General features: G+C 41.5%; 2 protein-coding genes across 2 annotated transcripts; both read left to right on the forward strand.

Annotated features, from left to right (window-relative positions):
• Window positions 1-5,258: 5,258 nt before the first annotated feature.
• LOC129810838 (cystinosin-like) lies at window positions 5,259-15,122 on the forward strand. The gene is made up of 10 exons (XM_055861774.1): window positions 5,259-5,599; window positions 5,699-5,777; window positions 5,875-5,962; window positions 6,223-6,326; window positions 6,441-6,578; window positions 6,685-6,784; window positions 6,979-7,098; window positions 7,343-7,513; window positions 7,657-7,774; window positions 12,700-15,122. Exons 1-10 carry the CDS (start codon window positions 5,539-5,541, stop codon window positions 12,840-12,842), a joined length of 1,122 nt encoding a protein of 373 aa, XP_055717749.1. The 5' UTR covers window positions 5,259-5,538; the 3' UTR covers window positions 12,843-15,122.
• Window positions 15,123-15,223: 101 nt separating this feature from the next.
• On the forward strand, window positions 15,224-42,518 carry LOC129810837 (ran-binding protein 3-like). The gene is made up of 16 exons (XM_055861773.1): window positions 15,224-15,308; window positions 21,897-21,952; window positions 22,113-22,149; window positions 22,266-22,352; window positions 22,444-22,518; window positions 22,701-22,766; window positions 22,973-23,068; window positions 23,268-23,377; window positions 25,034-25,119; window positions 25,247-25,322; window positions 25,461-25,557; window positions 25,727-25,851; window positions 26,063-26,183; window positions 26,310-26,452; window positions 27,208-27,394; window positions 38,739-42,518. The coding sequence occupies exons 1-16, from the start codon at window positions 15,287-15,289 to the stop codon at window positions 38,777-38,779; spliced, it is 1,425 nt and encodes a 474-aa protein (XP_055717748.1). The 5' UTR covers window positions 15,224-15,286; the 3' UTR covers window positions 38,780-42,518.
• Window positions 42,519-72,089: the final 29,571 nt, after the last annotated feature.

Raw genomic sequence — 72,089 nt, forward strand, 5'->3', positions numbered from 1 at the left:
GAGAATGCTAAGAGTGTGCAACGCTGTCATCATGGCAAAGGGTGGCTACTATGAAGAATCTAAAATCTAAAATATATTTTGATTTGTTTAACACTTTTTTAATTACTACATGATTCCATTTGTGTTATTTCATAATGCTGATGTCTTCACTATTATTCTACAATGTAGAAAAAGGTAAAAATAAAGAAAAACCCTTGAATGGCTAGGTGTGTTTATACTTTTGACTGGTATTGTACATTTACATAAGTCATCAGACCCTTTACTCAGTACTTTGTTGTAGTGCTGCAGAGATGGTTGTCCTTCTGGAAGGTTCTCCCATCTCCACGGAGGAACTCTGGAGCTCTTTCAGAGTGACCATCGGGTTTTTGGTCACCTCCCTGACCAAGGCCCTTCTCCCCGGAATGCTCAGTTTGGCCAGGTGGCCAGCACTAGGAAGAGTCTAGGCGGTTCCAAACTTTTTCCATTTGAGAATGTTGGTGGCCACTATGTTCTTGGTGACCTTCAATGCTACTGATATTTTTTCGTACCCTTCCCCAGATCTGTGCCTCGACACAATCCTGTCTCAGAGCTCTACGGACAATTCCTTCGATCTCATGGCTTGGTTTTTGCTCTGACATGCACTGCCAAATGTAGGACTTATATAGACAGTTTTGTGACTTTCCAAATCATGTCCAATCAATTGAATTTAACACAGGGGTACTCCAATCAAGTTGTAGAAACATCTCAAGGATAATCAATGGGAACAGGATGCACCTGAACACAATTTCGTGTCTCATAGCAAAGGGTCTGAATACTTATGTAAATCGGGTATTTCTGTTTTTTATTTTTAATGAATTTCTAAAAACCTGTTTTCGCTTTGTCATTATGGGGTATTGTATCTAGATTGATGAGGAAATGTTTTTCTTTAATCCATTTTAGAATAAGGCTGTAACAAATACGGAAAACGTCAAGGGGTCTGAATACTTTCTCCGAATGCACCGTAGCTTACCATAAAGAACATCAGGCTCAGCCGTTCATAAATATGTGGGACTGACTCATAAACAATATGCAAAATCTGATATGGACTGTGTTCTTATATAAAGTATCATAGTATGAGTCATAATACCCATAAAACCTAGCTGTCAAACAGGGAAATGGTTCCAATCGTTTTTTCAAGGTTCATTTTTCCCATAGACGATTTTAGAAACAGTTAAAATAATGTCTGTGTTTCATGTAGTGTTAAAATAATGGCTGTGTTTCATGCTTACCCTGGCATGAAGTTTTGATAACCATGTAGGTCTCTCTTGGACAAGGTGACTTTCATGACACCTCCACTGTGGGAGTTCTTCCTTTAAAATAAACCATATGGAGATACAGAATTTAATGTATATATCCACATGGCTTCTCTTTGGAGTAATTTGGTGGTGGATTCACTTTTTAGATCCTGACGCAATGCAAGTCTCTCAACTGGCGAGGTGATATCTTGATGTCTGATAGTGGATTTATGTTCTCCAATGCGTTGTTTCAAGGCGCAAGATGTTTTTCCGATATAAATCTTATTGCAAAAACACTGTAATATATAAATAACTCCTTTAGTTGTGCAAGTTATACATGACTTTATCTCATAGGTCCTAGAAGGATGAGGGCATATAAAGTTCTTATGGCGCTACAATAGGTATTCTGAACAAAAACACTTTCATCGATTTGACTGAGTTACACTTCATATAAGGAAATCAATCATTTGAAATTGTTACAGGTTTTGGTTTTTCCATTTATGTTTTGATGTTGGACTTTAGCATATATAGCTCATTAGCACGTAGGGCATACCGAGTGGTGTCATCTCGTTAGTCAGTATGTGTTACACCTGTGCTGGTTGCCGTCTCGTTAGGGGGAAGGTGTTTCACCTGTGCTGGCCCAGGTGCTATTTAAGAGTGGCTTGCCCAGTGCTTCAGTTGTCTTGAGAGATGTGGAGGGTCAACACCTATAGTTGGTGCGCCCTATTTAAAAAAAGAAAAAGATTATTGTTTATTTTTTTTCTCTCTCTCTCTAGACAAACATTCCTTTATCTGATTTTGTTTTGCTCCACTTTTTGTTTTTGTCTTTAAGTTTGGTGTTGGTTTTTATTTTGTTTGACTGTCCTTGGGCAAATTTAGTGGGCGCTAATGGTGGGTGTCATTTAGGTTCCAGTTTTTGTAGTCAATTTTCAGTGGACACCCCCATGAGTGTATTTCAGAACCCCTCCTTAAACCCCACCTGTTTTGGTTGTTGTCATTGACTTTGTTACTTCCCCCTTCTGTTTGAGTGACATTTTTGGTTTTCATGCTAGGGTATACAACAAAATTTATGAATTAGGTTCTACTAAATTGGTTTCACATGACTGGGCAAGGGCTCAGCCATGGGTGGGCCTGGGAGGGCATGGGCCCATATATGTGAGAGCCAGGCCCACCCACTCAGAATGAGTTTTTTCCCCACTAAAGGGATTTATTACAGACCAGAAATACTACTCAGTTTCATCAGCTGTCTGGGTGACTGGTCTCAGATGATCCCGCAGGTGAAGAAGCCAGATGTGGAGGTCCTGGGCTGGTGTGGTTACACGTGGTCTGCGGTTGTTAGGCCGGGTGGATGTACTGCCATATTCTCTAAAATGACAGAGGCATTTTATGGTAGATAAATTATCATTAAAATTTCTGGCAACAACTCTGGTGCACATTCCTGCATTCAGAATGCTAATTGCACGCTCCCTCAACTTAAGACATCAAATCTGTGGCATTGTGTTATGTAACAGTGACGTAAACACTTTTGTGCACAACATTTGAGGAATTAAGCTTTTTGTGCGTATGGAACATTTCTGGGATTATTTTTCAGCTCACGAACCATGGTAAACACTTTACATGTTTTGTTTATATTTTTGTGTCACGACATGACGCAGTCTATGAAGTTGGCTGACTGGTAAACCTCTTTTTAGGGGTGGAGGGTGGAAACTATCAGCTGTGTGCATATTTTATCTATTGTAGTACTTAGATTGTCCATTTGTAAGAAGTACATCAAAGAAGTGAAGGAAATGGATTGTTCTCTAGAGTTAATGTAGTTAAAACAATTATGTAAAGTGTCTGAAGTAGCAGGATAAATACTAATAACAATTGTAATTAACAATATAGCACTATCGAATGATATTATGAAACACTATATTCAATTAATGAACTATGGCAGCAGCGAGTGTGTGTTTGTCAGTAGTATGTGAGCAAGTGTGAATGTGCAGAGTCATTGTAGGTCCACCCACACAGACAGTGTGGTGAAGAAGGAGCATGACAACCCAAACTCTGCAAATGTAACGGATGTGAAATGGCTAGCTAGTTAGCGGGTACGCGCTAGTAGCGTTTCAATCAGTTACGTCACTTGCTCTGAAACCTATTAGTAGTGTTGCCCCTTGCTCTGCAAGGGCCGTGGCTTTTGTGGAGCGATGGGTAACGACGCTTCGTGGGTGTCAGTTGTTGATGTGTGCAGAGGGTCCCTGGTTCGCGCCCGAGGTCGGGGCGAGGGGACGTACTAAAGTTATACTGTTACATTGATGCTGTTGACCCGGATCACTGGTTGCTGCGGAAAAGGAGGAGGTTGAAAAGGGGGTGAGTGTAACGGATGTGAAATGGCTAGCTAGTTAGCGGGTACGCGCTAGTAGCGTTTCAATCAGTTACGTCACTTGCTCTGAAACCTAGATGTAGTGTTGCCCCTTGCTCTGCAAGGGTCGTGGCTTTTGTGGAGCGATGGGTAACGACGCTTCGTGGGTGTCAGTTGTTGATGTGTGCAGAGGGTCCCTGGTTCGCGCCCGAGGTCGGGGCGAGGGGACGTACTAAAGTTATACTGTTACACAAACAATATCTCCACTTCAAGAATGACAACGGTAAATGCCTAATTCATGCATTAACAGAAATTAATGTAACCAACCGACGGGGATTAACGGTACATTTACTAGACCTACTGGTTACATATGTAATGGGGAATTTATCAAATGAACAAAGAGTAAACAATTCACACAATGAAACAATGAATGTGCAAGAATTGGCGACAGACACCGGCCAGCCGCAACTTGATAATCAGCTAGGTCTTTTGCAACGCGCGCTACCCAAATGACTGGGCTTCCCAAATAGGCATAGGCCTATGAAACAATCCACAGCTAAGTCAAGCTCTCTGGTAGAATATTTTGAATGATTTTATTTAGACAGGAGTAATCTTATAATTTTGGAGAAAACTATTTACTTTAGGGGAAGCCAGCTTCTGAGAAGTGCAATGTGTACCCGCTAAATTTCCTTTCTTATTTGCAAGTGGCTGAAACCAGAGATCTCTAGGCTTATATAATGACAAAATGCTCATGTTTATGCCCTAATAATGCAAGTCGTTGTCCCAAAGACAGGAATTCGGGCGACAAGCTTAGGTCTGCATTATGCCCACAAACGCATTGGGCTTTTCAGGACAGATTTTGGTGAGATTGAGCCCTCTCGCTTCACATCATCCTCTCTGCTGAAACTAGCAAGCGAAACAGCGTCCCTCTATCTTGCTATGTAGCCGATGCTGTGTGGCCAGAAAAAGTATGAAATGCGATTCTCCTTTTGTCCAGACAATATCAGATGTATGGTCTACACATACTGAGACAGAGGGGTGCTGTTTCGCTCGCTCGGATGCTTTAACTGAGATCTTTTGTTCTGCGAGTGTCTCGGTCAAATTAATTATCAATATTGAAATATTTTATGTGGACGGGCAAGATGGTACGGTTGGGCGGGCCAGGCCCCCTAGGGCCTGTCCATAACACTGACCCTGGCTCGGTACAAGTAACGAAAACCTAAGGAAGTATATATGGAAGTAGTTTAGTGCACCACCAAAAAAAGGGGTTACAAATGGATGAAAATCTAATTTGAATAATTTCCTGATCTTTTTAATATCTCTCATATATACGACAGAGACTTTAAAACAAACTTCTGTTTGATTTATTTTTGGGCTGTCTGTTTTTCCATGTATGAAGCTGTTATTCAATGTGTTTATATGGACTTAAACCAGTAAGGCAAAATTCTATGTTTCATCAAATTATTTGGAGGTCCTAAAATTCCAAATCGAATAGCTAAATGATCCTTGGTATTGCCATCTTAAAACAATTCCATATGTCAGTTTAGTAGAACACCCTCTTTAGGATTGCTTTAACTGCGCGTGTCAAACATCCCACAACATTGAAAGTCTTGAACGCACCCTAGACAACGCGTCATAGCCTACAGACAAGCCAAGTCATATGACCTTACATTGGCGCAAACTCACGGAAACCGAGGAAAACAAAGAACTGCTCAGCTGCGGTAGTGTATAATTAGTTGATTTCAGGATTAGTTAGATACTGTGTTGAACTAGCTAACTATTGTTGTTAAGACGAAGCTTTTTTACCGTGATATATATGGCACATTTATGTTGTAATTATGGATTTGTATGGAGGCATATGTTGCCTAATGCAGATTGTTTGTGCCTCATACAAATCTGCCATCTCTTCTTCTTTTGCACTTTTGAGTTCAGCTATCCCTCGAGATGGCAGTTAACAACTTTATGTTATTCTTGTTCATAACACTCTGTACGGTCATTACATGTGGTGAGTTTGCCCTTGTCCAACCAACATAAGCTCGGATTTAATATCTTTCCATTTCAACATCCCCAATTTGAATACTGAAATGTCATATTCCTTCAACAGATGGGAGTGTATCTCTATCTGCTCCAGCCACTGTAAATCTGGAGGAGAAAGGTTCAGTTAATATCACCATAACGCCTAGGTAACTATGCTTATAAGCTGGTTATCTACTACCAGTTTTTATCAGTATTATGTATATTTGTTGAGATGCAGTGTTTGACATTTCTTTATTTGTGCAGCACTCCTCAGAATGTCTCAACACTCATTAGTTTTAACTTCACCGACTCCTCTGCAAATGTTAGCTCAATACTTCAACTGCCTCAACAGGTATGCATTTTGTTTAATTCAAACTGAAGAGCAAGAACCAATAACCATGTAATTGATTATTAATGCACTTTGATATCTGCATCTATCATATTTAAATTACCTACAGTGGCCACTGTCTAAAATAAATACTAGCACTTACATTGTAGGCATAAATGCATATTATGTCTAAATGTAACAATTGTTTACAGTGACTTTTTATATATTTGATTATTTAAGTTCAGTGTTTCCGACGTTATATGTTCTGTATTTCTGATCTCCAGGTAGAGTTGCTTGCAAACGCCACATCAAGCACTTTTGAGGTTCATGCAGAACATGTGGGTCAGGTGACAGCCTATTTATACAGCAACAACACTGGCATTGCAAGGTGAGCTGTACAGGGTTTCTGTCAGTGAATTTCAACTCCATGAACATTTCTCACTTTCAGACTGATTTTTAAACCAACATAATGTACTAAATGTCTCTCATTTATGTTTTGCAGCCATAAGACCCGAATCCGTTTCTTGGTCATTAGAAGCAACATTGTTGATATCATTAACCAAGTAATTGGTTGGATTTACTTCCTAGCATGGTCAATATCATTCTACCCTCAAGTATATGAGAACTGGAGAAGAAAAAGGTAGTGCCTCTGACACTTGGACTTTTTTCAAAATCCTCTGCATCACAGGATTTAGATCTAAAGGACTTTTGGATATGGTTTCTGACTAACTTTGTCTGTTTGACAGTGTGGTGGGGCTGAACTTTGATTTTCTGGCACTCAACTTGACAGGATTCATTGCCTACAGTGTCTTCAATGTAGGCCTCTTCTGGGTTCCGTACATGAAGGTAATCGTTTGCATGCCATCACAAATGGTGTAACAAATTGGGACGAATCTTGACTTGAGATCTGCACACACAGCTCTGCAAATGTTGTCAGTCATGCATTGATACCAATGGGAATTTGCGCTGGATAGTTTATGGTCCTATTGACTTAGTGTTTACTCCACATGGTTATATAGCAGTGTGTTTTTTATTTACAGGAAGAGTTTTTGAAGATAAATCCAAATGGTGTAAACCCAGTGGATGCCAACGATGTGTTCTTCAGTCTCCATGCAGTTGTGCTGACTCTTGTATATGTCTCTCAGTGTGCCATCTATGAAGTGAGTAACAATAGACCAGTCTTCAGTGACTTCCTAAATGTCTCCCTTGGTTATAAACAGGAGACAGATGTTGGCTGGCTAAATAATGATTAGCTTATGTTTTGATTGTTGGGAAAGACAGATATTCATCTGATCCTTTGAGCATTTTTTTTTTTTTGGAAGGAAATCATTTTTGTCAAGGCCTCAAAGAAACATTGACAGTTAAAAGCATTGTGAAAGTGATTACTGTGTTCCTGTGTTGCAGAGAGGAGGGCAGAAGGTGTCCAAGATTGCTATTGGCCTTCTGGTGATTGGTTGGACGTTTGCCCTGGTCACCCTCTTTGTTGCTGTGGCAAGTAAGATCACCTGGCTGGAATATCTCTACTATTTCTCTTACATCAAGCTAGGTGTCACCCTCGTCAAATACATCCCACAGGTATGGATTTCACAATATTTTACTGCATATCGGATGGTTTTCGCTTATGCAATTAGCATTTGTTACAGTAGATGTTGTTGAGCCTCACTTGGAAATGTATGATGTTATTGATTTTCATGATCACACACTCTGTGTCTCCTCAGGTCTACATGAACTACAAAAGACAAAGCACAGAGGGGTGGAGCATTGGCAATGTGTTGCTGGACTTCACAGGAGGCAGCTTCAGTCTCGTTCAGATGTTCCTTCAGTCGTATAACAACGGTAAGGCTGCCCACGCTTCCCACAGTACACTAATGTGCACATGCCTCAGTAGAACAGGCAATAATTAGTCAGTGAAAATATTTACAGGACAGTCCCAACAATTCAAAACGTGTCTTCAGTTGTGGGCATTTAACATTTTTATTGTAGTCATTCATTGTTTGTCATTTATAAATCATTCATTGTGTGTGTATACAGTGCATTTGGAATGTATTAAGACCCCTACACGTTCCACATTTTGTTACGTTACAGCCTTCTTCTAAAATGGATTAAATCAGTTTTTTTCCCCCACATCAATCTACACACAATACCCCATAATGAAAAATCAAAAACAGGTTAAGAAATTTTTGCTAATGTATTAATTATTCAAACCGAAATATCACATTTACATAAATATTCAGACCCTTTACTCAGTACTTTGTTGAAGCACCTTTGGCGTTGATTACAACCTTGAGTCTTCTTGGGTATGACACTACAAACTTGGCACACCTGTATTTGGGGAGTTTCTCCCATTCTTCTCTGCAGATGCTCTCATGCTCTATCAGGTTGGATGTGGAGCATCGCTGTACAGCTATTTTCAGGTCTCTCCAGAGATGTTCGATCGGGTTCAAGTCCGGGCTCTGGCTGGGCCACTCAAGGACATTCAGAAACTTGTCCCGAAGCCACTCCTGCGTGGTCTTGGCTGTGTGCTTAGGGTCGTTGTCCTGTTGGAAGGTGAACCTTCGACCCAGTCTGATGTCCTGAGCGCTCTGGAGCAGGTTTTCATCAAGGATTTCGCTGTAATTTGCTCCGTTCATCTTTCCCTCGATCCTGACTAGTCTCCCAGTCCCTTCCGCTGAAAAACATCCCCACAGCATGATGCTGCCACCACCATGCTTCACCGTAGGGATGGTATTGGGCAGGTGATGAGTGCTGCCTGGTTTCCTCCAGACGTGACACTTGGCATTCAGGCCAAAGAGTTCAGTCTTGGTTTCATCAGACCAGATGCCTCTACAGACAATTCCTTCGACCTAATGGCTTGGTTTTTGCTCTGACATGCACTGTCAACTGTGGGACCTTATATAGAGAGGTGTGTGTGTGTGTGCCTTTCCAAATCATGTCCAATCAATGGAAATAGGATGCACCTGAGCTCAATTGAGTCTCAGCAAAGTGTCTGAATAACTATGTAAAAAGGTATATCTGTTTTTATTTTTAATAAGTAATTCTAAATACATTTTAGATTGTTCAAAGTAGCCACCCTTTGCCTTTGACAGCTTAGCACACTCTTGGCATTCTCTCATCCAGCTTCATGAGGAATGCTTTTCCAACAGTCTTGAAGGAGTTCCCATAAATGCTGAGCACTTGTTGGCTGCTTTTCCTTCACTCTGCGGTCCAACTCATACCAAACCATCTCAATTGGGTTGAGGCCAGGTCATCTGATGCAGCACCATCACTCTCCTTCTTGGTCAAAAAGCCCTGACACAGTCCGGAGGTGTGTTAGGTCATTGTCCTGTTGAAAAACAAATGATAGTCCCACTAAGCGCAAACCAGATGGGATGGTGTATCGCTGCAGAATGCTGTTGTAGTCATGCTGGTTAAGTGTGCCTTGAATTCTAAAGCAATCACAGACAGTGTCACCAGCAAAGCACCCCCACACCATCACAACGCCTCCATGCTTCATGGTGGAAACTACACATGCGGAGATCATCCTTTCACCTACTCTGCCTCTCACAGACAAGATGGTTGGAACCAAAAATCTCAAATTTGGACTAATCAGACCAAAGGACAGATTTCCACCGATCTAATGTACATTGCTCGTGTTTCTTGGCCCAAGCAAGTCTCTTCTTCTTATTGGTGTCCTTTAGTAGTGGTTTCTTTTCAGCAATTCAACCATGAAGGCCTGATTCACGCAGTCTCCTCTGAACAGTTTGTGAGATGTGTCTGTTACTTTTTTGGGCTGCATTTTCTGAGGCTGGTAACTCTTTTGAACTTCTGTAGCGGAGAGAACTCTGGGTCTTCCTTTCCTGTGGCGGTCCTCATAAGAGCCAGTTTCATCATAGCGCTTGATGGTTTTTGCAACTGCAGTTGAAGAAACTTTAAAAGTTCCTGACATTTTTGGTATTTACTGACCTTCATGTCTTAAGTAATGATGGACTGTCATTTCTCTTTGCTTATTTGAGCTGTTCTTGCCATAATATGGACTTGGTCTTTTACCAAATAGGGCTATCTTCTGTATACCACCCTACCTTGTCACAACACAACTGATTGGCTCAAACTCATTAAAAAGGAAAGAAATTCCACAAATTAACCTTTAACAAGGCACACCTGTTAATGCATTCCAGGTGACTACCTCGTTCAATTCCAGGCTGTGTTACAACCGGCCCTGATTGGGAGTCCCATAGGGTGGTGCACAATTGGCGCAGCATCGTTCGAATTTGGCCGGTGTAGGCCGTCATTGTAAATAAGAATTTGTTCTTAACTGACTTGCCTAGTTAAATAAAGGTTACGTTTTATTTATTTTTTTAAATTAAAAGCTGGTTAAGATAATGCCAGAGTGTGCAAAGCTGTCAAAGGCAAAGGGTGGATACTTTGAAGAATCTCAAACACTTTTTTTTGGTTACATGATTCCATATGTATTATTTCATAGTTTTGATGTCTTCACTATTATTCTACAATGTAGAAAATAGTAAAAATAAAGAAATCCTTCAATGAGTAGGTGTGTCCAAACTTTTGACTGGTAAGGTATAGATATCTTTTCATGTTTTTTATATACACTGCTCAAAAAAATAAAGGGAACACTTAAACAACACAATGTAACTCCAAGTCAATCACACTTCTGTGAAATCAAACTGTCCACTTAGGAAGCAACACTGATTGACAATAAATTTCACATGCTGTTGTGCAAATGGAATAGACAAAAGGTGGAAATTATAGGCAATTAACAAGACACCACCCAAAAAGGAGTGATTCTGCAGGTGGTGACCACAGACCACTTCTCAGTTCCTATGCTTCCTGGCTGATGTTTTGGTCACTTTTGAATGCTGGCGGTGCTCTCACTCTAGTGGTAGCATGAGACGGCGTCTACAACCCACACAAGTGGCTCAGGTAGTGCAGTTCATCCAGGATGGCACATCAATGCGAACTGTAGCAAAAAGGTTTGCTGTGTCTGTCAGCGTAGTGTCCAGAGCATGCAGGCGCTACCAGGAGACAGGCCAGTACATCAGGAGATGTGGAGGAGGCCGTAGGAGGGCAACAACCCAGCAGCAGGACCGCTACCTCCGCCTTAGTGCAAGGAGGTGCACTGCCAGAGCCCTGCAAAATGACCTCCAGCAGGCCACAAATGTGCATGTGTCAGCATATGGTCTCACAAGGGGTCTGAGGATCTCATCTCGGTACCTAATGGCAGTCAGGCTACCTCTGGCGAGGACATGGAGGGCTGTGCGGCCCCACAAAGAAATGCCACCCCACACCATGACTGACCCATCGCCAAACCGGTCATGCTGGAGGATGTTGCAGGCAGCAGAACGTTCTCCACGGCGTCTCCAGACTCTGTCACATGTGCTCATGTGCTCAGTGTGAACCTGCTTTCATCTGTGAAGAGCACAGGGCGCCAGTGGCGAATTTGCCAATCTTGGTGTTCTCTGGCAAATGCGAAACGTCCTGCACGGTGTTGGGCTGTAAGCACAACCCCCACCTGTGGACGTCAGGCCCTCATACCACCCTCATGGAGTCTGTTTCTGACCGTTTGAGCAGACACATGCACATTTGTGGCCTGCTGGGGGTCATTTTGCAGGGCTCTGGCAGTGCACCTCCTTGCACTAAGCTAAGGTACCGGTCCTGCTGCTGGGTTGTTGCCCTCCTACGGCCTCCTCCACGTCTCCTGATGTACTGGCCTGTCTCCTGGTAGCGCCTGCATGCTCTGGACACTACGCTGACAGACACAGCAAACCTTTTTGCTACAGTTCGCATTGATGTGCCATCCTGGATAAACTGCACTACCTGAGCCACTTGTGTGGGTTGTAGACTCCGTCTCATGCTACCATTAGAGTGAAAGCACCGCCAGCATTCAAAAGTGACCAAAACATCAGCCAGGAAGCGTAGGAACTGAGAAGTGGTCTGTGGTCACCACCTGCAGAATCACTCCTGTTTTGGGGGGTGTCTTGCTAATTGCCTATCATTTCCACCTTTTGTCTATTCCATTTGCACAACAGCATGTGAAATTTATTGTCAATCAGTGTTGCTTCCTGAGTGGACAGTTTGATTTACATTTACGTCATTTAGCAGACGCTCTTATCCAGAGCGACTTACATTTAACCTTTATTTAACTAGGCAAGTCAGTTAAGAACAAATTCTTATTTTCAATGACGGCCTTGGAACAGTGGGTTAACTGCCTTGTTCAGGGGCAGAACGACAGATTTGTACCTTGTCACCTCGAGGATTTGAACTTGCAACCTTTCGGTTACTAGCCCAACGCTCTAACCACTAGGCTAACCTGCCGCCCCGATTTCACAGAAGTGTGATTGACTTGGAGTTACATTGTGTTGTTTAAGTGTTCCCTTTATTTTTTTGAGCAGTGTATATATGTGTATGTATGTATTACTTTTTTTTTTTTACAATTATTCCTGCACATTAACACGACAGTGTCGCAATATTCATAATACAGGATTTCCTTTTCATGTCCACCCACCCACGAGCACTGCCAACCCACCCACACACCCATCTCTTTACCTGTGTCTGGGAGAAGAACAGACAAATCATAAATAGAAAAACATACAGAAAAGGGTTATTTAAACAATGTATTAAAAAGGTTATAAAAGTAAATTGAAATAGTGATGCATTTTGTTGTTTTTTTTTCAGATTAATTCCATCGATTTTAAACAGAATTAATTACTTGCTGAATTAATTGATGATCTACTCAGGGTTTCATGAGTTTTTCTATTGTTTCCTAGATGAATGGAAGCTCATCTTTGGGGACCCCACAAAGGCAGGACTTGGCTTGTTCTCCATATTCTTTGATGTGGTGTTCATCATTCAGCATTACTGTCTGTACAGACATAAACGACATTATGCGCTTGTGCGTGATGAGGAATAGGCTAATTACCTTTTACTCTTTACCTCTGCCAGTGAGACTGAGTCCAAATGATTTACTGAAGGACTAATATAAGGGCTTTCTTCTATGCAGTGTTCCCAGTCATTGAATGGGAAGCTATTTAGACACAGGGGGGCCATACTTTCTCCGTCTCAAAATGCGTCAGCCAATTAAAATCGTTGGTGTAGTTGCACGTGATCAAACACTATTGGTGCTATCAAGACAACTGGGAACTATGGGGGTTGGGGGGAATGAGGTTGAATCATGACATCAGTGATCTATGTACAGGTCGGAAAGTCAAAGCTGTAGAAAGAGGCTAGAGTTCCCGACTTGGAATTCCGAGTTGGAAGACTGCTCAAAATACATTCCCCCCCCCCCCCCAGAGTTCCCAGTTGTCTTGATAGCACCAATAGGGTTTGATCACGTGCAACTACACCAACGATTTCAGGTCCCAGTTGTTTTAAACGCGGCATTAATGTTAGATGTTCCCTTCAGATAACCTGTCAGATTTAGTCTGCATTCCAAACACTTAAAAGACACACCCTCAGCCCTCAAATTAATTGGACACTTCTGATGACGTATTATTACGTCTGATGAGTTGACACTTGCAGGGCAAGGGAATAATTAATAAATTTTTAATGGACTGCTCTTGCCTGGAAGTGTGTCACTCGTTCATCCCACGGTTGTATTTTCAGTCATCATGGAACTGTTGCGTGTGCCTTATGCTCTACAGTCAATTATGATTGCGTTTCATATCTTGGCTAGAAGACAGCGCCTCCGCAGACAGTGAATGTTAGCCATCCTACTATATCCGGTAAATCGAAAATTACTATGTATAAGTGTGTCAAGAAAGTTATATGCGCAAGCAAACGTTTCCAGAAGCCAAACAAAAACAATGACTTTTATGATAAGTGTTTGAGCCGTCATGTGCATTAGTAGCACAATTTCTAACTTATTTACATTTATTTCTAATTACACTTGTATGTAGACTTCTCCATATAATGATGGTTTTAAGTTTTGGCTGACTTCTTAGTGGATGTACAATCATCGCGAATTGAGTATGGTGCTTTTCAAGCCCTGGAGTGAACATAATTGTACACTCGCAAAGTTGATCAAAAGCGAGGGCAGAAGGGCTTACGTTGCCAACTTCCCTTGCTTGGCTAATCATTTGGACCGACGGCAAAGATGTCTTCGGGGATTCCCCCAAGTTAAAAATAAAAATAAAATTTACGTGCACAAGTGGTGGAGGGTATTTCTTTTATGAGTTTGAAACGCAACCTTAGCCTTGTGCTAACTTGCACAGCTGGCCCGTGATCATATCTGGTTCAAATGCTGTATCGGTCAATTAAAATCGTGGACGTAGTTGGACCTGATCCAACACTTTTTCATGAAAGTGTCCTTAACAAAAGTCCAACGACACGTTCTGATAATCAAAGCAACTAGATCACGTGTGTTTGACTGACTGGTCAATTAGCTCTCTGTGTAGAGTGCCAACTCCACGTAATTGTTGCAGATTGTGGCAAGGGTTTGAATCTCATGAGTTTATTTCCCCCCTTTTGAAATGCAGAATTTTATTTTAGTGTGTTGAGAAGTGTAGCCAAAACCTTGTGAATGAAGATTACGCATACATTTAATGAGGAGCTTCTTGTTGGAGTCCCTCTTGCAGACAGACACGGGCTACTGGCACTGCTACATAAATAATCATCACTTCTATAAGCTATATTACATAGATGTTAGTGCTGTGCGATTTATTAAAATATAATTTGGTGGCCATTTTGACCTATTTTAAGAAATGCCATTGGTTGGTAACCTTGATAGGGTGATGCAGAATTTGTTACAGGAAATAATCACTGCCACCTGCTCAGGTTAGCATAGGGCTAAATGTGTCAGGTTATGTAATGGGAACAGCTAACGTGTAGCGTTTGATCACGTGCAACTACATCAACGATTTTAATTCGCCAATGCACATTTTGAGAAACTTACTTTTTAAGCAAAGGCCCGTTTTAAACTTTTTCTGTTTGCAAGTATGCCTCCAGGGCCTTTGCTTAAAATAACTTTCAAATGATTGTAGGATAATAGGGATTTCATTGTGCTCCATAAATTGTGAGTAAATTATGGTTTGATACCACTAAGGGAGGAACTGTAGTTTTTGTTTTTTACTGACTAGTATAGGCCTTGAACTTAAACTGTCAAAGCAATGGCTCACTTTTTGCAATACAATACTTTTTTAAATATATATATTTGAAAGATAATTGTTATTTTGAAATAGACAGAAAACATGATGCTTTATTGTAAAACTAATAAAATATTTTCAACTTAATTAAAATGTGATGTTTCATTATGCTTACATTGTGACATGACTCCCTCTAGTGGTGTTAACATTTTGTTAGCCCAGCCATACACGCATGTCTACCGCGGAGTATTGTGGGTGTCAGTGAGGAAGTAAAATGGCGGACCTGGCAAACGAAGGTAAGGAACTGCTCGTTGGGAAAGATAAACAAATCTAATGAATCACCACAGTGAGTGCATGTAGTTCAGACAGCGACGGGACTGTCAGCAGATGTGCAGCGAATGCTCCGTTTTGCCTGCAGCTCGATGTGGTGGCAGCGGTTTGACTAAACAGCATACGTTAAGAGTCCCGGCCTTTGCTATATTTTACGTGGGGGCGGCAGGCCGGACCGTGTAACACAACCGGGGGAGGGGCAGTTGTCAGTCGTGAAAATATCACATCTGTAGCGAGCGAACTATACCTTCCGATTTAACTGCATTTTGTAAATCTATTTGTGTTCCAATTTTGGAAATCATGCACATGGAAGCACAAACAATAGATATTTAGGGCTCCGTCTGGGTCACATGGGAAAAACACCGGGTGGAATTTTGCTCTTATCGAATAGCCTTTTTAAACCTCCCACTATCACCATGTAGCTATCTACACAATGACGTCTACGGTCAAAACGCCTAAATTAGGTAGTTATCGTTAAAAAATAGTTCACATGTCCCACCCAGCTTGGCTAGTTTTTTTTCGCATGGCCGTGCTGTTTTCAGACAACTGGTTCTTGTCATTGCTCCATGTTACAGGTGTCTATCCCATTGAGGTACAGCCTACAATGTTGCGAGTTCAATGCATAGCTATACTGTACCAGAAACCTAGATTGCAAATCCTGTTACGCAACTAGGCTAAGTACTTAGCTAGATGCATTTGATTGAATTACTTTTATACAGTTTCAAATCAATCCAATTTTATATACGTAGAATGATGCCAATACAGAAAGATATCTTATTGAGCATTGCCAGTATTGAACAGTAGCTATCACGGAAATGTGCCATATACTGAGCTGTACATAGAGCTAAGGCACAGCTGCCGAAAGTTCAAACCTTCAACTGGCTCTTTACTCTGGACTTCTTTTTCTGATTTCACCACCAAAAATAACAATGACTTGCTGTGATAACTTGTCTTCGGTGTATGCTGATTCATTCAATTGTTCATTCAAATGTGTGAGATTTAATGACAATTTGAAGTCGTGCAGCTATCCCAAAAGTAAGATGCTTAGACGTTATGTGAATAGAAGACTAATGAGATTAATGCCTGTAGACACTCTTTTGTGTGTGTTTTTTCCCCCCTCCAGAATGTCACTGTAGAGGGGTCTTGGAGTTTGTCTGTTTGACAGCTGCTCCATTGAAAGACACTAGAACCCCAATTCCATTTCAACGGAAAACCCCTCTAGCTTCTCTTCTGTGTCCAGGATTCATTTCTCATTTCGTCCGCTGTTACTTACGATGCGTGAGGTCATAGGAGACGTTCCTGCCTATCACACATCATTCATTTCCAGAATTGTTGAGGACAAAGGTTAGGGGAGATGGATGAGGGGATCTATGCTGAGTAGGTAAGGGACCCAGAAACATCCAGTTTGCACTCAATCTACCTTTTAATGAGACACTGTTTTGGTACAAGGTGGATCTTTGTAATTTTTTCCCCTTCCAAATCCTTTTTGCCTCATTGAAAGTAGTTTGGTTGCAAAATTGTGGACTTTTATTTAGTCCACCACCTGAGTTCTGGTGATGTAATTAATAAGCAAGCGTCACCTCACTTATTTTTAGGCCAGCTACTCTCTCATGATAAAGAACTAAGGCTACATGAAGTAGATTGAGTTGCATTGTAGCCTTTACTTTAACTTAACAGACATTCCTCTGTCAATGTTAAGAGACTGAAAGAACTATCCTAGTCAGAAAGGCTATAGACTACATTTCAAACGAGTATAGACTAGTGTGTAGGCTATATCGAGTGTAACTCGGCATTGTTTCAAATTTAGATTAAATCATGGAAGTGCAGTCTTTGATCCACTTCCTTAATTTGATAGTATAAGTGCCATAGAGCTTATTTTGTGACAAGGCAAATCCATTTATTCTCCTTTAGGTTTTTATAAAAAGGGGTAATGTTTCATTGCCGTATCACAGAGAATATCAGTGGTGTGGTTGGAGGCATCAGTAAAACACTGTATTAATTCAGAAGTCAAATACTTTTCAGTGTGAATCCACCATCTCTGGCAAGCATTTATGCATGTCTTTCACACCTCGAGGGCACATGAGCAATGCTAAGTCATCACAAAGCCTTGTGCCTCAGCTGCGGATGGCTGACCACATAAACCTTCAAGCTACTATGTCTATATATTGAAAAGCTATTTTTTATATCTGCTTTTACTGTTCAGTGTCAGTAGCTAGCACATTTGCCTGCCCAGCCTTCTAAAACAGGTCATGTCTTTGCCGCCCTTTCGTTCTGAATTTTTCTCCTCTCATGGCAATATCACCTTCGCCATAGCTCCTTTAGTTTTGTTTCTATATATTTATTGCCTGATTTATTGGGTCAACCCCAGTGTAGTTTCATCATGTTGACCCGGATCCCTAAAAATGCGAAGCACCCGTAGGCGGTCAAATTATATAAAGTCATACACACATCCTCGCAATCAGATCCCATCCACGTGGCTTACCCTAAAAATAGTCAAGGGCAAATGTTAGCAGCAGGGAGTCATTCTAGGGTTGATATCATCCTTCAAATCCATCTGCTGGGGCTGGCAGTCCTCCACTCATCCTACCCGATCACAACTGGCACGTCTCCCTCAGCTGTGGCAGGTAGCAGGCGATTCCAGCTGGACTGGGGTTAGTGGCTAGAGCCTCTTATTCAGGGAAGTCTCATGACTAGAGAGTTCTAGTTATAGCCTGGGGAGAAGATTTACTTGGTCCTGGCTGGGGTACTATCAAAGCTGAGTGGGTACTGACAGTGACAGGGGAGTCTATTTACACTGACTGGGATGCCTGAGCCCTGAGGTTAGTGGTGTTCTGGGGGAGGTGAAGCAAGTGCACATTTCAACAAAACCTGTTACTTTTTCACCTTGGCCTAACCTGCGGGTCTTTGTCAGCTCTGTATAATTTAATTTAGGCTTGGGTGGTATCCATATTGTCATACCTTCATACCGACGTTGTGCCATACTGGGATATTCGGTAATACCGGCACTGTTTTCAAACCCCACTGATACTTTGTAATCTGAAGGTTAGCAATGCTAACAAGTACATGTAAAATCCCATAGAGAATCCTGTCTAAATGCTAAAGAGCGCATTGCGAACAGTTTCTGACCTAAACTATACAAGTATTAGCGAACCAAATGCACAACTGCAGAGCATTCAGCACATTTTAGACAGTTAACTCAATAGTTATAAGATATCTAACTGGCAAACATTTAGTTGTCAATTGCATACTGTAATTACACTACATGACCAAAAGTATGTGGACACCTGCTCGTCGAACATCTCATTCCAAAATCATGGGCATTAATGTGGAGTTGGTCACCTCTGTCCTTTTGTAACAGCCTCCACTCTTCTGGGAAGGCTTTCCACCAAATGTTGGAACATTGCTGCGGGGACTTGCTTCCATTCAGCCACGAGCATTAGTGAAATCGGGCACTGATGCTCGGTGTTTAGGCCTGGCTCGCAATCAGCGTTCTAATTCATCCCAAAGGTGTTCGATGGAGTTGAGGTCAGGGCTTTGTGCAGGCCAGTCAAGTTCTCCACACCGATCTCAACAAACCATTTCTGTATGGAACTCGATTTGTGAACGGGGGCATTGTCATGCTTTGTTGCCACAAAGTTGGAAGCACAGATTCGTTTAGAATGTTCTATGCTGTAGTGTTAGGATTTCCCTTCACTAGAAATAGCCCGATCCATGAACCATGAGAAACCGCCCCGTTCCATTATTCCTCCTCCACCAAACTTTACAGTTGGCACTATGCGTTGGGTCAGGTAGCGTTCTCATGGCATCTGTCAATCCGAGATTCATCCGTCGGAATGCCAGATGATGACGCGTGATTCATCACTCCAGAGAACGTGTTTCCACTGCTCCAGAGTCCAATGGCGGCGAGCTTTACACCACACCAGCCTAAGCTCGGCATTGAGCAAGGTAATCTTAAACTTGTGTGCGGCTGCTCGGCAATGGAAACCCATTTCATGAAGCTCCCGATAAACAGTTCTTGTGCTGACGTTGCTTTCAGGGGCAGTTTGGAACTGAGTAGGGAGAGTTGTGTGGCCTACCACTTTGCGGCTGAGCTGTTGTTGCTCCTAGATGTTTTCACTTCGCGATAACAGCACTTAAAGTTGACCGGGGAAGTTATAGCAGGGCAGAAATTGTTGGCATTCTTTGACGATTCCATGTTGAAAGTCACTGAGCTCTTCATTAAGGCGATTGTTTATGGATATTGGATGGATGTGTACTCAATTTTTATACACTTGTCAGCAACGGGTGTTGCCAAATCCACTAATTTGAAGGGTGTCCACTGTCCACATACTTTTGTGTATGTATATTGTAGATCACTAGTGAGTGACTTACAAGGCTCCAGTCTTTCGTCATTGTGTGCTTGTAAACAAACACCACATGACACATGACTGGGGACTACCGTAAGCCTTTTAATAATGTGACAGGTGAAATGAAGAACACAATGTTCTTTATCTCCTAACGTATTACAAACATTGACTGCAAAGTATTTTAAAAAGTAGCTACAAATATTCAAATGGATTAAAAAATCTTCCAAGGAAACAATTTTGATGGTATTGAAAAACCATTCTGTGTCTTTTTCTAAATACCCCGGTATACCGCCCAAGCCTAATTGGTAATATTTGTAATTTAGGAGTACAGAGAAGGCTCCTGAATAGAATTAGAGGGGTTTTATGGACAATGTCAAGAGACGCCATCATAAAGGTTAATCCGTTACAGTGTACGCCTTGTTTATGCCTGGGGTAGGGGGTTCTACGAAGCTATATGGAATTGTTTTAAGAAGGTCATACCACGGATCATTTAGCTATTTGATATAGAATTTTAAGACCTCTTGAAGTATCAAAAGAAAAAAATATTTGATGAAAAATGTAATTTGGTCTTACTGCTATTAGCCCATACAAAAGCATTGAATAACAGATTCACTAAATGGAACAGATGTTTGCGAGAGATGATAAACAGGAAACCCCATTTTTTATTATAATGTTTTTTATATGTATTTTTGGCACTAAACAGTCTCCATATACAGTACCAGTCAAAAGTTTGGACACCTACTCATGCAAGGGTTTTTCTTTATTTTTACTATGAAATAACACATATGGAATCATGTAGTAACCATAAAAGTGTTAAACAAATCGTAATATATTTAAGATTCTAAAAAGTAGCCAAACTTTGCCTTGATGACAGCTTTGCACACACTTGGCATTCTCTTAACCAGCTTCATGAGGTAGTCACCTGGAATGAATTTCAATTAACAGGTGTGCCTTGTTAATTTGTGTAATGTCTTTCCTCAATGCGTTTGAGCCAATCCAGTTTTATTGTGACAAGGTAGGGTGGTATACAGAGGATAGCCCTAATTTGGTAAAAGACCAAGTCCATATTATGGCAAGAACAGCTCAAATAAGTGAGGAGAAACAACAGTCCATCATTACTTTAAGACATGAAGGTCAGTCTATTTGGAAAATGTCAAAAACCATCAAGCGTTATGATGAAACTGGCTCTCATGAGGACCGCAACAGGAACGGAAGACACAGAGGTACCTCTGCTGCAGAGGATACATTCATTAGAGTACCCAGCCTCAGATAGCAGCCCAAATAAATACTTCACAGAGAGCAAGTAACAGACACAACTCAACATCAACTGTTTAGACGACACTGCATGAATCAGGCCTTCATGGTCGAATTGCTGCAAAGAAACCACTACTAAAGGATGCCAATAAGAAGAAGCAATGGACTTTAGACCGGTGGAAATCTGTCCTTTGGTTTGGTGAGTCCAAATTTGAGATTCTTGGTTCCAACCATTGTGTCTTTGTGAGACGCAGAGTAGGTGACCAGCATGGCTACCACAGCATTCTGCAACGATACGCCATCCCATCTGGTTTGTGCTTAGTGGGACTATCATTTGTTTTTCAACAGAAGGACCAACCACACCTCCAGGCTGTGTAAGGGCTATTTAACCAAGAAGGAGAGTGATGGAATGCTGCATCAGATTACCTGGCCTCCACAATCACCCGACCTCAACCCAATTGAGATGGTTTGGTATGAGTTGAACCGGAAAGTGAAGGAAAAGCAGCCAACAAGTGCTCAGCATATGTGGGAACTCCTTCAAGACTGTTGGGAAAGCATTCCAGGTGAAACTGGTTGAGAGAATGCCAAGCGTGTGCAAAGCTTTCATCAAGGCAAAGGGTGGCTACTTTGAAGAATCTCAAATATAAAATATATTTTGATTTGTTTATCACTTTTGGTTACTACATGATTCCATGTGTTATTTCATTGTTTTTATGTCTTCACTATTATTCTACAATGTAGAAAATAGTAAAAAAATAACGAAAACCCTTGAATGAGTAGGTGTGTCCAAACTTTTGACTGGCACTGTATACTTCCTGTATACTTCCTTTTTTTCAACTTGTACCGGGGGACCTTCGACTAGGTTTTAGATTTTGAGTGGATTTTCCCTTTAAGCTTTTGCCCGAAGATGTGCGAAATTGTATCTTCAACAGTGACATCTGATTTCTCTTGCAGAGAAGCCTGCCATAGCCCCACCTGTGTTTGTGTTCCAGGAAGATAAAGCACAGAAGGTGAGACACTCTTTTCACACCTCTGCTGAAAATTTAAATAGTGTGACTGCACACTTTGTCAGACTTGACTTCACACTGGCTGGATAATTCACTCAGTTTCCTGTGTCTGACTGTCTGTTTCTTCCTCTATCTCTCTCTTTTTCTGTCATACCCATAACAGAGATCAGCAGAAGGGTCCAGTGCTGAGGATGGAGAAGGTAAGGAGGAGGAGGATAACCTAGCAGGTTATGGTTCTTTGGAAAATTGACATGTCTATCTTATGTTACTGTATTGTAGTTACTTTGCTAATCTTTGCTGATTCTATCTCCTCCAGACTCTGATAAAGATGAAAGTAGTTACTGTCCCCCGGCCAAGAGAGAAAGAACATCATCACTAACACAGTTCCCACCCGCACATTCAGGTAATTGTACGTTTTGTTTCATTAAAATATTATTTTGTTAGTGTGTAGAGAAAGGGTCTGTACTCATGTTATTTCTCATTGTCTATTGCAGTTTCTAAGAACAATGTGTTCATGCCATCCAGTTTCTGTCAGTCCCCGACAGGAAATAATTCAGATTCAGAACCTGGTGAGTTCATGAATAGTTGTCTTAAGATCTCCTTTTCAATTTACTTGGTATTTGCATGATAAGGAGAACGACCCTTGAACAATCGTAACATGAATGGTTTGCTTTTTCTCCTTAATCAAAGTTCTGGCCTAACTTCCATCTCATATTCCCTCTCTTTCTCCATCTTTCTCTGATGTCAACAGAGGAGAAGACGGTTGGATTTCGCTTGAAGCCTCCCACCCTGATCCATGGACAGGCTCCTCGTGCAGGTGGCTGCTCTCTCCTGTCAATTTCAGAGAGGCTTTATTGTCCATTGAGTGAAATATGAAATGTGTTTCGGTGGTTTCAGCACACAGGCTCAGTCACAAAAGCAATGTACAAAACATCACAATAAGTTGGAAAGAAGATGGCCCTTGTTTGTCTGGCATTGGTCTGTCCTGAGCCTTATATTTAGGCCAGGTATAATGTGTTGCAGGTGTCCCGAGCCAGAAGCCCAAGGAGCAGCAGCGCAGCGTACTACGACCCGCAGTACTGCAGGCCCCTCCGCCTAGCAAATCACTAACCCTGACCGGTAAGTACACTGAGGAAAGCTTAACCTCAAAGTCTTCAGATCCTCTCAGACAAACAGCTCTGCTACTTCGTTCTGTTCTGCGATGGCCATTCTCCTCCAGCTTTCTTTCTTCTCAATGTGCTTGTACAAAACATCCGAAGGGGAAAGAAATCTAGCCATTTCTGGAATTTCCCTGACTCTCCTCTTGTGGTCCTCATAGGTTTGAACAGTGGTACGAATGGAGTGAACAGATCGTCCGAGGGTCTGCCAGTAACCCAGAACAACACAGAGAACTGTGATGGCTCCACAGACAATATGGCCAAGTCACAGGTAAGCTGAGAGGTCAAAGGGTGCCACGCTAAATCAAATCAAATCAAATTTTATTAGTCACATACACATGGTTAGCAGATGTTAATGCGAGTGTAGCGAAATGCTTGTGCTTCTAGTTCCGACAATGCAGTAATAACCAACAAGTAATCTAACCTAACAATTCCACAACTACTACCTTATACACACACAAGTGTAAAGGGATAAAGAATATGTACATAAAGATATATGAATGAGTGGTGGTACAGAACGGCATAGGCAAGATGCAGTAGATGGTATAGAGTACGGTATATACATATGAGATGAGTACTGTAGGGTATGCAAACATAAAGTGGCATAGTTTAAAGTGGCTAGTGGTACATGTATTACATAAAGATGGCAAGATGCAGTAGATGATATAGAGTACAGTATATACGTATGAGATGGGTAATGTAGGGTATGTAAACATTATATTAAGTGGCATTGTTTAAAGTGGCTAGTGGTACATTTTTACATAATTTCCATCAATTCCCATTATTAAAGTGGCTGGAGTTGAGTCAGTATGTTGGCAGCGGCCGCTAAATGTTAGTGGTGGCTGTTTAACAGTCTGATGGCCTTGAGATAGAAGCTGTTTTTCAGTCTCTCGGTCCCTGCTTTGATGCACCTGTACTGACCTCGCCTTCTGGATGGTAGCGGGGTGAACAGGCAGTGGCTTGGGTGGTTGTTGTCCTTGATGATCTTTATGGCCTTCCTGTGACATCGGGTGGTGTAGGTGTCCTGGAGGGCAGGTAGTTTGCCCCCGGTGATGCGTTCTGCAGACCTCACTACCCTCTGGAGAGCCTTACGGTTGTGGGCGGAGCAGTTGCCGTACCAGGCGGTGATACAGCCCGACAGGATGCTGTATCATATACGCTAGCTAGCATATACGCTAGCTACATGTTTCCTGATTGGAAGGGCTCCACAGTGGCATATAATAACCTACATAGTTATCAAGCTTCTAAAAACAACAAAGAACACAACAGGACACAAGGAAGGTTTTATTCTTGGACATTCAGCATGGAATTTCCATGAATGTGTCTCGCTGCTCTCATCTTTCAAGGAGAAGAAAAGCGAGAGCGATGAGAGCAGGAATGGAGAGAGAACAGATCCTCCTGTGGAATCCACATTTGTATTTGGTCAGAATGTCAAAGACAGAGCCAAGGTGACTTGAATAGTTAACTAAAGTGCATGTCATATGGAATACATTTGAAAGATGCTCTGGGCTTTGCCTCACACCTAACAACACCCCATTGAGGTGTGGGTAAATCAAACTGGGTAGTTCTGGCCCTGAATGCTGATTTGGCTGACAGCCGTGGTATATCAGACCTTATTACATGGGTATGACAAAACATGTATTTTTACTGCTCTAATTACGTTGGTAAACAGTTTATAATAGCAATAAGACACCTCAGGGGTTTGTGGCATATGGCCAATATAAGGGCTGTATTCAGGCACTCCACGTTGCGTCGCACATAAGAACAGCCCTTAGCCGCGGTATATTGGTCGCAAACCACACTTCCTCGGGCCTTATTGTTTAAATATAGCAGCCTCTTGTGGCCTTGCATGCTTTATTACGTCAGTTTTATGTTCTTTTTGTTATTATTTGTCTGATCATTACCTTTTTTCCCCCCATTCGTCTAGGTTGAGGGAAGCAGTGAAAAGAAAGTCTGTCTGTCAGCAGAATCAGGGGAAACCAATTATTTCCTACAGTACAGAAGCACTCCCGGGTTAGTCTCTCTTGGATTCTGGCTCCAATGGATATGATCAGTTATCACTTTTATTAGGCTAATACTTTATCACAATTTTGTAATCTTATTAATATAACATCCTTTCCGCTCTATGTTTTCCAACCAGCTTACAGGAGGCTGAGAACAACACCGACGACGGTGCTAAGTTTGTGTTTGGACAGAACATGTCGGATCGTGTCCTGGTGAGACGTTTTGTGTTGTGAGGCTAATCTACTCATCTGTTATCTCTGTAGTTTTTCTATCGTTTGTTCCCCTGCCAACTAAAGACAGGATCCACAAAGTTGTGTTAAAGCATGTTGTATTACATTGTTGTTTTGCAGAGTCCGCTGAAATGTGAGCAGTCAGCAGAGAGCAGCAGAGATCCCCCTGCCACCCCGCCATGTGAGCCACCCTCACTGGACAGCAGCCCCGACAAAGGTGGGCAGAGAAAATAACATATTGCATATTAAAAAATATGTAATTCATGTTACTAAGCCCGTATAATAATGGCAATCCAAGACAGGAGACACAGGCTTATTTTCAGGTGTCCAAAGTGTCATCCTTGTTTGCTGTTCATTTTCAAATGGGTTTGTGGTTCTCTTTGCAGAAAGCAATGTGACAGAGTCTTTGGAGGAGTCGGCAGCAGCCTACACCAAAGCCACAGCCAAGAAGTGCTTGTTAGAGAAGGTAGAGGTCAGAACTGGAGAGGAGTCGGAGAGTAATGTACTACAGGTATGCACAAGCTCTAGTTGTTTGTTCTTCAATTTTAGTGTATTTATAGTAACGTTCAATTTACTTCACCAGGACATTTAGCAATTGTTGATGTAAGGTTACCCACAGTAGTTTTGTGTTTACATGTCACCTCAGACAGGGTTGGAAATAGGCTGAAATCGTACATGATCACTCATCTCACAATGGAATGTTTTTTTTTTCTTCTTCTCAGGTCCAATGCAAGTTGTTTGTTTTTGACAAAGCATCCCAGTCTTGGGTGGAGAGAGGCAGAGGACTACTGAGGCTTAATGATATGGCCTCCACGGAGGAGGGATCGTTACAGTCCAGGCTAGGTACAGTCATTGCAGTGGCATAACACTTGAATCAATCATGTCAAAACGCAATCCTGTTTGAATGTATTACATTGGTTATTATATGCATTGTGTATGACCTGAATTTGTGCTGTACTGGCCCTGTAGTGATGAGGACCCAGGGCAGTTTGCGTCTGATCCTCAACACCAAGCTGTGGCCCCAAATGCAGACGGACAAAGCCAGCGAGAAGAGCGTCCGCATCACAGCCATGGACACTGAGGACCAGGGGGTCAAGGTCTTCCTCATATCGGTACGAGTAAGACGGCATTACTTATTACATAGTAATTACTAAGGATGCGCACGGTTATTGGAATATCCCAATATGCGAATGGACGTTAGTGTGCGATTACTTGAGTTTTCATCTTAGGAGAAAAAAATTGTTAACCTATTTTAACAATGAAAAAGCTTTGTCTAAATAAATTTATCCATTTGACATTTTTATCTACAAGGATATACCATGACATTTGAAAGTGTTAATTTAATAAAACAAACTTTTGAATGTTGTATTTTGAATGGTACTTTGAGCTACTGCTGCACATTTATCCCTCCAGGCTGCCCTGACATAGGTATGCTATTTTCCCCACTTCAAGTAGCTATCACAGGCGCTCGCCTAATAGAGTTTCCACAATATCTGACATAGATCAATGCAAAACACTAACCAGAACCTTTTTGTAACAGAATAAGTATTATCGTGGTGAAAATCATACTTCTTATCTCTGTTGGTGCAAGCCAAACTTTTGGAGAAAAGCAGATATCCGCTGTTTACTTCTGCCATGTGCATTTGCGTCATTCAGAAAGGTCCAAGATATATATATAAAAAAAAATATCTTTGAATTTCTCAATTCCCAGATCTCAAACAAAATGTCATATTATTTGAATAGTAAAATATTTTGCCCATCCTTAGTAATTACACTATAATGACATGGTAATAGATTAGTTGAGTATATCTAACACTGCCAGGACATTCTGCATAGTACTGATGTGTTAGTTATGTGTCTGTTCCAGGCGAGCTCTAAGGACACGGGTCAGCTGTACGCAGCCCTGCATCACCGTATCCTGGCACTGCGGAGCCGCTCAGACCAGGAGCCAGAGCCCCGGGTCCCCATTCCAGACAGCCACATCCCTCACCCCCAGTCTAACGAGGAGGATAGTGATGAGGACGAATCGCTCACACCCACTGCCAACATCACAGGTAAACTATAGATCCCTTTTAGTCTAACTGTTACCCTAACTGATCTAATCACCCCAAACGGATCTGAAGACCTCTGTCGTGAACATTCTTACACAGGGACACTCAAAGTCAATCTTAAATGAATCATTGTTTGTCAGCTGGCTGGAGAGGTTCCAACAAACTTGAACGCCTGTCAGGGAGCTCTAACGGGGCAGTCCCGTTAGTTCCCTTACATACTTATATTTGCATGATTTAGCTTATTCATCATTCATAATTAATGTTTGCTTAAGTCATGTGACGACCAATACTGGGTCATGCATTTGACTGTCCAATACATCACGAGGCTTCTTCTCTCTAAGCTGAGACCTTGAAACTGAGATATCCCTTTCTCTAAACAATGTTCAAAATCAAATCAAATGTTATTTGTCACATGCGCCAAATACAACAGACCTTACAGTGAAATGCTTACTTACAAGCCCTTAACTTCTACTTCCTCCCAATCCCGGGTCCGGGAGCACCCCCATCAGTAAAAAAGCTGACTAGCATAGCCTAGCATAGCGTCACAAGTAAATACTAGCATCTAAATATCATTAAATCACAAGTCCAAGACACCAGATGAAAGATACACATCTTGTGAATCCAGCCATCATTTCTGATTTTTAAAATGTTTTACAGGGAAGACACTATGTAAATCTATTAGCTAACCACGTTAGCAAAAGACACCACTTTTTTTACTCCACCATTTTTTTCCTGCATCGGTAGCTATCACAAATTCGACCAAATAAAGATATAAATAGCCACTAACCAAGAAACACTTTCATCAGATGACAGTCTGATAACATATGCTATACAATAAATATGTTTTGTTAGAAAAATGTGCATATTTCAGGTATAAATCATAGTTTACCATTGCAGCCACCATCACAACTCTCACCAAAGCACTAGAATAACTACAGAGACCATCGTGTATTACCTAATTACTCATCATAAAACATTTCTTAAAAATACACAGCGTACAGCAAATTAAAGACAAACATCTTGTGAATCCAGCCAATATTTCAGATTTTCTAAGTGTTTTACAGCAAAAACACAATATAGCATTATATTAGCTTACCACAATAGCCAGAAACACAAACCATTTACCAGCAGCAAAGGTTAGCGATCGTAACAAACAGGCAAAAGATATATAATTTTTGACTAACCTTGATATTCTTCATCAGATGACAGTCCTGTAACATCATATTACACAATTCATATAGGGTTTGTTCGAAAATGTGCATATTTAGCGGCACAAATCGTGGTTATACAATGTGATTAGTGGCCAAACAAGCAATCTGTCCGGCGCCATCTTGGAGAGGTACCTATTCTAATCAATAAGTAATCATAAACTTGACTAAAAAAATACAGGTTGGACAGCAAATGAAAGATACATTAGTTCTTAATGCAACCGCTGTGTTAGATTTTTAAAATTAACGTTACTACTCATACAGCGTGCGCTAAAGCGAGACCGCACTGAAATTCATGGCGGAATTATTATTTGACATTTGTCAACATAAATACAAATTAACAACATAAAGACTGCTTACTATTTGCTGAGCTTCCATCAGAATCTTGGGCAAGGTGTCCTTTCTCCAGAACAATCGTCTTTTGGTTGAAAGATGTCCTCTTCTCCTGTAGAAATAGCAGCTAAACGCTAGCCATCCACCTGAGAGGTGTCCAACTCGCGATAGCGCAAGACCAAGAAATTCCAGAAAATCGCAATAAACTGATATAAACTGCTATAAGTCGGTTTAAATTTACTACCTTATGAAGTTAAGACAAAAATCAAATGAAATCAGAGCGGGAGATATAGAACTGCTAAAACAAAAGCTTTTCAGGACGCCATTGTGATGTCCCTCTTGCGCCAGGCGCCCCGTTGAAAAGAACGGTAATTCCGTTCCATGAGCCTTTATAGTGCCCCAGATGGTGCAATCCACTCCATTCAAATTCTCACCGCTTACTGACATCTAGAGGAAGGCGTATGCAGTGCATGTAGCCCCATAGCTTACATGGGGACTTATAAACTGACCCTAGAACAGGGACCTCGATTTCAGAAATCTCACTTCCTGACAGGAAGTGTGCTGCAGAATGAGTTCTGTTTCACTCAGAGAAATAATTCAAACGGTTTTAGAAACTAGAGTGTTTTCTATCCAATAGTAATAATAATATGCATATTGTACGAGCAAGAATTGAGTAAGAGGCAGTTTAATTTGGGAACGAATTTTTACAAAGTCGAAATGGCTCCCCCCTATTGACAAAAGGTTTAACCAACAATGCAGTTTTAAGAAAAATAAGTGTTAAGTATTTACTAAAATAAACTGATGTAAAAAAGACAAGAAAATAGAAAAATAACAAATAATTAAAGAGCAACAATAAAATAACTGTAACGAGGCTATATACAGGGGCTACTGGTACAGAGTCTATGTGCGGGGGCACAGGTTAGTCAAGTTAATTGAGGTAACATGTACATGTAGGTAAAGTGACTATGCATAGATAATAAACAGAGCGTAGCAGCAGTGTAAAAATGGGGGTGTGGGGGGAGGTCAACGCAAATAGTCTGGGTAGCCATTTTGATTAGCTGTTCAGGACTCTTATGGCTTGGGAGTAGAAGCTGTTGAGAACCCTTTTGGACCAAGACATGGCGCTCCTGTACCACTTGCCGTGCGGTAGCACAGAGAGCAGTCTATGACTAGGGTGGATGGAGTCTTTGGCAATTTTTAGGGCCTTTTTCTGACACCGCCTGGTATAGAGGTCCTGGATGGCAGGATGCTTGGCCCCAGTGATGTACTGGGCCACACACACTACCCTCTGTAGTGCCTTGCTGTCAGAGACCGAGCAGTTGTCATACCAGGTGGTGATGCAACCAGTCAGGATGGTGTAGTTGTAGAACTTTTTGAGGATCTGACGACCCATGCCAAATCTTTTCAGGCTCTTGAGGGGGAATAGGCGATGTCGTGCCCTCTTCACGGCTGTCTTGGTGTGTTTGGACCATGATAGTTTGTTGGTGATCTGGACACTAAGGAACTTGAAGCTCTCCGCCTGCTCCACTACAGCCCTATCGATGAGAATGGGGGAGTGCTCAGTCCTCCTTTTCCTGGAATCCACGATCATCTCCTTTGTCTTGATCACGTTGTGGGAGAGGTTGTTATCCTTGCACCAAACTACCAGGTCTCTGACCTCCCTATAGGCTGTGTCGTTGGCAAACTTAATGATGGTGTTGGAGTCGTGCTTGGCTATGCAGTCATGGGTGAGCAGGGAGTATAGGAGGGGACTGAGCACCCACCCCTGAGGGGATCCCGTATTGAGGTTCAGCTTGGCAGATGTGTTGTTACCTACTCTTACCAGCTGGCGCGGCCCGTCAGGAAGTCCAGGATCGAGTTGCAGAGGGAGATGTTTAGTCCCAGGGTCCTTAGCTTAGTGATGAGCTTTGAGGGTACTATGGTGTTGAAAGCTGAGCTGTAGTCAATAACTAGCATTCTCACATAGGAGTGCCTTTTATCCAGGTGGGAAAGGGCAGTGTGGAGTGCAATAGAGATTGCATCATCTGTGGATCTCTTGAGGCAGTATGCAAATTGGAGTGGGTCTAGGGTTTCTGGGATAATGGTGTTGATGTGACCCATGACCAGCCTTTCAAAGGACTTCATGGCTACAGACGTGAGTGCTACAGGTCGGTAGTCATTTAGGCAGGTTACCTTAGTGTTCTTGGGCACAGGGTCTATGGTGATCTGCTTGAAACATGTTGGTATTACAGACTCGGTCAGGGACAGGTTGAAGATGTCAGTGAAGACACTTGCCAGTTGGTCAGCGCATGCTCGGAGTGCATGTCCTGGTAATCCGTCTGGCCCTTTAGCCTTGTGAATGGTGACCTGTTTAAAGGTCTTACTCACATCGGCTATGGAGAGCATTATCACGCAGTCATCCAGAACAGCTGGTGCTCTCACACATGCTTCAGTGTTGCTTGCCTCGAAGCGCTCATAGAAGTAATTGAGCTCGTCTGGTAGGCTCGTGTCACTGGGCAGCTTGCGGCTGTGCTTCCCTTTGTAGTCTGTAATAGTTTTCAAACCCTGCTACATCCGACGAGAGTCGGAGCCGGGGTAGTAGGATTCAATCTTAGTCCTGTATTGATGCTTTGCCTGTTTGATGGTTCATCGGAGGGTATAGTGGGATTTAGAAATTGATAAATAGAAAAGCACAAACATTCAATTTCCATCACATTCCATCCTCTTATCACTTGTGTGATAATAATCATTACATGTTAATGTAAGCATTAGATTTAAGCTTCTATCAAAAGGTTCTATGAAATTACATCATAATAAAGGTTATACTTCTATTAACTACATCATTATAATAAATCCTAATAAAGCTTGTTAAAAAGAGAAATGCTTTTGCAACTTCTTTGCAATAAGGAATTGAGACAAAGCTCGAGAAGTTTCAAGTATTTAATACCAAAGATACAGTCAGCTGAGTGCATGCATTTAGAAAGTTCACAACACATTTTATACTCTTCCCCCCTCTTGTAGGTGTCACCTCCCCAGCAATACATTTTATGACCTCAATGAGTTTCCCCCTGGCTCCCCTGTGGAATGTCCATGGTGCTCTCTCTGTTTAGCTAGATGTCAGAATCACACCCCGTCCATCTTCTGTTCTGGGCCTGATCCTAGGCAATTTCCTCTTGTCTGATTAGGTCAACATTTCTAAATTAGCATACACACAGTTTCATGGCCTAAACTCCATTAATATTCACAGTAATCATTCACTAAACAGGATACAAACTAACTGCAGTTTAACATGAAACATGTTACATTTTGACAGAATCCATCAAGCTCAAATCTACTATCAAAAGGTTATAATCAACTGAAGTGAGTATCAAAAATACACATGTACACAAGGGAGTAAAATACACACGTACACAAGGGAGCTGTAGATTCAGAGGTGAAAAAATATCTCAATGTTAATCATTATTTCCGTATCTCTTACCACAATCGGGTTGGATTGACCCATGTTTTTCTAACTGTCCCTGGGACATCGACTTAATCAAAATATAAAACCCTGTTTAACAATTCTGCTAAACCCTTCAAAGGTTGGTCCTGGCTCATCAGCTCAGTGTTTACATAATGGAAACAGGTTAAGGGTTTAGATGACCTTACCCTCAACTTGTTAATCGAAAACAACCTTCAATCATTACTCATCTACAGGGGGAATGGGAGCTCTAGTTCATTAGTTTCACCATCCTCTGGAGGAGCGTAAAACATGATAGCTGCTAAAATCTTACCAGCCAGAGAGGCACAGATCGTCTTACAGCATGTTAACAAAAGATAGTCAATAGCCTCTGTTTTGCAGAGCCCAATTACACAATTATTTTAGCAATGCCAATTTTCTCTACGTCTCTAAAGATCTCCCAAATTTGGTCTAGGGCACATGCATATTGACTTTCACAGGGAAGCGAGAGAACACATGTTATTATAACAGTTTCACATCAACCTTGATAAGAATGAGATTGGGGCAAAGTCAGCACAAGCTACAATCTAGTGGCTCTCCTCACAATTTAAGGGCATAGCTTTGTCTCTAGAAGCCTTTCCAAATCATAATTATAACTTTTGATAAAGAATCCAACCCAAATTTAGAATGACAGTACTTATTGCTTCACGTTGGTTCTATCGCTTTAATTTAAGACCCTCAACTTAGCACACGCTGATACTGGCAGAATGTACATTGACATACAGTATATTCATCTTATATTTCTAGCATTAACTTTTCTCATCACTTGTGGGAATGACAGATTGGTGTTTCTTCATGTTCTTTTTCAGAAAGTGTTTCAGTTTGTCCTTTTAACAGGACATGTTCAAAGTGGACAGCCCTTGATAATGTTTCTCACCACAGTCCTTTACAGTCCATTATGTCTTGTCCATTTTCCTACCAGTACACCAGCAAGTTTGCACGGGATCTCTCTTCATGCTCACTCCATGTGGACTCTTGTTGCACTCCTGAGAGAAAAGGCAGTTGATAGCTTCATCTGGATGCTGTTTACAGGTTGCTGGCTCAGACTCAGGTCTCAAGGTAGTGGTGAAGGACCATATTGAATGCCATTTTCACCATTACTTCAGCCAGTTAGGGGGGGGGGGGGTGAGGTTCACTCTGTTCTTGGTCAAATTATCCCTTCCATGTATCTAGACACCATCTGTGGTCACCTTCGCCATAACCTCGAGAGGACAGACCAGAGCAACAGTTTAGTTTAGGCTATTTCTGAATCAGGAAATCCAGACAAATTATTACCTGTATGACAAATTATTACTACTAGCTGATTCTTAATACAGATTTCTAAAACAAATGTCAAAGAGAATAACAACACACAGTTGAAACCATTTTTTAAAATCCAAATTGGTTTATTCACCCCTATCATCTTGGTGATCTCACTGCAGAGTTACAGGTCAGGGAGTTGAGGGCTAATCCTTAGGGAGAAATCCCGACCATCCAGCACCCAATCTGGAGAGATTATTTTATTGAAGCAAGACAAAAAAAATAAAAAAAATAAAACGACAACAGCAATACACATCCCTTGATGTTGGGGTTAATTTAATCCATTTGGAGTAACTGTCAACCATTACCAAATTTGTTTTCTCTTCATATTACAGGCACGAATGTGAAGGCATCAATTTGTATATTTACTTAAGGGCCCTAGGGGACTGGTAATTTCCTCTTTTGGATACATGAGTCACATCGTGATTCATCCGTCCAAATAAACAACACTGCCTGTTAAATCAAAAATAAACAAAAAAGAAAAGAAAAAAGAGCATCCTCATCAAAAAAGCTGACTAGCATAGCCTTGCCTAACGCGACAGGGATATCATATAATTTTCATGAAATCACAAATCCAATACAGCAAATGAAAGATAAACATCTTGTGAATCCAGCCATCCAGCCATCATTTCCGATTTTTTAAATGTTTTACAGCGAAAACACAATATCTATTTCTATTAGCTAACCACAATAGCAAAAGACAAAAAAGACAATAGCAAAAGACATTTTTCTACCGCATAGGTAGCTATCACAAAACCAACCAAATAGAGATATAATTAGTCACTAACCAAGAAACAACTTCATCAGATGACAGTCTTATAACATGTTATACAATAAATTTATGTTTTGTTCAAAAATGTGCATATTTGAGGTATAAATCATAGTTTTACGTTGCAGCTACCATCAAAAATATCACCAAAGCAGCCAGAATAATTACAGAGAGCAACGTGAAATACCTAAATACTCATCATAAAACATTTATGAAAAATACATGGTGTACAGCAAATGAAAGATAAACATCTTTTGAATCCAGCCAATATTTCCGATTTTTTTTAAGTGTTTTACAGCGAAAACACAATATAGCATTATATTAGCTTACCACAATAGCCAAACACACAAATGCATTTATTAGCAGCAAAAGGTAGTGATCGCAAAAACTAGCAAAATATATAAAATTAATCACTAACCTTGGACAACTTCATCAGATGACAGTCTTATAACATCAGGTTATACAATACACTTATGTTTTGTTCGAAAATGTGCATATTTAGAGCTGCAACCCGTGGTTATACATTGTGAAAATGTAGCATCGATTCCCCAGAATGTCAGGAGATATTTTGGACACTCACCTAATCTGACCAAAGAACTCATCATAAACTTTACAAAAAAATACATGTTGGATAGCAAATGAAAGATACACTGGTTCTTAATGCAACCGCCGTGTTAGATTTTTAAAAATAACTTTATGATAACAAACAGCTTACGTTATAACGAGACAGCGCCCGCCAAAAACGGCAGATAATAGAAATAACATTTTCTACAGAAATACGAAATAACATCATAAATTGTTCTTACTTTTGCTGAGCTTCCATCAGAGTCTTGTACAAGGAGTCCTTTGTCCAGAATAAATCGTTGTTTGGTTTTAGAATGTCCTTCTCTCCTGTCGAATTCGCTCCACAAGGCTAGCCAATGCTGATGGCGTTCCCAATTTCTCTCGACGCAGAAAACGGGTAACTCCAAAAGTCCCATTAAACTTTGAATAAACTGATGAAACTCGGTTAAAAAAACCTACTTTATGATGTTTTTCTAATATGTATCAAACAAAAACAAAGCCGGAGATATTAGCCGTGTATACCGAACGCTTATCATAAGACAACATGGAGGTACTTCCCGCGCCTAGGTAGAGAAAGGAAATTCTGGACACGTCATTCCAAGAGCTCTTGTTCGGCCTCAGATCAAGCTAGACACCCCATTCCACCTTCCACTGCCTGTTGACATCTAGTGGAAGGCGTATGCAGTGCATGCAAATCCATAAATATAAGGCAATTGAATAGGCAGGCCCTGGAACAGAGCATCGTTTTCAGATTTTTCACTTCCTGTCTGGAAGTTTGCTGCAAAATGAGTTCTGTTTTACTCACAGATATAATTCATAATAAACAGTTTTAGAAACTTGAGTGTTTTCTATCCAATAGTAATAATAATATGCATATTGTACGATCTAGAATAGAGTACGCGGCAGTTTAATTTTGGCACGATTTTTTACAAAGTGGAAACAGTGCCCCCATATTGACAAGAAGTTAACAGAAAATCATGTTCAACTTAATTGGTTCTATTTATAGTTTTTTTGTTGTTAGGGGTAAGTCAAGTCCCGTACAATGCTTTAACCTTATCATAACTCAAATGATCCATAAAGGGACCACTGAACATTTCGCAGAATACTTTTTACACCACTTATGTACGTGTGGGTGTGCAAGTTATATATTATTATTTTTTCTATTGTTACTTCATCAGATCTCTAGTAACCCATTAAACAAATATTATGTTACTTTATCTCTAATAACCCATTATACATTTGTTACATCACAAGTTCCTCCTCTACACTAGTGTTATATTCATACAGGGGTTTAAATATTCACTAGTGTCCTATTTAACAGCTTATTCGGGAATAACACTCTCCTTTCATAACTCCACACACATAATAACATTATACCATCAAACTCCACGGATGGGTCATGTTATCCTCAGAGACATGTCTCATTAGTAACAAGGATAACATGTTATCTTCGTTACTAATGAGACATGTTATTATGTTATCCTCGTCACTACTGCGACATGTTACCTATGAGATTTATGAGACATGTTATCCTCTACCAACAGCGGTGGTGGACAGAACCCTAGATAACGTTGCAGATCAAAAAACTGGTTGGGGCATTCATTCACCTTTTTTCACACATGAGCTAGTCCCCTGACAGCTCTCATTCACTCAATAAATTATAGCTATATTTCAATCTCAATCTTGTTATGCAAATTTCAATCAGCTTGATATCCACATTTCAATCTTATGATCCTTATTCCAGTCTTAATAGTAATAATTTAAGTCCATGTATTATCCACATTTCAATCAGCCAATTTTCAGTCAGCTTAATATGTCATATCTCAGAATCACACTTTCACATCCATATTCACTTATTACTATTTCCAAACACACCCCATGTACATCTTCAAAGATTCTCTTGTCGTTACTTGCTATGCACCATATGTATCTTCAATGGTTCTCTTGTCGCTACTTGCTATACATATAAATAACACCCTGTATTCAATAATACCTTGATATTTCGCAGTGGCGGTAGACGTTTCTTATAAATGCCTACAGACAGCTGTCAGCGGGGCATTCCATAATATTGTTAGCCCTCACTCTAGTCTTCTCATAAAACTAGTGAATAGTCTTCTCTCTACAAGATTATGGGTACCTTTTTATGGGTTTCTCGCCTTGATTTCATTCATTTTTTTCTCTCACTTTTATACATATTAAATTTAAATTCACTTACTGAAATCAGTTGCCATCCCTCAATTGTTGGCCGATGATGTGTCTCCTCCTGGGCAGCTTACAGTAAGGGTCTGGTCTGGGTGGGTCTCGTCATCTTTAGGTCAGACGGGAATTTCCCTCGCGCTTCATACAATGCGCCACCAATTTCCTCGCAGATCCCCACTGGAAAGCGAGGCTTCTTCTCTCTAAGCTGAGACCTTGAAACTGAGATATCCCTTTCTCTAAACAAGTTTCTGGGCATACTGCCAAATTAGTTCAATCAGTCACTTGCATGAACACAGAAATTGGTTTATAGAAAAGCCCAAACAAAACAATTTCCACCACACCTCTTACTGTGATTTATTCAAAAAGGGAATTGATGATATCTGGACAAAATGATTGTCCAAAAGTGTTATTTGTTGTTCCAAGGAAGTGATCTGGGAGACCCTATCGATGGTTTATAGAAAGGCACAAACATGTTAAATAGAAAAGCACAAACATAACAATTTCCATCACACCTCTTACTGTGATTTATTCAAAAAGTGAATTGATGATATCTGGACAAAATGATTGTCCAAAAGTGTTATTTGTTGTTCCAAGGAAGTGATCTGGGAGACCCCTATCGATGGTCTATAAAAGTAATCTCGGGGATCAAAAAGGTCGCCTGGACATGCCCTCTAACTGTCAAACCCCTACAACTCATCCAGAACGCCGCAGCCCTTCTGGTGTTCAACCTTCCCAAGTTCTCTCACGTCACCCCGCTCCTCCGCTCTCTCCACTGGCTTCCAGTTGAAGCTCGCATCCGCTACAAGACCATGGTGCTTGCCTACGGAGCTGTGAGGGGAACGGCACCTCAGTACCTTCAGGCTCTGATCAGGCCCTACACCCAAACAAGGGCACTGCGTTCATCCACCTCTGGCCTGCTCGCCTCCCTACCACTGAGGAAGTACAGTTCCCGCTCAGCCCAGTCAAAACTGTTCGCTGCTCTGGCACCCCAATGGTGGAACAAACTCCCTCACGACGCCAGGACAGCGGAGTCAATCACCACCTTCCGGAGACACCTGAAACCCCACCTCTTCAAGGAATACCTAGGATAGGATAAAGCAATCCTTCTGCCCCCCCCCCCTTAAAAGATTTAGATGCACTATTGTAAAGTGGCTGTTCCACTGGATGTCATTAGGTGAATGCACCAATTTGTAAGTCGCTCTGGATAAGAGCGTCTGCTAAATGACTTAAATGTAAAACAAATATATTTGAAAGTCCAAGTAAGTGATCTTGGACACCCCCACTGATGTGCCAAAGAAGTTATCTAGGGGTCCAAGGAAGTTATCTGGGCATCTTTGAATGGGACTTTTGTACTTTTTCATTGGATGTTGTCAATTGTCTTGAATTTTGTCTTATTTTTTTCAAGCTACATCTGGCCCATTCAAAAAGTCCAAGAATGTAATTTAAAACAACAGTCCAATGGCAATCACTCACCAGGCCTGTCTCTCCTCTCCCCAGAAGGTCCAGAGGTCCAGGCCAGCGGGAGTGGGTCCTCATAGCGCCTGCCCTCCTCCACACGCTGCAGTCGGGACCCCTACAGGCACCTCCACGGACACCTCAGTCCAGCATTTCCCCAATGGTCAGAGGTCACAGTGGAGTTCCAGGAAGGATCCTATGCAGGTGCTACTAACTTAACTCTGTGCAGTTCAGTCTCTCTGCATTCGCAGTATATCCAGGATGGATGGTCTTTCTGTTTGTTTTTTATTTTAGTTTTTTTAACCTATAGAACTGAAAAATATATATTTTTTTGAGTTTGTGAATTGTCGCTCATCATATTGATGAGTGAGACGTTGCAAGACGGAATGAGAAAGCAGTTTTCTTCTCTCGCCGATGTAAGTACATTCTAAAGAGCTTGCCGTTAAAAGTGGGACCTCTTTATCCACCTTGCAAGAAAACAGACCTCAGGCACTTCAAATCCAGTGGGGCTTGTATTTTGTTCAGAGAGGTAAAGATCTAGTTGCCTAGTAAATAATTGTTTATAAAGTATTTTTTATTTCACTGAGTTGTCTGTCATTGAAGAGTGTCTGAACTCTCACTTCAAGTTTTATTTTGTATTTTAAGTCTGTCGATACCTCCTTTGGCCACTTAGTTTTTTAGTCTGTAGTCTACATTAGAAATGATTTTTGACCACAAATCATTTGAAATATAAGCCCTTGTGCAAACACCTGCTTTGACGTGAATGATTTAATAAAGAATTCCATTTAATAATGGAGTTGACCTGTGTTCATTATTATGATGATTATTATTATTGGTAGTTGATATATCGACTTTGATTTTGAAGTTCATTCGAAAATGAACCCATTTTGCAAATAAGCTAGTTAGATTTGATAGTTTTACAGCAGGTTTTTTCCCATGACCTCAAAGTTTTCCATAAATATAGATGTTAGATTTGTTTGTTTCAAAAAGATAAAACATTTATATATTGAATAAACCAATTCGATTAGTTGTTTACAATTGTTTATTTAGTTTGCTTTAAATAAGTTACACAGACATTGTTTATAACAAGCTCGATCATTGCAAACATATTTTACCTATGTTTTTTCACACCATGAGAAAGGTCAATATAATAACTTCTAGGTTTGGGTGTTGGCAGTTGTTTTTTCCGAAAATGTCGTTATTTGCATCTATCCTAAATGGGTTTGACCTCAAAACCCTACAAAATGCACATATACTCTCAGAACAACTAATGCTGCCATTTTAATTCAAAGAGCTATAGGCATTGGAACAGGTGGTTCTACACGCACATGAATGGAAGACTACAAGTACATTGTTTCTCACCAATAGTCTGGTGCTGAGCCCTCTTTATTCCTCTGTTAATCGGTGGCTTTGGTTTGGTGTATTTAAAACGGATCCCCTACGAGAATAGATGACTGCAGTTATATTTCCTTCAGTGAAGTGTGGCTCCTCTTGTTTTAAGCCTTCATATAAGTGGAATTAGTCATATCTCTAAACTGTTGTATTATAGTGTGATCCTTTTTCATGTACTACAAGCCTTTCATGTGAAAATATGTATTTTTAACACAAAAAAGCACACTAAGAAAACTGGAAAACAACAACAAAAAAACAGGCAAGTAGGAAATGTTTTTGGTTAAAATGTATAATTCCCGTAATGTATATTATTGAGCAGCCTTTAAGTGTAAAAAAAATAAAAAGGATGCCCCTCCTTATTTTGTACTCTTCTTCACCGTTGTCTGTAGAAACCTTACCATGTAGTGTGCTCTGTACGTTTGTGTCCTCTCCATTCTTCACATTCTGCTTATGTAGCGACAAACATAGGACTATTCCTCCGGACATGGGGCTCAGACATGAATGTATGGCATCTTGGGTCTGTATAAAGAGCCAGGGGCTGACGTTCTTCAGCACTTTTCCTTCTCTGTTATATTTCTCCCATCAATATGAATTTTTAAATGTTCGTAAATGCAAATTAACTTGGGCTGTCCGTTAATAAAATGGCAAAAGGTGGTCAATGATGAAGTGTTGAATGTTGTTTACATTGGGGTTGTTGATGGTTATTTGATGGGGAGTGACTGTAAGACAGAAACACTTTTGTTCATGTTATATTTTTGTTGCTGTATTGTTTGTCATGTCTGCTATTGTCCCTCAAAATGTCTACCTGTTTTCTGTTTTAAGTTAGGTGTAGTTCCATAACCTGGTGCTATTTTGTTGCCGTTCCTATCACTATACAAGTCAATGTTGATATCCCTTAGAATTATATCAAAACAGTACATCTTTGAATGGAAGTCAAGTGGTCAAGATGTTCTGAAACTTTAGTTGACATGACGAGCCCTTGCCGCTATTGTACAAGAACACCTGTCCCATACTGTGTCTGTGACTGGAATATGTTTTCATAATAATGTCATCTGCATTGGCTTCTAAACATGTCATTCATTTCAATACATTAGCTGATAGTTCACAGTAGTGGCATTGCTGCTTATTTTGATTAGTCCAATACAACGGAGATGTGGTCATAGAGTAGGTGCGCCAGAGATGCGATCAGGAGGGGTCCCTAATAGGCTAATGAAACAAACAGAAAAAGCTGTATTGTTTCCCACTTATGGGATAGGCTTTCTAACCAGCTATCCTCTAGAGACATGTAAAGATGGACCATACCTATCGGGAGAGGTGCTTGTCATTGAGGAACACTAGAATAGCTACATGTCTCTTTTCAACAATGCCCACGACGTTTCCAGTCATTTTGATATCGATCACCCAGTATGTGTGGAACAAGGGCAAAGATGCAGTCATATCATAGCAATAGATAGGCTAAAAAGGTCATAGCATCGTCATAGCAATTCTCCATTCAGGCAACACACAGCAGTACTGTACCATTCAGCTCTGTTGATATGTGTATCACAGAAAGACCACTTTCAATCTCCTCCTCTCTGATATCTTGTACTGCTGTCAGAGCATCCACTCTCTGCAGTATGTTTTTAACGAATCTCTAATGCATTAACTGGAAGGGAGGCATCATTCTAATAACCTTAGTATAGTGCCGTCAAATGTCATTGACACATTTTAGCCTTTTGGACTTTCCTTTGATTTCTCCTTGAAGGTTTTAAGGATAACAAAGACGGTAATTGTCAACATGTTCCCCTCCCTTCCACCGCCCTAGACATGTAAGAGATGAGGGACCAGGACATGACTCCTTAGATTGCTGAGTGACATTGGGCTGGAGAACCACAGCATTGCAGTGAGTCATTTTAGTGGTCTGGACTTACTCAAGGAAGGCAAGGAAACATGTGGCATAGACGTGTTTACGACACTGCTGTCCGTCACCAACCCATAGAGGTCTGTCCACCAGTCCAAACAAACCACAGGGATGCTAAAAGGTCTGGGTGGGGAACCCTCAGTCCAGGGATGGGCAACTCCGGACCTGGAGAGCTGCAGTGAGTGCAGGCATTAGAGACTTTTGGTTATTTGCACATAATGATTTACAATAAAATTGAAGAAGGAATAGAATAAGCCCTGAACAGTGGTGAAACAAAAGCCTGTACAGATCTCCATGAATGGAGTTGCCCACCACTGCCCCAGTCCCTTTCCCTGAAATGTATTGTTGAGCCTACTGTCTTGCCAGGTTCAACAATCATCATGTTATTTTTTGCTTTGAGCTTTAATATAAAATGGCTACAAAAAGAGGCAAAAAATAATAATCACTTGTTATGGGGGGGGGGAAAAGTATGTAAAATTGTCATCAAATGTATTTCATAATTACATTAAAACTTTTAACAGAAAGCAAAACTTGTCTTCATGGTTTACTGAGTTTTCTAAAGATTTTGTATTTGGACTGGTCAGATAGCTTTGGTGGGATTCCTCACGAAACTAGAACAAAACAAGACCCTGACTTATTGGATTTTAAAATGTAAACCATAGAAGGATCCCATTGGTATCTTATACCATAATTGACTAATCATTAATTGAAGTTGGAACATTTTACATTTTGGCCTTAACCAGGTCTCATTTCTAGTTGCAGTCATATCAGAAGCTAGCAGATTTATTACTTGCCAACAGCTGAAAATTCCAATAAAATGACACCACGTTTTGTTATTCACTTTCCTTGCTTTTCTAACAACACTATCATGAATCTAGCAAATATGTTTTGTGGGTCAGTGCAGTATTTCTCATTTTATAGCACAAATGTTTATTAGCACCCTTTTTCACACTGGCTTTAGCCACAGAGGGACCAGGCCTGCCCAGAAGGTGCATGGAGGTTGCCTAGCAACTCATGCTTTGGAGGCGCAACAAATTCCCTCGATTTGTGAATCTGTTTCGGACCGAACAGCTAGTGTGACAGCTAAAATGGCTTTGAAAAAATCATATTTCAGCTAATATGGAGAAGTATCTAACAAAATGGCTACATTATCGCATTAATTAATCAAACTATTTACATATGATACAAATGTGGGTACTTTTGTGGACAGAATTTACTCAACCTTTAAGACCCCATAATATTTCATCTGTAGGTACTACAAAGACAAAATTAGTTTTTATATTAAGTTTTACTGCTTGCTCTGTAATATAAGTAGTATTTGGATTTAAATAAAACACTAAATATTGACAAATATATATTGGCACATTTTTCACTAAATTATTGAACATAATATACTCCACGGGCATATCAAAGTTCCAGATTGGGATATCTGCTAGTTTTATAGTTAAGACCCATTTTATACAGAGAAATTGGCATAATAGGCAATGTAACCAATCACAGCCCTCTTTTTACTTTCATTGCACATCCTACAAATCACCAACCGAGGCGACCAATTTGAATCCATTTTCACATTCACTCAATTAGTAATGCTTAAAAATTGGATCATAACTCCAAAAGTATCAGAGATCCCAGTCTGGAACTTTGATATGCCCGTATAGTATGTTATGTTGAACAATATATATCTATATATGCGAAATTAGCCAAAATCATTTTTTTTATATATGTTTATATCTTTGAATATTCATACATTTATGTGAAAAAAATTGTCATTGAAATCGAAGTACTACTCGTATTACAGGGCAAGCAGTAAGGCTAAATATACAGCTGACGTCGGAAGTTATTAATTAAAACTCGTTTTTCAACCACTTCACAGATTTCTTGTTAACAAACTATAGTTTTGGCAAGTCGGTTAGGACATCTACTTTGTGCATGACACAAGTAATTTTTACAACAATTGTTTACAGACAGATTATTTAACTTATATTTCACTGTATCACAATTCCAGTGGGTCAGAAGTTTACATACACTAAGTTGACTGTGCCCATAAACCGCTTGGAAAATTCCAGAAAATGATGTCATGGCTTTAGAAGCTTCTGATAGGCTAATTGACATAATTTGAGTCAATTGGAGGTGTACCTGTGGATGTATTTCAAGGCCTACTTTCAAACTCAGTGCCTCTTTGCTTGACATCATGGGAAAATCAAAAGAAATCAGCCAAGACCTCAGAAAAAATATTGTAGACCTCCACAAGTCTGGTTCATCCTTGGGAGCAATTTCCAAATGCCTGAAGGTACCACTTTCATCTGTTCAAACAATAGTACGCAAGTATAAACACCATGCGACCACGCAGCCGCCATACCGCTCAGGAAGGAGACGCGTTCTGTCTCCTAGAGATGAACGTACTTTGGTGCGAAAAGTGCACATCAATCTAAGAACAACAGCAAAGGACCTTGTGAAGATGCTGCAGGAAACAGGTACAAAAGTATCTATAGCCACAGTAAAACGAGTCCTATATCGGCATAACCTGAAAGGCCGCTCAGCAAGGAAGAAGCCACTGCTCCAAAACCGCCATAAAAAAGCCAGACTACGGTTTGCAACTGCACATGGGGACCAAGATCGTACTTTTTGGAGAAATGTCCTCTGGTCTGATGGAACAAAAATAGAACTGTTTGCCCATAATGACCATCGTTATGTTTGGAGGAAAAGGGGATGCTTGCAAGCCGAAGAACACCGTCCCAACCGTGACACACGGGGGTGGCAGCATCATTTTGTGGGGGTGCTTTGCTGCAGGAGGGACTGATGCACTTCACAAAATAGATGGTATCATGACAAAGGAAAATTATGTGGATACATTGAAGCAACATCTCAAGACATCAGTCAGGAAGTTAAAGCTTGGTTGCAAATGTGTCTGTAAAGTTGGACAATGACCCCAAGCATACTTCCAAAGTTGTGGCAAAATGGCTTAAGGACAACAAAGTCAAGGTATTGGAGTGGCCATCACAAAGCCCTGACCTCAATCTTACAGAAAAGTTGTGGGCAGAACTGAAAAAGCGTTTGCAAACAAGGAAGCCCACAAACCTGACTCACTTACATCAGCTCTGTCAGGAGGAATGGGCCAAAATTCACCCAACTTATTGTGGAAAGCTTTTGGAGGCAACCCAAAACGTTTGACCCAAGTTAAACAATTTTAAGGCAATGCTACCAAATACTAATTGAGGGTATGTAAACTTCTGACCCACTGGGAATGTGATGAAAGAAATAAAAGCTGAAATAATTCTCTCTACTATTATTCTGACATTTCACATTCTTAAAATAAAGTGGTTATCCTAACTGACCTTAGACAGGGAATTTTTACTAGGATTAAATGTCAGGAATTGTGAAAAACTGAGTTTAAATGTATTTGGCTAAGGTGTGTATAAACTTCCGACTTCAACTGTAGGTTTCCATCTAGGTTTCCATCTAATTGGCGACAGATTTTCATGCAAATATTTTAAAATCTGCATATAACAATATGCACATTTTTCCACCAGAGATGTTTCCATCAAACTGACTTATTCCGAATAAAAGGCTATGCTTGCTGACTAGTGCCCATAAAAAAACGTTTTGGGTTAAATTCCCATGTAGCGAATAAAAAATACAAGTTGAATGGATTTCTATTGCATTTTCAACTCTACAGATGGTTTTGTCACAAAACTGTTCAATTCTATCACAAATGTGCCCACTCTGGTCTTGGCACCTGCACTCTATCCAACATTTCGCAGATACAGGACACCTACATTATGGATAATTATTTTTTATTTGTCCAACTGCAGCCAAGCATCGATCATCATGCTACCAGAATAAGACCCTCAAGATTTACTGGAAAGGAGCATCAAGCTCATCATCGAGCATTTTCACCACCCTGTGAAATTCATCATAAATTATTTCATCTGTAGCCTAATAAACGGTATGCTTTCCCAAGTTGTAGTGGGAGGGAGGACCACAAAACATATCATTGAGTGACTCCAAGTTCACTTCAATATGGTGGTTATTAGATCAATACTTGCGCATAAAGTGTATCCCCGCATAATTAGTTTTACCAACACAAAAAGATCATTCCCTGTCTAACGAACAAATTGTCTGTCAACATTTATACAATTGTACCGGCATTTCCATCAGCCCAGTTTTAACTTTTTTCATGCATCAGGTAATTCATCTGCATGAAATGGTTACATGGAAACCTGGTATATTAGGCCTGGGTAATGCCAAAATATCACAAAACTTCAATAAAGTATTTCTCTATGCTTTAAATGACCAATGCAGTCATATATTTTTCTCTATCACATAATTTATGGGTAACATGCTGACCACACTGCGAGCGTTGCAAAATATATGTACACGTTTTTCAATAATTGCACCCACACAGCTCGCGCGCCTTAGCGAGCATCTGCATGGCCAGGCGCTAAAATAGAAATAGGTTCTATTTGTGACGCTCAACGCGCTGCAAGTTCGGCCTCTCCCATCTCCTCATTGGTTCAGCCTCTCCCATCTCCTCATTGGTGTTTAGGAGCATATACCCACATGGGTGATTGAAAGATGAACTGACGTCCACACTCCAGTTGGTTGTAGTAATGCACGTTAAAGTTGGTTGCCAACCGCCATATAAAGTCCAAAGAAGTAAAAAAGAAGCCTGAGGAAGGAGGAGAGTTTACTGTTTTATCTGTGGATTAATTGTCGGAGTAGAGGACCTTGTGCATTTCAGGTAAAATAACAACCCAATGTTTATATCCCAGGAAATATTAGCTAGCAACAGCAAGCTAGCTAGCTAGCTAAATTGCCATAAATGTTTAATGCTTTTCGACCTGTCCCCAAATAATAATTGGTTCAGAGTTTGTTTTGATATTTCAACCTGCGTTACCTGATCGTGTCTGGTGTGGGGGTACAACATTAACATGCGGACGTCCGGTTTGGTCAGCATGTAACAGTTAAGTACCTAACTGTGATTGTTTCAATTAAAATTGTCAAAAATAGCTTCATAGAAAAGAGGAGTTTTTCAAGCAAGAATTATGCTAGGTCTGTCCTGGAGTGGTTTAAGTGGAGAGGGGAAAACTGGAAATTAGCTGTTTTTGGCAGAGAGGTTTGGAACTCTCTTTCTTATTGGTCTATTTACTAACTTACCTTGGAAGGCCAAAACTCCCTCCCACCAAAACAGGCTGATATTTCAGGCAGTCTTTTCAAACAGCACATGCACTAAAAGGGCATTATCATAATTTTCACAATTTCACATTATTATTCCAACCTCATAGTGTGGAAATATACAGTATATACAAAGGTATGTGGACACCCCTTCAAATGAGTGGATTTGGCTATTTTAGCCACACTCATTGCTGACAGGTGTATAAAATCGAGCACACAGCCATGCAATCTCCATAGACAAGCACGTCTTGCTGATTGGGGCTTTTGGAAGAAGTAACTTTGAAAGTTACCAAAATGCTGGTAGTTTACTGGTAAACTTTAAAAGTTATCAATAACATGCCTCCCTTTGCAACCCTATTAGTAGTGATGAGCGTTTTTTTAAACAACTAATTGACCAACGTAGGTGAAATTATTCGAATTCCATTTAGTTCCGTTTTTTGTGAGCTGGATGTGCAATGTCTGTAGACATAAATCAGATCAAGCCTGAACTGTGCTATGTAGAAGGGAGTTGTAGTTTCCCATAGTAAATATTATACATAGTTTAGCGCAGAAACGTGGTAATTAACTACAGTGACCACAATCCATTGCGCACCCGCTTAAACTTGTCCTAATGTGTGGAACAGACGCCGAAACTAAGATAAGAAACTGAGAGAAGAGAGAATGTGCGATCGAGAGGGATAGAAAGCAGTTGCTTCGCAAACATTAAAATACATGATCTAAGTGATTGATAGTTGGTATTCAGCAGTCATAAAAGTATGCCTTATTTACTTGAAGAACTACTAAAATATATATATATTTTTAGACAGCATAGATAGCAGCTCAATAGAGATGAGATGATGACTTGGAATTAAATAATAGTCATCAAATAAAACAAATATTTTATTAAAGTAATGTGAGTAAATTATGCAGTAATGGGCAGTCACTACCATCATGGGACTTTATTAATTGTTTTATTCAGTGCTGTTACAGCATCCAACCCACATAATGCATAGTGCATTTCATGTAAAAAAAAAATATATAATAATAATAATTGAAATCGAAAACCGTCATTAATTTTTAATCATCGAACAGAAACAGAAGCAACAGCAAAAAGCACTAATCGCTCAGCACTACCTATGAGTAGACAAGCCTGAAAGCTCAGTCCGTCCGTGTAAGTGTTGGTATCTCACCACAGGAGGGTGCTCTTGGTTTGAAAATTGTACAGTGTCAAGAAGGGATTAACAGACAGCTCATCCTGTTAGCAATACCAAAGCCTCAAAATGTAATCAAAATTGTGTAAATGACATGAATCATATTTTTTAAACATTATTATACTTTTCAAATAATACCTCTGAAACCAATGCTAACACATGTATTTATCTAATTATGCTATTTCTGCAGTTCCTGCTGAATAAATAGCCTACAGTATAGTACATCTATGTATTTTTCATATTATATGCTTGCAAGTGATGCATAACTATTTTGCTAAGGCCACCCTGGCATTCCTATATACTCAGATGATTTAGACCACAAATGATTGACTAATATAGTATATTAATTTCAATCTCCAGACAACTGTCATGTTCTTCTCCTGACTCACAACAACACATGTGATAGGTTTAGACAGTGTATAACACACACACACACACACAACCACAAACCGTATACACACACTAATTTATAACAATATCAGTGAGTACTCTTATACGGCCAGTGATTAAGGGCAGTGTGTCTGTAATATAGGCTGGTAATTGGTTACACCTGCAGAGGGTTGGATGACAATGAGGATTCAGGGTTCATCAGAGACACGTTAATCCTTATAATAAATCAGAGGGATTTGGACGCTGTTCTCTCCCAGCGCCATAGTTCACCTAACACTCTTCTGTAGCGCTGCCCCACATTATACAGTATCCAGCTGCAGCAAGGAGCAGCAGGCACGTTCAAATCTCACATATGCAGACTATGTCCCAGGCACTGCGATGTCCTGTTTGGGTAGAGACGTAGAGTTAGGGTTGATTTAGGGTTAAGGACTCGAACCTACATTTCTAAAAACCTATTTTTGCTTCGTCGTTATGGGGTATTGTGTGTAGATTGATAAGGAAAAACAACTATTTGATACATTTTAGAATAAGGCTGTAACGTAACGAAATGTGGAAAAGGCGAAGCATTTACGAGCTTAGATGGGATATGGTTGGATGATAAACTGTCTTTTAAAATGCATGTTGACGAACTTTGTAAACGGCTAAAAATCAAGCTAGGCTTCCTCTATAGAAACAGGACATGTTTGTCCTCTACAAATAGAAGACAAATTGTGCAAGCTACTTTTATGTCTTATAGATTATGGGGATATTATTTACATTCATGCTACGGCATCAACACTTAAATCGCTGGATGCTACTTATCATTGCGCACTTAGGTTTATTACGGGTGCTAGCTACAGAACTCACCACTGTGTTTTAAATCAAAATGTGGGTTGGACTTCGCTGTCCGTGAGACGAGAACAACATGCTCTCGTGTTTTGTCTATAAAGCACTTCTGAATAAACTACCTTCTTATTTATCATCACTCGTCAATATTATAATTATAATTCCTAAAACCAGGTCTCAAACATGGATTACACTTGAGGCCCATGAGATTTCCACAGAGTTGGGTATGGCTGCCTTTTCCTGTTACGCTCCTTGCCTATGGAACAGCCTGCAGACTAAACTTAAACTCGAGACTCTTGTCCCCCTTGCCCATTTTAAATATTTATTGGAGGATTTTTTATTGTTGTATTGCTTGTAACTGTTTCGGGTAATGCAAGTTCTTGTGCTGTTAGGGGAATAACCTATGTGTAAATGTAATCTGTTGATGTTTTTTTGTGTTATCTGTGATCGTTTTGTTTGTCTTGTGTAGTTTCTTAATCATTGTACCTAAACTGTATGTGTAAACATGTATACGCCGTGCCCAGCTGTAAAAGAGACCTTGGTCTCAGTCTGTGTTCCTTGTTTGAAATAAAGGTATAATATTAATACTTTCAGAATTTACCGTATCTGTTCCTGCTGCAGTTTTGTCAGAAGTTTAATATTTTGATTATTTCCTGAGCACAAAACGACCTCACGCATGAGTTACAGGCCTATCTCTTGAGGAACCATGTAATACAGTGCATTTGGAAAGTATTCAGACCCCTTCACTTTTTACACATTTTGTTACATTACATCCTTATTCTAAAATGGATTAAATACATGTTTTTCCTCATCAATCTACACACAATACCCGTAAGGACAAAGCAAAAACCGGTTTTTAGAATTTTTTAATCATTGAAGGTCCCCAAGAACACCGTGGCCTCTTTCATTCTTAAATGGAAGAAGTTTGGAACCACCCAGATTCTTCTTATGCCAAACTGAGAATCGGGGGAGAAGGGCTTTGGTCAGGGAGGTGACCAAGAACTCAATGGGCACTCTAACATAGCTCCAGAGTTCCTCTGTGGAGATGGGATAACCTTCCAGAAGGACAACCATCTTTGCAGCACTCCACCAATCAGGCCTTCATGGTAGAGTGGCCAGACGGAAGCCACTCCTCAGTAAAAGGCACATGATAGCCCGCTTGGAATTTGCCTAAAGGCACCTTTATTTATTATTTATTTAACTAGGCAAGTCATTTAAGTCAGGTTTTTAGATTTTTTTTTAGCCAATTGCCAATTGTGCACTGCCCTATGGGACTCCCAATCACAGCCGGTTTTGATACAGCTTGGATTCGAACCAGGGTGTCTGTAGTGACGCCTCAAGCACTGAGATGCAGTGCCTTAGACTGCTGCGCCACTCGGGAGCCCCCACCTAAAGGACTCTCAGAAGGTTCACCTTCCAACAGGACAATGACCCTAAGCACACAGCCTAGACAATGCAGGAGTAGCTTGGGGACAAGTCTCTGAATGTCCTTGAGTGGCCCAGCCAGAGCTCAGACTTGAACCCGATCAAACATCTCTGGAGAGACCTGAAAATAGCTGTGCAGAGACGCTCCCCATCCAACCTGACAGCGCTTGAGAGGCTCTGCAGAGAAGAATGGGAGAAACTCCCCAAATACAGGTGTGCCAAGCCTGTAGCGTCATACCCAAGAAGACTCAAGGCTGTATTTGCTGCCAAAGGTGCTTCAACAAAGTACCGAGTAAAGAGTCTGAATAATTATGTAAATGTTATATTTCAGTTTTTATTTTTTTTTATACATTTTCCACCCCCCAAAAATTGATGAAAAAAATTATATAATCCATTTTAGAATAGGGCTGTTACGTAACAAAATGTGGAAAAAGTCAAGGGGTCTGAATACTTTCCGAATGCACTGTACATAAATTATGTCTACATCTTGGCACTGAGCATAACGCCTACATGTGAGTCTGCTTTTTTCAATGAACCAAAAATCCCCCCCAAAGAGTATAAAACATTTCCTTATGCACAATAGAATTGTATGTTCTAAGATAATCACTCCAATTTTCTAAAACGTTCTCTGCTGTAACTTGTTGAGATACGAATGCAGTCTCCCTACTGTTTGTTTAGTAAACCGCAACTAGCAACAATCAGAATCAGACTTGCCACTTACACTTAGCATTTTCATTTCAAGTGTGACTTTAACAAAACAACTATTGTGAATAAATGGAAACTGTTAATTGAATACATTGTTGTATTCATTCAATACCATTTCATAGTGATTTGGTAACACTTAAAATATTTACAAATCACATTGATTGAACTTCAGTTTTATATGGTGAACATTGACAAAGAATAACAAAAATATATATAAAATGAAAACCATCTTTCTTTGTTATTCTTTGTCAATGTTCACCATATAAAACTGAAGTTCAATCAATGTGATTTGTAAATATTTGAAGTGTTACGAAATATATATAAATAAATAAAAAAACACAGAAACAAGTCCAATTAGTCTATGTGAAAAGTCTGTGATCTCAGTCAGGTTTTTGTCTGTCATTATGCCAATATGGAAAAGGATTTGCCAGAATTACAGTACTAGTCAAAAGTTTGAACACACCTACTCACTCAAGGGTTTTTATTTATTTTACAATTTTCTACATTGAGAGCCAGTTGCATCATAGCGCTTGATGGTTTTTGCCCTTGAAGAAAGTAATCGAAATGTTCTGCATTGACTGACCTTCATGTCTTAAAGTAATGACGGCCTGTCGTTTCTCTTTGATTATTTGACCTGTTCTTGCCATAATATGGACATGGTCTTTTACCAAATAGTGCTATCTTCTGTATACCACCCCTACCTTGTCACAGCACAACTGTTTGGCTCAATTGCATTAAGAAGGAAAGAAATTCCACAAATTAACTTTTAACAAGGGGCACACATGTTAATTGAAATGCATTCCAGGGCACTACCTCATGTCATGAAGCTGGTTGAGAGAATGCCAAGAGTGTGCAAAGCTGTCATCAAGGCAAAGAGTGGCTACTTTGAAGAATCTCAAATATAAAATATATTTTGATTTGTTTAACACTTTTTTGGTTACTACATGATTCCATATGTGCTATTTCATAGTTCTGATGTCTTCACTATTATTCTACAATGTAGAAAATAGTAAAAATAAAGGAAACCTCTGGAATGAGTAGGTGTGTCCAAACTTTTGACTGGTACTGTACTGGTACTGGCAATGGTTAAATTCAAACTCCAACTGTGTCAATGCAACTCACAATTATTAAGACCATATTTATTTGGAGAAAATGTTTTTAGATTCACAAGATATTCATCATAAAACTTCTGAAAAGTTATGTCTTGATATAAATGATCACAGCTTAGCGTGTCTATCGCTGCATCTTAAAAGCAAGTATAAGCCTCCATACTTTTCATCAAGACAGTTTTTTTTATTGGGTACATTTTTAAACACTTCAGTTATTATCAGTAGCGTTATCTGTCTCTCAGCAAGAGAGCTAATATTAGGCTATTTTTACCCAGGTAATATTTTCTTCAGTGATCTCTTGGGAGAGGTTTGCCAGTCAATGTGTTGTTGATGAATTCTTTTCACATTGCACTGTGAATATGACCCTCACATAAGGTCAAGTCACTCATCAAAAATATTAATCATGATGTTTAAGGAAAAGAGAGCAATGAAAATTGACTACAAATCAGAACATGTTGATGAAAACTGTTTCAGCTCATCTAATGTTTCACTGTTCCTTCTTCACCTGCTTTAATTTGTTCCTTCTTTCCATAATTTTTTACCTACCCATTTTTGTGACAATATAGACATTTGACATGGTACAACCTTGTTTGTTTTAACAAGAAATTCAAGTAATGTGCCTTTCAGTTGCCAGGCTTAGAGACAATTAATGATTTGCTCAGTCTGGCGTTTTGACTGGTATTAGCACAGGAGTGTGCGTTTGTGTGTGTGGCAGGGCCAGAGGTGTTATTTTCAGGAAGTAAGCGATCAGGGAGGAATTTTAAGCGAGTGAAAGGTTCAACCTCCTCTGAACTTGGAGGCTACATAGTCTTTGAGAAGTCCCAGATTCCCAGCCGGAAAGGAGGAGGTGGTGTACCTACAGGAACTCCACGGCAGGAACGCCACAGATCTCCTCTCCCAGCCTCTGTTTACAGAAGGGGAGGGGGGGGGGGGGGGGGGGGTGACAACTACCAGATGATACAGAAGATAGGCAGGCCTCACAACCAAATATACATGTCATATGCAGTTTTACTGCCTACTTTTGGATTGAAGGCTTTTCTGAAGGGGAGTGGCATTTGTGACACGTGTCACAAATGTGTTTGTGGCACTCTGTATTTGTTGTTTTGTTTTGGCGACATTGGCACAAAAGACCCAATATGATCCATTTAACTTCAATCATACCTGACCCAATGGATCTGTGAGAGGAACAACCATGTAGCCTAGACATGGTGATTATTTCTCTGCTAGGTCAATGGAATGGAATGGAATCCAAGATGGCGTAGCAGTCAGATGTCCATTGTCCTCGTCTTGTCCCGTGTATATATATTTTATATATTTTTCTTCGCATATCTTCTTATATATATATTCTTTTCTTCTTAAAAACTCAACTTCAAAACACTCTCCTGCAACCCACCTCACCAAATGTGGTGCGGATCTGTTTTTTTTCTTCCTCAGAAGTATTATTCACCTCGTATCCAAAATCTACAGCAGAAGCTAACAAGCTAACCAGAAGTTAGCCAGCTCACAAGCTAACGTTAGTAATTCAGCTAACCACAGCTAGCGCTCATCAGCTATCCTTTAGCTCGGAAAACTATTGCCAGTTTTGTACAACGCGACTCGGACCAGAGCATACCAGACCTATTTTCTCTCCATATCCCCGGATTTTTACCTCAAGCTCTGGACATTTACACCTGGATCTTGCAGCTAACTAGCTGCTATCCGAGTGACTATCGGCTAACAACAATTCCGGAGCAAACACCAATTATCCCGGAGTTAGCCAGCTGAAGAGTGCCATCAGCCACTCCTGGGCTACAATCACCTATCCGGACCCGTTTTACTGCCGATGCGGAGCCCCACCGGGCCTTCACGACTGGGATACCGACGTTATCTGCCCGAGGGAGTATTTCAACCGGCCCCTCCATCGCGACGTAACCTGAACGTCCATATACTAACTGCGGCCCGCTAATCGTTAGCTGTCTTGAGCATATCGGCTGCTATCTGAACAGGTCTATCGAACAATCTTCTTAGGCCACTATAACTATTTTGACAATTGGATTGGTCCCCTCTACCACACGGAACCCCACTAATCTACCGACGGAATTGCACGGCGTGGCTAAAAACAGACCTCCATCTTCTGCTAGCTTGCTACCCATGACTAGCTGTCTGAATCACGAAGCTAGCACCAGTTAGCAAACACAATTCTACAACTCACAACCTCTCTTTCACCACCGCCATCCGGCTTGGATTCTCTGTCGACACGACCACGTCTGGTCTGCAGACAAATACCCCATCCGCTGTGCCCTCAACCGGCCTCCGTCTGAGCAGACCCCCTCCGTCTGAGCAGACCACCCCCCCGGGCTACTAACTTTAACGCCGCGGGCTAGCTTAGTGGAGGCCTCACTACTCCATCTACGGCTGCCCCCTGGACACTATGATCACTTGGCTACATAGCTTATGCCTGCTTGACTGTCCATTAATTCACGGTACTCCATTCTGTTTATTTGTGTTTTATCTGTCGGCTCTGTGCCTTAACTCAGGATCTGTGTGTAGTTAATCCGACCCTCTCTGCCCAGTCGTTGCCATTTTTACCTTCTGTTGCTGTGTTAGCTGACTAGCTGCTGTTATCTGACCTGCTGTTTTAGCTAGCTCTCCCAATCATGACCTGCAATCACTTTATGCCTTATTGTATGTCTCTCTCAAATATCAATATGCCTTGCATACTGTTGTTCAGGCTAGTTATCATTGTTTTGGTTTGCAATGGACCCCGTAGTTCCACTCTCCGTACCGCTGATACCTCCTTTGTCCCACCCCCCACACATGCGTTGACCTCACCCATTGAGACCAGCATGTCCAGAGATACAACCTCTCTTATCATCACCCAGTGCCTGGGCTTGCCTACGCTGTACCCGTGCCCCACCATACCCTGGTCTGCACATTATGTCCAGAATCTTTTCTACCACGCCCATAAATCTGCTCCTTTTATTCCTTGTCCCCAACGCTCTAGGCGACCAGTTTTGATAGCCTTTAGCCGCACCCTCATCCTACTGCTCCTCTGTTCCTCGGGTGATGTGGAGGTAAACCCAGGCCCTGCATGTCCCCAGTCACCCTCATTTGTTGACTTCTGTGATCGAAAAAGCCTTGGCCTCATGCATGTCAACATTAGAAGTCTCCTCCCCAAGTTTGCCTTACTCACCGCTTTAGCACACTCTGCCAACCCTGATGTCCTTGCCGTGTCTGAATCCTGGCTTAGGAAGGCCACCAAAAACTCTGAGATTTCCATACCCAACTATAACACTTTCCGTCAAGATAGAACTGCCAAAGGGGGAGGAGTTGCAATCTACTGCAGAGAGAGCCTGCAAAGTTCTGTCATACTTTCCAAGTCTATGCCCAAACAGTTCGAACTTCTAATTTTAAAAATTAATCTCTCCAGAAATAAGTCTCTCACTGTTGCCGCCTGCTACCGACCCCCCTCAGCTCCCAGCTGTGCCCTGGACACCATCTGTGAATTGATCGCTCCCCATCTAGCTTCAGAGTTTGTTCTGTTAGGTGACCTAAACTGGGATATGCTTAACACCCCGGCAGTCCTACAATCTAAGCTTGATGCCCTCAATCTCACACAAATCATCAAGGAACCCACCAGGTACAACCCTAAATCCGTAAACATGGGCACCCTAATAGACATTATCCTGACCAACTTGCCCTCCAAATACACCTCTGCTGTCTTCAATCAAGATCTCAGCGATCACTGCCTCATTGCCTGTATCCGCCACGGGTCCACGGTCAAACGACCACCCCTCATCACTGTCAAACGCTCCCTGAAACACTTCTGCGAGCAGGCCTTTCTAATCGACCTGGCCCGGGTACGCTGGAAGGATATTGACCTCATCCCGTCAGTTGAGGATGCCTGGTCATTCTTTAAAAGTTACTTCCTCACCATATTAGACAAGCATGCTCCGTTCAAAAAATGCAGAACCAAGAACAGATATAGCCCTTGGTTCACTCCAGACCTGACTGCCCTCGACCAGCACAAAAACATCCTGTGGCGAATTGCGATAGCATCGAAGAGCCCCCGTGATATGCAACTGTTCAGGGAATTCAGGAACCAATACACGCAGTCAGTCAGGAAAGCAAAGGCCAGCTTTTTCAAGCAGAAATTTGCATCCTGTAGCTCTAACTCCAAAAAGTTCTGGGATACTGTAAAGTCCATGGAAAACAAGAGCACCTCCTCCCAGCTGCCCACTGCACTGAGGCTAGATAACACGGTCACCACTGATAAGTCCGTGATAATCGAAAACTTCAACAAACATTTCTCAATGGCTGGCCATGCCTTCCACCTGGCGACTCCAACCTTGGCCAGCAGCCCCGCCCGGCCCGCTGCTACTCGCCCAAGCCTCCCCAGCTTCTCCTTTACCCATATCCAGATAGCAGATGTTCTGAAAGAGCTGGAAAACCTGGACCCATACAAATCAGCTGGGCTTGACAATCTGGACCCCCTATTTCTGAAACTGTCCGCCGCCATTGTCGCACCCCCTATTACCAGCCTGTTCAACCTCTCCTTCGTATCATCTGAGATCCCCAAGGATTGGAAAGCTGCCGCTGTCATTCCCCTCTTCAAAGGGGGAGACACCCTGGACCCAAACTGTTACAGACCTATATCCATCCTGCCCTGCCTAGCTAAGGTCTTCGAAAGCCAAGTCAACAAACAGATCACTGACCATCTCGAATCCCACCGTACCTTCTCCGCTGTGCAATCCGGTTTCCGAGCCGGTCACGGGTGCACCTCAGCCACGCTCAAGGTACTAAACGATATCATAACCGCCATCGATAAAAGACATTACTGTGCAGCCGTCTTCATCGACCTGGCCAAGGCTTTCGACTCTGTCAATCACCATATTCTTATCGGCAGACTCAATAGCCTCGGTTTTTCTAATGACTGCCTTGCCTGGTTCACCAACTACTTTGCAGACAGAGTTCAGTGTGTCAAATCGGAGGGCATGTTGTCCGGTCCTCTTGCAGTCTCTATGGGGGTACCACAGGGTTCAATTCTCGGGCCGACTCTTTTCTCTGTATACATCAATGATGTTGCTCTTGCTGCGGGCGATTCCCTGATCCACCTCTACGCAGACGACACCATTCTGTATACTTCCGGCCCTTCCCTGGACACTGTGCTATCTAACCTCCAAATGAGCTTCAATGCCATACAACACTCCTTCCGTGGCCTCCAACTGCTCTTAAATGCTAGTAAAACCAAATGCATGCTTTTCAACCGTTCGCTGCCTGCACCCGCATGCCCGACTAGCATCACCACCCTGGACGGTTCCGACCTAGAATATGTGGACATCTATAAGTACCTAGGTGTCTGGCTAGACTGCAAACTCTCCTTCCAGACTCATATCAAACATCTCCAAGCCAAAATCAAATCTAGAGTCGGCTTTCTATTCCGGAACAAAGCCCCCTTCACTCACGCCGCCAAACTTACCCTAGTAAAACTGACTATCCTACCGATCCTCGACTTCGGCGATGTCATCTACAAAATAGCTTCCAATACTCTACTCAGCAAACTGGATGCAGTTTATCACAGTGCCATCCGTTTTGTTACTAAAGCACCTTATACGACCCACCACTGCGACCTGTATGCCCTAGTCGGCTGGCCCTCGCTACATGTTCGTCGTCAGACCCACTGGCTCCAGGTCATCTACAAGGCTATGCTAGGTAAAGTGCCGCCTTATCTCAGTTCACTGGCCACGATGGCTACACCCACCCGTAGCACGCGCTCCAGCAGGTGTATCTCACTGATCATCCCTAAAGCCAAAACCTCATTTGGACGCCTTTCCTTCCAGTTCTCTGCTGCCTGCGACTGGAACGAATTGCAAAAATCTCTGAAGTTGGAGACTTTTATCTCCCTCAACAACTTTAAAAATCTGCTATCCGAGCAGCTAACCGATCGCTGCAGCTGTACATAGTCCATCTGTAAACTACCCACCCAATTTACCTACCTCACCCCCATACTGCTTTTATTTATTTACTTTTCTGCTCTTTTGCACACCAGTATCTCTTCTTCTTGCACATGATCATCTGATGATTTATCACTCCAGTGTTAATCTGCTAAATTGTAATTATTCGATTTATTGCCTACCTCATGCCTTTTGCACACATTGTATATAGATTCTCTTTTTTCGACCATGTTATTGACTTGTTTATTGTTTACTCCATGTGTAACTCTGTGTTGTTGTCTGTTCACACTGCTATGCTTTATCTTGGCCAGGTCGCAGTTGCAAATGAGAACTTGTTCTCAACTAGCCTACCTGGTTAAATAAAGGTGAAATAAAAAAAAATAAAAAAAATGCCAGTCATTCAGCTAGGTAGCTATCAGAAATAGTTACAGAGCTGAAGGAGATTTTCCTTTGAAGGACAAACACTTAATGACCTCTAAGCACGGCCATGACTGTCATGTGTTACTCACCGCTGCAATTACACTGTTATTAGACAGCAATAGACACTGAACAAAAGCACAGGAAACAAGTGCAAAAGTAATATAGGGATAGTGTCCAAACGATATGATATATTGTAAAAAATAATAACCCGATACGTAACTGTATACATCATTTCCTCCCATCACTAGTTGATTCACAAGAACTATATACAGACTTTTATTTTTACTACGAGTCATAATAGTGGGGGGAAATGTTCCAGGACACCAAAGCAGTGCTTTCATAAAACTGACTGGAAAAGCAACTAATTGAAAGTCCATCGTGTTGAAACCCAACTTGTCCAATCAATTGATGTAATTTCTCAGAATGGCACTCATAGCATGTCTAAAAATGAAGCCTTTGGCTGAGTGAGAGGCACGAAACCCCAAATCCTGTAAAGATGTCTTCCATATGTGTCTCCATTCCTCTAGCTCTCTGATTGGCCTAAGCTGTAAACACAGGGGTGTTATAGGAGTGTGTGTGGAAAGCTCTGAACTCTTACGGCAGCCTTCCCCGAAAATGCAGGAATCTGGAAAGTTCCATCGAGTTAGTGATCATCACCCCACAGAAGCAGAAGTCCACATTCAAGGGTTGTGAATGGCGAGAAGCAAAGTCCAAATGATCCTTTTCAGTAAAGGGCAAAATTTTTCGATAATATGCTAAATGTGTGACGAGGCATGATTTGATTGGAACACTATCATTGCTATCATTTCCCTTCTATACTACGTGTGAAGTAGCTACCTAATGTCACACCTGTAAATGTGACAGGTTGCCCAGACAGTACAGTATATCTAGTGTCTGTTAATATCATTGCCAGTCCATTGTAAATAATGTGAGTCTAGGCCTCTGTTATGAGAAGTGTGCCATTATAGCCGTAGCTCAAACGGTTTAAATTTTCAAGTGGCCATGGCTTTGTTTAGAGAACACATCTGCCTCTGGGAAAGTGACACAGTGCAGAGTTGAGCTCAGTATAAATACTCTCCATCTTTTTTTCCGTCACAGACGTAAATATAGTGCATATTTCGGGAACGTTGTTCATCACGTAGGTCCCACTTTTCCCCTTTTAGTAAACACAGCATTGTGTAGCTTTACGAGTAACGAGTGTGAAATCCTAGTACAGGGCGTCTCACCCTAGGGTTTGGCTCTCTTATTGAACCCATGTCTGAATACCAGTGGTTCATTTCGACCTTCCAGTGGTAATACTAGGCCCCTAAATTAGTGGAACTGATATAAAATATTGAACCCAAACTCTAAGGGGGCGTCGATGTCAGCTAATGAGGTTGAGCATTTGAAATTAGTGTGGATTATTGGTGTGGCCCCATTTGTCATGTGGTATGGCCCCACACAATGAACATCTGAAAGTCTTTTTTCAAATCACATAGCTTTCGGCCAGACAGATACAACATGGTTAGCTGCTGCCCATCTGACTGTGGAACAGTGAAGGAAACGGTGGCAGCCAGAGTTTGATAGACATGTTATGCTACACTCTTAGAAAAAAAGTATTCTTTGGCCATCCCCAAGGGTTCTACATGGAACCTAAAAGGGTTCTACCTGGAACCAAAAGGGTTCTACCTGGAACTAAAAGGGTTCAAATGGGTTCTCCTATGGGGACAGCCCCAAAAAACTTTTAGGCACTAGATAGCACCTTTTTTTCTAAGACTGTACAGTAGAGCAGCTCTCCAACTAGACATGGTTTTGAAAAGGCTGTTTCTCAAAATAACAGGAGTGTGTTGTGACTCTCTAAGCCACTGGACAGTAGCCCACAGGTCCTGATAGCCAGTCATTGTGGTTTACGTTTAAAGTAGTGTTTTTAGGGATTTTTGTTTTTGTTTCCAAATGCTATATCATTTCCAATTAGGAATTGCAATTTTTTATTTCTCAATGCATTATTTTCACAGAAAAATGTTTGAAAATTGGATCAGGCTGGACTGATCTGGACTGATTAGGGAGGTTGGAAACGTTTTTATTTATTTAAAATTTTCACTAAGGTTTATGCATTTTGATGGCTTCTCACCAAAGGGTATATACACAAAAGTAATTATGACTAAAAAGGAAAACAAATACATTGTCTGGCTGTAGTTACCACAATACAAACATATCAGAGAAGTGTCAGGACTGGAAGAGATATGAGTCACATCACCTTCTACAGGCCCCATGATCAGGTTTTTATTTATTTATCCCAGGCCAACCCACTCATTATGCCTTTAGGACTTACACAATAACCCCTCTCTTGCCCTCTCTCTCTCTCTCTCTCTCTCTCTCTCTCTCTCTCTTCCTCCCTTGATCTATCATTCTATTATACACAAATAACAAATGACATAGTGAGAGGTTGTTTAAAAGGACGTTCTTCAGGACTTACCCTTTCCAACACACAATGAAAATAAATTATGAGGATGAGTCAATTACCAATGCACTAATGCTGCTTTAATGCATTGTTTTTTTTATTTGACTCACAAAGTAGTCCAGCTGTGTGGCTGTCTATAAATGTCTTAATAGCACACATGATAGGGGCTCCTGAGTGGGGCAGCAGTCTAAGGCACTGGATCTCAGTGCTAGAGGCATCACTACAGACCCTGGTTCGATCCCGGGCTGTATCACAACCGGCCATGATCGTGAGTCCCATAGTGCGGCGCACAATTGGCCCAGCTTCATTGAAAAATAAGAATTTGTTCTTAACTGACTTGCCTAGTTAAATAAAGGTTCTAAAAAAAACAAAAAAAAAGCTGAAATTAATTATAAGGGTATGTACAAATTAGGCTATGTACAAATTCATATTATGAGTCTTTACAGCCACAATCCAAGATGACACCTCTTCTAGAACGTAATAAGAACAGCTCACTTTCTGTCACGAATCCCGTTTCCTGAGTCTGTTTTTTGCCTGTGTTCTGTTCTGGAGTGTTTTTCCGGTGTCCTGGAACGCACCCTGTCTGGTTGCCGGGCGTTTTAGCTAGTTGGGAGATCTCAGATTACCCGCACCTGTATCCCATCAGCTATCAGTGCACCTGGTCCTGATCATCATCTCTCCTCTTCATAAACCCGGATCTGACATCCATTCCCTGCCGGATCGTTAGCCTTAAACAGTAGGTTGTGCTAGCGTATCAGCCTCCAGCTTGATAGAAATTGTTTTGTTGTTTTTGTACGTCTTGTTTGCCTGAAATTTACCCCCGTTTGTTCTGTCTTCAGTTATTCACCCGGATCACTTACCCCATTCCTGCCTGGTCGTCGGAGGCTTCCGCTACTCCCTTGGACCCACCTATTCACTCCCATCAACTCACCACAGCTGCCCGTTACGCTACCTGGATATTTCTACCCCTTCATATTCACTTGTAAATAAATACTCACCTTCTTCCTACTCTCCTTGTCCTGGTCTGCTTCTGGGTTAGATTTGGAAAGAACGTGACACTTTCAACATGACACAAAGTGGGAATCTAGAGATTAAAACTAGTACATAGTTACAGTTCTTGGTTCTCCTATTATAAAAAATTGTTGAAGCAGTCATGAGTTAAATGATTTAAGGCAGCTCACATTCCTAATTCCTTGCTATTTAAAGACCTTTCCCAGTTTTTCTATAGTTACTACAATTAACTGGAGTGACTGCCCAGTCTTGCAGTTTGACAACAAGTGGAGACGCTGTCCACTTGTCTTAGGTTATGCATCTGTATTGTCTTATGTGTTTGTTGTCATGATCATTTCAATGGTTAATGCATGCTTGAATTGTGGGAATATTCCTATGGTATTACATTATGGACCAGAACCGATGGGTATAATCTATTGTGATATGCAATTAAGGGTTAAATTGGGGATTTGTGGGTGGAACTGTCTACCATCCTACTTATCCCCAAAATATACTAAATAATATTTGTAGAACGTTCTGATATTAAATTGAAAACCTTTCAATCATCAGTTCTCCACCAACAGGTATGCGGTGCCTTCAGAAGGTATTCACACCCGATAATTGTACTATGTGTGGGGTACAGAGATGGAGTAGTCATTCAAAAATAATGTTAACCATTATTATTGCACACTGAGTGAGTCGATGGCACTTATTATGTGACTTGTTAAGCACATTTTTCTCTCCTGAAATTATTTAGGCTTGCCATAAGGGTTGAATACTTATTGACTTAAGACATTTCAGCTCTTCATTTTTAATTAATTTGTAAACATTTCTAAAAGCAAAATTCCACTTTTACATCATGGGATGTGTGTGGATCAGTGACCCAGAATCGAAATGTAATTCAGGCTGTAACACAACAAAGTCAAGGGGTGTGAATACTTTCTGAAGGCACTGTACATCTCTTTCATCTTTCTATTCTATAAATGTAGTGCGTTGACACCACACTGCTTTGTATAAATTCCACAGTCTGAAGGGTTATGAGCTTCTTATATCTCTCTGTCTAAACATGTATTGAATACTGTATTTGTACGCGGTGTGCTGATTGGTTGGCCTGGGCTCAGAAGCTTCAGTAAACATGGGCCACAGCCAAAGCTCCTCATTTACTTCCCACAGTTTGTAATTACACGTCAAATCACCACAGTTTGAATCAAGAAATAACATAGTGACAGTTATAGCTTATGGCTTCACTTGGTTTCTTCCCAACGACCTGTGTATTTCATATTTTAGAGAATATGAAAATCATGTTGTTCCTCTTGGAATTGAAGCCCATTGGATGCTGTGCTTTATTTTCCAGACAATACTGTCACACCCTGATCTGTTTCGCCTATCTTCAGGTGTTTCCCATTTGTCCACATTATCTCCTGTGTATTTATACTTGCGTTTTCTGTTTGTCTGTTGGCAGTTCGTCTTGTCCCGTCAAGTCCTACCAGCGTGTTCCCGTGTTTTCTGTGCTCTAGTTTTTGTTTTTCCTAGTCTTCCCAGTTTTGACCATTCTGCCTGCCCTGACCCTGAGACTGCCTTCCATTCTGTACCTCTCTGACACTGCCCTGGATTACTGACCATTCTGCCTGCCCTGACCCTGAGCCTGCCTGCCGTTCTGTACCTTTCTGACACTGCCCTGGATTACTGACCTCTGTCTGCCCTTGACCTGTCGTTTGCCTGCCCCCTGTTTGTAAATAAACATCTGTGATTCGAACTCACTGCATCTGGGTCTTATCCTGAGTCCTGGTAGTACGAACTGGCCATGACTGACTCAGCAGACTCGGACCAGGTCCGTGACGCCTTACTTCACAACCTTATGGAAGGATTCCAGACCTTGGTGGAACGCCACAACCGTGCTTTCCATACGTTGCTGGAGCAAGTCCGTAGATTTTCTATCAGACAGCCAGCCTCTGCCGTAACCTCCCAGCCTCTCAGTAACCCTGCTGTCAGCAGCGCGTCCCCCCGACCCACCCCGGCTTCCTTACCTCCTTACCGCTTTCTAGCCACCGCCGATCCACTTTTCATTTTCCATTTGTTTTGTCTGTGTCTTACACACCTGGTTTCACTCACCCAATTACCTGTTTATTATTTAACCCTCTGTTCCCCTTGTTTGGTTGTGAGTGATTGTTTGTTGTATTGTGGTTTGTATTGTGGGCTTGGGATTATTCTTGTATTTTTGATGACTTTGAGTAAAGTTACTTTTATTTACTCATCTCTGCTGTCCTGCACCTGACTCCTCTGCACCAGCTACACATAGACCCTTACAACTCCCGTAGTGTGGCAGACTATGCGGTCGATTTTTGCACGTTGGCTGCCGAGAGTGCCTGGAACCCAGAAGCCCTGTTCGACACATTCCTTCACAGGTTATCGGAGGTGGTGAAATACGAGCTCGCAGCCTGGGAGCTGTCCATCAATCTCGACTCTCTCATCGCCTTGACCATCCAGATCAATGGGCGACTACGGGAACATAGGAGGGAGAGGAGGTCTGCTGACTCGCCTCCTCCGGAGCCTATGCAACTTGGCAGAGCTAGATTATCTCCTGCCAAACGGTTACACAGACTGAACATGTCCTCCATGTCCGACAAGTCCTCCAGCGTCTTCTGGAGAACCAGCTTTTCGTCAAAGTGGAGAAATGCGAATTCCATCGGTCCACCATCTCCTTCCTTGGATACATCATAGCTGCAGGCAACATACACATGGATCCTGGAAAAGTGAGACCGGTGGTGGATTGGCCGCAACCCACCTCTAGAGTGCAGCTGCAACGTATCCTGGGGTTCGCCAAAATTTCTACCACCGGTTCATCCGGGGTTACAGAACCCTGGCTTCCACCCTTTCAGCACTCACCTCTCCCAAGATCCCGGTTATGTGGTCTCCAGCTGCAGACCGGGCATTCTTGGACCTCAAGCAACAATTCACTACCGCTAATCCATCCGGATCTGTCCCGGCAGTTCGTGTTGGAGGTCGATGCCTCTGACATCGTAGTGGGGTCTGTCCTGTGCGTTCGGCCCAAGACCAAAAGCTGCATCCCTGCGCTTTCCTTTCCCATTGTCTCAACACCACGGAAAGGAATTACGACCGAGTAACCGAGAACTACTCGCGGTGAAGATGGTGTTGGTGGAGTGGAGGCACTGGTTGGAGGGGATGGAACACGCATTCATAGTATGGGCAGATCACAATAACCTGGAATATCTCTGCACCGCCAAGCACCTCAATTCCAGGGAAGCTCGATGGGCCCTGCTATTCACTCGATTCAACTTCAACCGTCTCCTACCGCACGGGGTCCAAGAATGTGAAGCCGGATGCTCTTTCACGCCTCTATAGCCCCGCTACTACACCATCGGACAATGAGACCATCGTCCCTACCTCTTGTCTCGCGGCTGCACTGATCTGGGGTATAGTGAACCAGGTCCGTGAGGCGCAGCGTGCCCGGCTAACCAGATGTTTGTCCCAAACTCTGCCCGTTCCCCGTCTCCGCGTTCGTCGCCACCTGCACCGTGTGTGCCCAGAATAAAACTCCACTGCAAGCTCCGGCTGGCCTAATTCAAGCTCTTCCCATTCCTCACCGTCCCGGTCCCATATATCCCTGGACTTCATCACAGGTCTCCCTCCATCAGATGGCAACAACATTAACCTCACGGTGTTGGATAGGTTTTCCAAAACCACCCATTTCATTCCCCTTCCCAACTTACCCTCAGCCAAGGCCCAGCTCATGGTGGAGGACATCTTCTGGATCCATGGACTTCCAGTGGACATGGTCACCGATCGCGGTCCTCAGTTCTCGTCCCGGTTCTGGAAGGCATTCTGCACCCTCATTGGGACATCGACCAGCCTGTCCTCCGGTTTTCACCCCCAATCTAACGGCCAGTTGGAGCGAGCTAATCAGGACCTGGAGACGACTCTTCGTTGCCTCGTCTCCGCCAACCCCACTACCTGGAGCCAGCAACTCTTGTGGGTAGAATACGCTTGCAACACCCTTCCCTGCTCGGGCACTGGTCTCCGTTCGAGTGTTCCATTGGTTATCAGGAAGAGTTCAGCATACCCTTGGCCCAGATGTTCATCCACCTCTGTTGCCGTACCTGGAAGAGAGCTCGGTCCGCCCTCCTTAAGACCACCTGCAGGTATCGCAACAGGCGGACCGCCACTAGACACTTGCTCTCCGCTATCATCTCGGGCTGAGGGTATGGCTGTCCACTCGGGATCAGCCCATCCGGGTGGAGTCCCGCAAACTTTCCCCCCATTTTATTGTCCCTTTCATCATCTCTAAGGTCCTTAGCCCCTCTGCTGTTCGCCTTCTGTTGCCCCGTACTCACCGTATACATCCCACTTGCCATGTATCTAGAATTAAACCCATGTCTCACAGCCCTTTGTCTCCTGTTTTTCTGTGCTCTAGTTCTTGTTTTTCCTAGTCTTCCCAGTTTTGACCATTCTGCCTGCCCTGACCCGGAGCCTGCCTGTCGTTCTGTACCTTACATCTGGGTCTTATCCTGAGTCCTGATAAGTACAGTAAAATGTGTGGGATTATTACTGTGCTTGAAGTTATGTGGAAAGACACTTCCCATTTGGTGACCGTAAACTGTTTTCTTCTCTGCCCTGCTCGGCACCTGCTAGACTACCTGTATTTCTCTGGAATGGAGGCGGCATTTGTTACACTGACAAGAGTAAACAACATTATTCAACGTTTGCTTATTATGATATTCCGGTTGACTTTCTGTGGAACTCTTCACTGTAGTCAGGGTTAAGGGTTAAGCAACTGCCATATTTTGTACATGACTCATAAAGGGCAGCTTGTCATGAGATAAGTATTGGATATCTATGCAAAAAGGCATCATCATTTCCACAAGTGTATTTTGTCTGTGTGTGTGTCTATGATGGTTTCTGACACTGTGACACACACACACACATAACTCTATGCCCAATGATATTCATACCTCATCCACAGGCGAAGTACAAAGGGGAAACAAACATGGTTGAGGGACCATGATTGATGATGCATCTGGCTAAAGAAAACATGATACAGGCGCACGTCAAAGTGATTCGCAATCAATTCCTTTGATCCCTGCTCCATATAGAGTTGTCTGACCGTGCCGTGACAAAAGGTCTGTTTAGCCAACAAGGAGGTTCATTGTAAGGACTACAGGTCTGGGTACTAGAGAAATCTGCGTTTTTAGGATTTCCTCCTAATTTGGGGAATGGAGGTGTTCCTTTCTTTGTTGTGTTGGCTGTACTACAATAACTAGATGTTGCAGATGAATAATGGTATAGTTGTTTTACGCAACCTTTACTTTTAAGACACAGACACGGACGCAACACCAATAATAGGGGGACAAGATCATGCAGTCCTTAATCTTTGTATAGTCATCAATAGTCTCATGCTCGGTTACTTCTCTGAAACTATTGGGAGTTTGTTAAATGTGTTTGGAATGCCACTGCTTAGCAGTCTTGTTTTGTTTGTTCAGTGCTACTGAATTTATTTATGCTAGCATACTGAAAATATGTCAGCAGTGCAAAGCAGGTTTTCACATGCCCCTTGTTAAAACATCTTCACTGTTGCTAGGGTTTACCAGAAGTGCCTAAGACATGCATGGTCAATAATTTAGGCATGATATTCTGTTAGGCTATTACCTAATGTGTAGATTTAACTTGTATATTATACTGTAATCCATGATGCACACATTTTGGATTACAAGCATTTCGCTACATCTGCAATAACATCTGCTAAATATGTGTATGTGACTGATACACTTTGATTTGATGAACATACAATCTGAATTTAGGTATTACGGTAGTACAGTACATAGGGGATCATATTCATCAATAAATCCTTCTCAACACCAAGCAGTCTGAATGGGGATAAATAGGCCTACTATCACACCGAAGTGAGGGACACACATCGCACAATGCACTCGAATGGAGTGTGAAACGATCTGCATACAAATGAGTCTCTCGGTGCTACTGTGTGTTCAGTTCACACTTGGCCAACAGTGTGTTAGGTGGCTATGGAAAAACAGGGGAAACAGGGTGTTGCCCCTCAGTGTTAATGTGCTGCTCCAATGACAGAGGCAAAGGTGATGGCCTGTGGTAGCCTAAAAGACTACAGTAAAGGGCCACACATACTGAACAAGAGTGGAGCAGTCTTATCCTGCTCACTTTTCAAAACACCACAGCCAGAGGGAAGACACAGTTCAGTTATCATCTCAGAGGCCTGCCCTCTTTTCTAAGACCATACTGTATGCTGAGCTGCATGCTAGCTCAAAATAGGTTGTGGACAGCATGACTTTTCTGGTTTTAGGCCTACAGTATAAAGCTAATGATTCTATAGGAGGGCCTCCCTTCAAAAAGTCTTCAGCTTTCTGAGTAAAATATGCAGAAGATAGAGATTCTAGCAGTGTTGTTATGATGGCTATGAAAGAACAAACCAGTCATTACCCACTGGGCAAAACTGATTGAATCAACATTGTTTCCACGTCATTTCAACCCAAAAAATCAATGTGATGAGGTTGAATCAAGGTGGAAAACTTATTGGATTTGCAAAAAGTCATCAACGTAAGGGCATTTCATATTTTTTTCACCCAATTTGTAACCCAAATCCAATGACATGGTGTTTTTTGTTGTTGTTGATTTCACGTTGAATTCACATTAGTTGAGAACTCAACCAAAGCCATGAGATGCTAAATGTGTTTATGTTAATTATGGGTCAAGTACCCGTAAGACAGACAGTTATTTGCTTGACAATCACCGTCAGACGAAATTTCGTGACCGCCACAGCCGTAGTTGTGATGTGTTGTTTCGTTCATGTTTGGACCCCAGCAAGAGTAGTGTCTGCCTTGGAATTAGCTAATGGGGATCCTAATAAAATACTAATGTTAGAATAAGTGTACAACAAAGCATCTGTGATTCAACTTCAACATTTCACATACAGTTGAAGTCGGAAGTTTACATACACCTTAGCCAAATACATTTAAACTCCGTTTGTCACAACTCCTGACATGTAATCCTAGTAAAAATTCCCTGTCTTAGGTCAGTTAAGATCACCACTTTATTTTAAGAATGTGAAATGTGAGAATAATAGCAGAGAGAATGATTTATTTCAGCTTTTATTTCTTTCATCACATTCCCAGCGGGTCAGAAGTTTGCATACACTCAATTAGTATTTGGTAGCATTGCCTTTAAATTGTTTAACTTGGGTCAAACGTTTCAGATAGCCTTCCACAAGCTTCCCACAATAAGTTGGGTGAATTTTGGCCCATTCCTCCTGACAGAGCTGGTGTAACTGAGTCAGGATTGTAGGCCTCCTTGTTCGCACACCACTATCCTCACACCACTATCCTTTTCAGTTCTGCCCACAAATGTTCTATAGGATTGAGGTCAGGGCTTTGTGAGGGCCACTCCAATACCGTGACTTTGTTGTCCTTAAGACATTTAGCCACAACTTTGGAAGTATGCTTGGTGTCATTGTCCATTTGGAAGACCCATTTGCGACCAAGCTTTAACTTCCTGACTGATGCCTTGAGATGTTGCTTCAACATATCCACATAATTGTCCTTCCTCATGATGCCATCTATTTTGTGAAGTGCACCAGTCCCTCCTGCAGCAAAGCACCCCCACAATATGATGCTGCCACCCCCATGCTTCAAGGTTGGGATGTTGTTCTTCGGCTTGCAAGCCTCCCTTTTTTTCCTCCAAACATAACGATGGTCATTATGGCCAAACAGTTGTATTTTTGTTTCATCAGACCAGAGGACATTTCTCCAAAAAGTACAATCTTTGTCCCCATGTTCATCTCTAGGAGACAGAACGCGTCTCCTTCCTGAGTGGTATTACGGCTGCGTGGTCCCATGCTGTTTATACTTGCGTAATATTGTTTGTACAGATGAACGTGGTACCTTCAGGCGTTTGGAAATTGCTCCCAAGGATGAACCAGACTTATGGAGGTCTACAATTTTTTTTCTAAGGGCTTATTTCTTTTGATTTTCCCATGATGTCAAGCAAAGAGGCACTGAGTTTGAAGGTAGGCCTTGAAATACATCCACAGGTAAACCTCCAATTGACCCAGATTATGTCAATTAGCCTATCAGAAGCTTCTAAAGCCATGACATCATTTTCTGGGATTTTCCAAGCTGTTTAAGGTCACAGTCAACTTAGTGTATGTAAACTTCTGACCCACTGGAATTGTGATACAGTGAATTATATGTGAAATAATCTGTGTGTAAACAATTGTTGGAAAAATGACTTGTGTCATGTACAAAGTAGATGTCCTAACCGACTTGCCAAAACTATGGTTTGTTAACAAGACATTTGTGGAGTGGTTGAAAGACAAGTTTTAACGACTCCAACCTAAGTGTATGTAAACTTTCGACTTCAACTGTATGTCTCTGGGCAAATAAATTAACTCATCACTCCTCACAGTACTTTGTGAAAACAGGTTGACCTATTCAGTAACTGTAGAACATACCTGAAAGAACAGCATGTTAGCTTCTTAACGCTAGTCTGTCATCACGTACAGATCTCTTATCGAAACAGGAGAAGCAGAGCAATTTCATACAGGTGTTAACGGTAAAGGAGTGAATTGTCACAACAGCCTTCCCTGAAATTATTGTCAGAGATTAATATGCAGGCAAAATAAATTATTATTTCACCCTGATCATTATGGAGCTACCAGATACTTGACTTCCAGCTAGAACTGAAGCTGGTTGTAGAGATAGAGAGATGCTATCAGCCTCTTCCAGTTAAACCACTTACTCACTAACATTAGGGCTTTAATAAAACAAAAAACACAAATAGTATCAAATAGGCCCTGATGTCTTTTGAAATATGGATACTGGTGTGAAGATAGACAGATAGTAGCCTTACAGAGAAACTTGGCATGGACTATGCATCTTTCAAGTTCATGATTGGTGCATAAAAACACTAATTTCAAGTGCAAAGCCTATGAACCTGACCATAGCGTTTTCTGAAGAAATTCTTAAGAACATACGTTTAAAGGATATCCAAAGTTGCTTTCATTTTCGTTCCTATGTAGTTGTGTAGGTCTACAAACAGGTAAAACAGCTAGTACAATGAATGAGTAACTTCTCCCTTCCTAATTACACTTCACCCCTTTCCAATTAAACTTCAAACAAGTACAAGACACATAATGTATACACATCTGTTTTACACCCTTTTTCGTGATATTCAATTGGTAGTTACAATCTTCTCTCATCACTGCAACTCCACAACGGACTCGGGAGAGGAGAAGGTCAAGAGTCATGCGTGCTCCGAAACAAGACCTGCTGCTTCTTAACACGCTGCTCGCTTAACCCGGAAGCCAGCAGGCACCAATGTGTCAGAGGAAACACCATCCAACAGATAACTGAAGTCAGCTTGCTGGGTCCCGGCCCACAACGCCACAAGGAGTCGCTAGAGCACGGGGAGCCATGGAAATCCACTCCAGCCAAACCCTCTCCTAACCCTGACAACG

Source organism: Salvelinus fontinalis, chromosome 14 (assembly GCF_029448725.1).
Source record: "Salvelinus fontinalis isolate EN_2023a chromosome 14, ASM2944872v1, whole genome shotgun sequence".
Taxonomy (NCBI): domain Eukaryota; kingdom Metazoa; phylum Chordata; class Actinopteri; order Salmoniformes; family Salmonidae; genus Salvelinus; species Salvelinus fontinalis.

What these genes read in the sequence shown, in the direction of transcription:
- LOC129810838 (XM_055861774.1), top strand. Translation starts at nt 5,539, where the DNA reads ATGGCAGTTAACAACTTTATGTTATTCTTGTTCATAACACTCTGTACG. An exon ending in AATATCACCATAACGCCTAG is followed by an intron (nt 5,778 to 5,874) that starts GTAACTATGCTT and finishes TTATTTGTGCAG; the next exon opens with CACTCCTCAGAATGTCTCAA. An exon ending in GAGAACTGGAGAAGAAAAAG is followed by an intron (nt 6,579 to 6,684) that starts GTAGTGCCTCTG and finishes TCTGTTTGACAG; the next exon opens with TGTGGTGGGGCTGAACTTTG.
- LOC129810837 (XM_055861773.1), top strand. Translation starts at nt 15,287, where the DNA reads ATGGCGGACCTGGCAAACGAAG. An exon ending in AGGAAGATAAAGCACAGAAG is followed by an intron (nt 21,953 to 22,112) that starts GTGAGACACTCT and finishes TACCCATAACAG; the next exon opens with AGATCAGCAGAAGGGTCCAG. An exon ending in CGGAGAGTAATGTACTACAG is followed by an intron (nt 25,852 to 26,062) that starts GTATGCACAAGC and finishes TCTTCTTCTCAG; the next exon opens with GTCCAATGCAAGTTGTTTGT.